This window comes from Gossypium raimondii, chromosome 13 (genome assembly GCF_025698545.1).
Source record: "Gossypium raimondii isolate GPD5lz chromosome 13, ASM2569854v1, whole genome shotgun sequence".
Taxonomy (NCBI): Eukaryota; Viridiplantae; Streptophyta; class Magnoliopsida; order Malvales; family Malvaceae; genus Gossypium; species Gossypium raimondii.
The window spans coordinates 46,284,886-46,356,974 of NC_068577.1; the positions used below are offsets into that span (position 1 = coordinate 46,284,886).

General features: G+C 33.2%; 4 protein-coding genes and 1 pseudogene across 4 annotated transcripts in view; 3 read left to right on the plus strand and 2 right to left on the minus strand.

Moving 5' to 3' along the window:
• Positions 1–7,170: 7,170 nt before the first annotated feature.
• LOC105782321 (COP1-interacting protein 7-like) lies at positions 7,171–11,707 on the plus strand (annotated as a pseudogene).
• Positions 11,708–25,576: 13,869 nt separating this feature from the next.
• LOC105783305 (uncharacterized) lies at positions 25,577–30,680 on the plus strand. Its single transcript, XM_012608680.2, has 7 exons — positions 25,577–27,555; positions 28,500–28,590; positions 29,000–29,157; positions 29,242–29,293; positions 29,401–29,483; positions 29,588–29,681; positions 29,764–30,680. The coding sequence occupies exons 1-7, from the start codon at positions 25,873–25,875 to the stop codon at positions 30,336–30,338; spliced, it is 2,736 nt and encodes a 911-aa protein (XP_012464134.1). The 5' UTR covers positions 25,577–25,872; the 3' UTR covers positions 30,339–30,680.
• Positions 30,681–31,736: 1,056 nt separating this feature from the next.
• LOC105783733 (protochlorophyllide reductase, chloroplastic) lies at positions 31,737–33,676 on the plus strand. Its single transcript, XM_012609349.2, has 5 exons — positions 31,737–31,901; positions 31,990–32,088; positions 32,268–32,799; positions 32,881–33,239; positions 33,308–33,676. Exons 1-5 carry the CDS (start codon positions 31,848–31,850, stop codon positions 33,461–33,463), a joined length of 1,200 nt encoding a protein of 399 aa, XP_012464803.1. The 5' UTR covers positions 31,737–31,847; the 3' UTR covers positions 33,464–33,676.
• A 1,491-nt stretch (positions 33,677–35,167) lies between these two features.
• Positions 35,168–42,408, minus strand: LOC105783078 (plant intracellular Ras-group-related LRR protein 6). Its single transcript, XM_012608268.2, has 21 exons — positions 42,211–42,408; positions 42,064–42,127; positions 41,815–41,951; positions 41,638–41,724; positions 41,240–41,315; positions 40,568–40,642; positions 40,328–40,397; positions 40,161–40,238; positions 40,022–40,082; positions 39,842–39,920; positions 39,022–39,112; positions 38,716–38,776; positions 38,556–38,623; positions 38,305–38,375; positions 37,747–37,884; positions 37,353–37,457; positions 36,760–36,884; positions 36,538–36,634; positions 35,993–36,067; positions 35,806–35,861; positions 35,168–35,641 (listed from the first exon to the last, which is right to left on the minus strand). The coding sequence occupies exons 1-21, from the start codon at positions 42,273–42,275 to the stop codon at positions 35,566–35,568; spliced, it is 1,755 nt and encodes a 584-aa protein (XP_012463722.1). The 5' UTR covers positions 42,276–42,408; the 3' UTR covers positions 35,168–35,565.
• Positions 42,409–71,735: 29,327 nt separating this feature from the next.
• Positions 71,736–72,089, minus strand: part of LOC105784016 (uncharacterized) — a 1,343-nt gene continuing 989 nt past the window's right edge. Inside the window, exon 2 of the mRNA XM_012609761.2 lies at positions 71,736–72,089. This exon is cut by the window's right edge and continues 216 nt beyond it. Coding sequence (XP_012465215.1) covers positions 71,992–72,089 — 98 coding nt within the window. The 3' untranslated portion in view covers positions 71,736–71,991.

Here is a 72,089-nt window from a genome sequence, read left to right on the forward strand (position 1 = left end):
AGTTTTGCATATTACTCTAGAAGTTTCTGAATAATATAGGAACCTCAAACAGGACTATTGTTTAGAACGCACCAGGTTGGAAATATGATAAAGAAGAGTTTAAATTAAGACTATCCCTTTGAATTTTCTTGTCTAAAGTATTAATTGAACAAAATGGCAAGATGTCGTGTTGGTGACAAAGCTTCAATGAACAAGCAATCAATGATCACCGAGTAATAAGAAGTTCTTGGAGAAGAATATTCTTCATTTGTGCATGAGCATTTGGTATGACTCCCTAGAAATGGTGAAAATGACAAAAGAGCTTTAGATTCTACATCCTTAAATTAGTGGAGGATTGAGAAAAGACCAAATCTTTTACTCTTGGGTTACAACGGGAGAAAGATGGTACAAATTTTGCATCCCAGTGGATCAAACTTGAAGGTTTATAGTGAAGGGCAATCTGGTCAAGTGTTTCTTTAGAGACACCAGCCGAGCAAAAGGTGTTATAGCACATTAGTGATGAAACCTTAATAAACTTGGAGTAATAATAACTCAAGTGTTAAAATATCATTTTCATGACATTCTGCATTTATTCAAATGCCATTAATACATATCTAGTTAGGAGCATTTGATTCATTCTGATCATGACATCCTAATCACTAGGCATAATTAGGTTCATAAAGTTCATTATACAGGTCATGTTCCCCAGAGAACAGATCAGTGATGATAACAGATCTTGCCTTCCTGCATCGACAGTGAAGCAGATCGAAGACACCAACCTCGTCTCCCTCGGAGACAGTGGAGCAGGTTGAAGATAACAGATCTGGCCTTCCTGCATAGACAGCGGAGCAGATCAAAGATGGTGAATTTTACCTCCCTGTGGTTACAGTGGAGTACATTGAAGCCAGTAATTCTATCTCCCTGGGCAGCAGTGGAATAGACTGAAGATTTTAGATCTTGCCTTCCTGCATAGACAGCGAAGAAGATCAAAGACGGCAGATTTTACCTCCCTGTAGTTACAGTGGAGTACATTGAAGCCAATAATTCTATCTCCCTGGGCAGCAGTGGAATAGACTGAAGATTTTAGATCTTGCCTTCCTGCATAGACAGCAAAGCAGGTCGAAGACGGCAGATTTTACCTCCCTGTGGTTACAGTGGAGTACATTGAAGCCAATAATTCTACTTCCCTGGGCATCAATGGAATAGATTGAAGATTTCAGATCTTGTCTCTCTAAGCAGTGGTGGAGCAGACTAAAGATAGTAAATTTTGTTTTTTTGAGAAGTTACAAGGTACAAATCCTATCTCCCTGACGTTGCAGTGGAGTGGATCGAAGCACTGGTTCCTATACCTCTGAAGATGCAATAGGAATGAACGAGGCTACCTGAAGAAGAGAAGTATTGAAGAAATCGATGCTCAGTAAGACTGGGCACAATTAGGCTTATAGTCTTTGCTCTGTTCCCGTTACACGACAACGAGCAAAGAGGGGCAGTTGTAGGGCCCAATTTTTGCCCAGCCCGCTAAAGAGAAAACAGAAACAAACAAAATAAAAGACCCAATACAATGGCCCAAAATTAATTAATTACAGCCCAAAATAATGTCACCAACAAGCCCAAACATTGACCCATTTCAATCAAATCGAAACCCTAGGCGACTTAGCGCAAGAAGAAGTGGGCCAGAACCGCTCTCATAAGCGCCGCACATCGCATTTATAGCTTACAAGACGTCACAAGACACTCCTCAACAGCCTCCGAGCCTGCGAAAAATGAGGCATACAGTGCAGCAATAACAATGAACACAAATATTGTTGGGAAAATAGATTTTTTTTGCTATTATTTTTTTATTTTCGGCTATTTAAGGCCGTTATCAAATCTATAAAGGGAATTGAGGGTAAAAAACCAAAAAATAGAGGGGAAAATAGAAAAAGAACATTAAAAGTACAGATCTTTTGTTTTTCAAGGTGAAATCGGGATTCTTTGTTTTTTCCTCGCTATTTTCTGTTCTTATTGTTTCTATTTTTATTATTTTTTTATTAAAAAAGAAAATGAAATAGCATAAAAAAGAAAAGGGAAGCGCTTACCTGGTGGCCGGCTCCGTCGTGATCGGAACCTTGTTTTTTTTTTCTTTTCAATTTGCTGAAATGTTTTTTTTTAAATCTCTTTTAATAACAGATCAAAACGGCACCGTTTTCCCAGGCTTGACCCGCGCGGTGACCCAACCCGAAGGGGAGGATCCGCGTGCTCTGACGTCAGGTGGGAAATTTGCGCAATTGATCCCTCCTTTTTGCAGCGCGCTTCGATTAAACCTGTTTTGCTTTTTTTTAAAAATTGGGCCGCATATTTTATTTTTGGTTCAAATTGGTCCCTATTGCTGTGCACCGCTTCAGGGAAGGGATTATTTCCATTTGGGCCCCCTCATATAATGCGTGCGTTTCAAATTGGTCCTCGTTCAATTTTAATTTCATTTTTTTTGTTTTTTGCAATTTTTTTTAATTTTTGAATTTTTAAAATTATCACTATATAATTTATTATCATTTATTATTATTTCTCTATGTATGCAAGCATTTTTAATATATAGTATATATACATATTTCTTTATAATATATATTCTTAAAACTTATATAAATACATGCATTTTACATACGTTGTATATTTTTATTTTATCTCTCTTAACTTTTATATATTTTATATTATATATATATTTATACATTTGTTTTATTCTGTAAATATATACATATCCTCATACTTTCATATTTTTTTTACATTATTTTATTCCTATAGTTTTTGCATTCATATATGTACATATATACATATACATATTTTAATACATGCATAATTTTTATATATATATATATATTCCCTTTTTTGTTTTCATAGCCTTTATAAATAAGTATATATGTATGTACACTTATATTTTACAATACATATGTATTTTCCTTATTTTTGTACATATATGCATTTCTTTGAAATCTACATGCATATTGTTGGAGATTATTATAAGTTCATTGTACATGTTTTTTTTACATGCATACACTTGTATATGTATGTTAAATATATGCATCCACATTTTTCAAATTTACTTGTATATTGTGCTTGTGCTTACATATTTTGTAAGTACATGTATATATATTTTTTAAATTAAAGGTTTTTTTTTAATAAAAGCATTATTTGAGGTTTGGGATTTTTGAGGGAAATTGAGCCCTAACGTATTGGGTTCTAATTTTCTTTGTTAATCTTAAATGACCGAGAATATTCTTTATTCAAAATGCATGAGCATAAAAATCATTTTTGGGAACTTAACTTGTTGTGCCTTAATGTATTGGGTGTGGCCTGTTACTTTCTCGAAATGAAGATTTTCGCATAAAATAAAAGTGATATTCAAAGTTCGGGGATTATGAGGAATCGTACCCTAACGTATTGGGACTCGATTTCTTTACATGACTTGAACCATTGGTTATCCTTTTGCAAATTTCATCATTCAAGCTTATTTTAAAATCTTTTTTAACTTTCGACACTAAGACATCAAATAATCAATTTGGTACCGATTTTGGGCGTTACGAGGGTGCTAACCCTTCCTCGTGCGTGACTGACTCCCGGACTCGTTTTCTCAAAATTCGTAGGCCAAAATATTTTTTTAAGGTGGGCCGATCACACCTTAATAAAAGGATCGGTGGCAACTCCAGTTTTATTTTTAAAAGTCGACAACTAGAATTTTTGTTTTCAAAAAAACGGTTTCGACATGTGCCATCTTGCTTTGTTCCCTTGTGTACCTAATTCTAGAGAATTGATTGTATTTCTTTTTTCCGTTGAGAAGCAAAGGTATAGAAGAATTTCGTGTTTTTATCATCGGCCTTAACCCAATTTATCCTCACCCTTTGTTCCCAGTACAGTTCCTCCTTATCAATCTCCCAGTTTAATTGAATTTTTGTATCAATTAAATAATCTAATATTTAATTTTGTCGATCTGTATTCATTAAATCCTCCAGTTTTCAGTTTTTTTCCACTGATTGCATCAGCCCTATCCCATTAAACCACTACCAAGGTTGTCAAGTTTGTTTAAAAAATCCCCACTAGTCAAACTCCATATTCTTTGGACTTCTCCTTCAAAGGTCTCCTACATCATCCACCAAGCTTCAAAATAAAAGGGTTTTTTAATCCTCTCTTTACCCCTATTCTCTAATTGAATTAAAAGAGGACAATGGTCGGAGAAAGAATGGGGTAAATGTCAAACTAAAGCATGTGGAAATCGCTTTAACCAGCTTGTATTCGCCACTCCCCTATCGAGTGACTCTTTAATATTTGTTTCCGACAGATTCCTCCTTTCCCATATAAACCATAGATCCGAAAAACCCATACCAAAAAGACCACAATCAGAAAGAGTTTCCCAAAATTGCTCCATTCTTTTTTCTTCTCTTAGAAATCCACCATTTTCTCAGAAGAAAATAAAATTTTATCAAAATCTCCACAAACTAGCCGTAGAAGATCAGTAGTCGTCCTTATCTTCTTAACTCATTCCATGAATCACTTCTACTGTTTGCAAACAGATATCCATAAAACCTCGTGACACGCTATTCCAACTTCATCTTCTTTGATTTAACCATCACATCGATAAAATTTCTAGAGAAACTTCTTAGTGTAATATCCACCTCCTCTTTTCAGGCTAAACATAAACCACCTTTACTCCGATCCGCCCTCACCTCAATCCCATTTATGAAACCATGACGCCTCTGAACTGATTCCATCTTATGATTATCAAGTTTCATCTCCATAAAGAAGACAAATTGAAGTTTATACAACTTCAGTACATGCCGAAGTCAAAGCACCGCTCGTGGATTCCCAAAATTACGAACATTCTAGTATAGGATTTTCATTCTGCTCGGTCGGCAAGCCAACTGGCTGCTGTCGATCCTAATTAAGGTGATGCTTAAACTTCTCGTGTAGAATTACCCATTGGAACTATGTTTTCACCAATTCCAGATTCCCCTTCTACTACTTTTGCCCTTTTTCCCCTATTGTTAGTTTCGGAGAGTGTTTATAAATCTTCCAGACCCTCCCAATCCCCTTTCCTTTTTCAATAAGCGAATCCCCTTCACTTTGATCCATTAGGTTTGTTTTCCCAATTCGTCTCCATCCTTTTCTTGATCCATTGGGTCCATCTATGTTATTGTAAGATGAATCAACTTGGCCCATTTCCCTAGCTGAAGGAGAGCTGGCCCAAATTAAAGGCTCACTGTGTTCCATTTTATTACAATCTGGATTTTTAGAATAGAGGACTTTATCTTTGTATTCATCCTTATCACCACCTCTAAATTTATCGTCAAACCAAATTCTATCCTTATCTTTTTCCTTAAGATTCGGTCGTGACAAGGGAGAGTCCTTATTGGTCTCTACCTCCCTGATTCCCGAATTGTCCTTCATTGCCATCAACCTTTTGTACTGAACTTTATCCGAATTTGTGTTTTCCCCCATTTTCTCATTAGATCTCCCCAAGTAGAAACATTGTGTCATCGATTTCTTCATGTTTGCTCCTAGCTGCATACTTACCTTCCCCATCAAGTTTGACTCTGCTTTCAGGGCTAGAGAGAAAGGTAAATCGTCTTCTGGTAATTCCTTAGAATCTGCTGGAGTGTCATTGCATTCCTTTATTACATGTCTCATACACCTACATACAAAGCAAAAGCCAGGCAAATTTTCAGGCTTAAAAGAGACCCAAAATTTTTTTTGCGAACCAGCCAGAATGAAAATCCCTCTACGTAGAGGCTTTTGCACGTCTAACTCCACTTTAATACGGTAAAAATTCTCAATTATTTTCGAACTAATGATTCCTCCAAAAGTGGATCCAATCGCATGTGTAAGATCTTCAAAAGATGTCGCCCCTCTCCATAGACACCTTCATCACCGCCCTACTCGAAACCCAACCACAACAAACCTGTTACTTTGGGAGACTACAAGAGAGCACTCTTGACGTTGTTATGCTTTTTAAATCAACTCTCTTTAGTTCTATAAATGACGGTAAAAAAATGTGAATATATTTTCTTCTAGAAAATAGGAGCTTCATAAATAGCTAAGCATAAATAAAGCCTTCATAGTTCATAGTCTCCCCTCCCCCCTGGGGGTTGATAAAATAACCCATCAAAGCTTTAATTTATATTGAAGGGTTCTTAAGAAAAAAAAATTAACAAAACTCAAAATGTCAACTCTGCTATCGTTTGTTGCAAAGTTGAGAGAAAAAACAAAAACAAAGCAATTAATAACTTGTTAGGTACCATTTCATAAGTAATATATCAAACCTCATTCATTCAATTTTGTTTCCACCACAACTCACTACAAGTATTATTATAATAATATTTCAGTTAAAACTCAAATATGATTCGTAAAATAGAAATTAAAAATAATAATTCGGGAAGCTATATTTTTCGTAATGCACATTTAAATGTTAATATTAATATAAATTATAATTTTTCAAATATACATATCACAAAAGAAAATGAGGGAAAAGTGAGTGGCAAGTTTGTTGATAAGCAAGAAAGACACTCCAAATTTAAGTTTTGGTGGAAATCTTTCATAATCAGACAATTAATGGCATTTATATATTATTATTTGAAAGCTAGATTTGAACCACAATTATAGAAAGCCACATTGGTGATTAATTAATTAATTATGAACCCTAATTAGATTCATTGTGAGAACCATTATTGATATATAATGATAATGCTATCTAAAAGATGTTTCTAAAGAAAGCAGAGACCCATGATTCTATTCTAGAAGAATAGGATAGGATTTAAATTATGCTTATTAATCATATGATATAAAATATTGTATTATCTTTTTATTTTATAAAGTAGAGAATAGTATTATTTGTTATATTTCTATATACAACATTTATAAACTAATTTTATTATTTCAAATAAAACTAAATTTAATTTTTATTTGAACTTTTTATAAATGAGCTCATTTTATAGTTCACAAAATTGCATATTTGACCATAACTATAAAACAGCAAGAAAGAAGAAAAGAAAGTAAAGATTTGACTTCTCAACTAATAACTTTGCAAAATCAGAACCAGACATCCATGGAATTCATCTTCTCATATCAAAACTTTTATATATAAAATAGAAAATGGAGACAATACTGTCGGTCAATGGGACCCAACTTCCATTAAAATATCATAAAATCTCGTTTTCCTTCTGATCTTCATAACTTTCCCATGTGATACAGCTCTATGCCTTTTCATCAACTCTTTGCTGGCAAAAACTGCCATTTTCTTTTTCTTTTCTCTTAAATGTTTGGTTTTTAGTGTCTATAGTTTGTAACATTCTTTCAAGCCAAACACAAACCAAAGTACTAAATACCCTGCAAAAGATGAAACAGCACAACATCCAATGAAATAGAAAAAAAAACCCTTGCCAACTTTTATGGTGCAAGTAAATCACCTGAAAAACCCCATGAGTTTCTAAAGCTTTTTAGCATAACACAACATGTTGCTGTTACAAGTTCCAACAATGGATCATGAACTCATTTTATGAGACTCAGTGTTTGTTTCTTTGTCTTGTCTTAAAATTATGGACTTGAGGACACGTCTTGATTATGTTTTGTTCCAACTCACTCCAACTAGAACCAGCTATCTTTTTCTTTTTTTCGTGTGAATTGAGGTTCTTTCATTGTGTCATTTCATCTGATTTGGTTTATCAGAAATTGAAGATGTGAACTGGTGATTTTTGCTAGAAAAGAGAGTGAGAAATTGGCATCTGGATTATTAGATCCCTTCATTTCGCATCTCAAAACTACTAAAGATCAAATATCAAAAAGAGGCTACTCTATAACTCTTCGTCCAGTTGGCTTAACTCCTTGGTTCACTAAAGCCACTCTGCAAAGGTAAAATGTTACGGATATCGAGATTCGAATCTTAATTGTATTGAATGTCTCTTTCTAAGGGTGTCTGTCTTTGAACCAACTGAACTAAAACTTGGGTTTTAACAGGTTTGTGAGGTTTGTTAGCACACCGGAAGTTCTTGATAGATTTGTGACAGTGGAAAGAGAAATTGAGTAGATTGAGAATTCAATTCAATCAAATGAAGCAGCAAATGCAGCTGGTGCCACAGAGACAGATGGTATGTTTTGTCTGAACTTGTTCTTTTCATGTTATGATGATTTGTTGATGTTTTGGTGGATTTTGGTTTATGAAGTTCATCAGTTTTATTGAGTTCTATGTTTTAGAATTCAATCTTGTTATGGTATTATCAATTATGTTACTCATGATTCATCCAATTTGAAACTGACAGGAACTGAATCAGTTATTTTCGGGAATTTCCAGAAAACATTTCTTCATCAAAGGTATGTTGTGTCTGATCTGCTAAAACATTTGTTTGGTTTCATTCCCTTGATATCTCACAATCTTAATTCACGTGTTCTCCATGCTTTGTTCAGTCAAATGGTGAATTCAATGGAACTGGGGATGTTGTTCAAGAAGAAAATTCAAAGTAAATTACTTTCTTCTTTGCAATTTATTCGCATTAGCTCTGATTTTACATTTCTGTCATTACTATGTAGCCATTGCTCACCTGCAGGGTTTGACTTCAACGAGTTCTCGAAACTAGGAAGAAAGTACTTTCTAAAGAACAAGCAATGGCTTATGCTCGTGCCTTGGTTGCCGGTTATGAACCCGATCATATCGAAGATCTCTTATCTTTTGCGGATGCTTTCGGTGCTTCACGGTTAAGGTAAACCAATGATTTCCATCAGTTAGGAGTTAGGTCTGCATTTTATAGATATAATGAGAGTTTAATGGAGTTTCGGTTTGAAAATTGCAGCATTACTTGAGGCCATGAAAGCTTTGTCTTAATGCAGATTGTATGCAATTTTTTTACATTACTTTATGCCATTTGGTTTTTTTCATTCAAACATTAAATCATTATTCATGTATGTGTGTGTGAGTTTAATGTTATACATCAAAAATTAAGGACCATTTATCTTCGATATTCGAAAATATAGTTGATTTCATTTTATATGTCAGGGAAGCCTGCTTGAATTTCATGGAGCTGTGCAAGAGAAAGAATGAAGATAGGCTTTGGATGGCTGAAGTAGCAACAATGCAAGCATGTCCAAGACCAGACTTGTCTTACCTTAGAACATCCGGGACCGTACTTGCGGGGGAAGAAAATGATCCAAATCAAAATCTTATGATGAGTTTGTCTAGCACGAAGCAAAACGGTTCAGCTGATGCATCTGATGCTAGGAGTTCAGATATTAACCCCGTTAAGGATGGATCCTTGAATTTCTCAGGTCTCATATGATGAACTGTACATGTTCTGAAATCTTTAACATCTTCCACAGATGGGAAAGCTCAAGTACAGATGCCATGGCCACCCCATGCTCCTCAATTCATGCACAATTTTTAGGGTCCTGGATTTCAACAAATGTCTCTATATCAAGGTTACTTTTTCTCCGGAATGCATGCTACGCCTCCGTATTATCCGGGGAATATGCATTGGCCTCCGAATGTAGAGGATTCGAGTCTTGCACGTGGTTGGGAACCAGAGGATCATAGAAGTCATAAATCATCTTCTAGGAGCAGGAAAAAATCTTCACGTAGTAAGGCAGATGAAACATCAAAGCAAGATGAATCGACTGAGCCTAGTGATTCAAGCTCCGAGAGTGAACCAGAAGAGCAAGTTCGAAAGAAAAAGCACAAAAAGAGAGCCTCAAGAAAGGTAGTTATTCGTAACATTAATTACATTTCTTCCGAGAGGAATGGGGAAAAGGATAGTGACTCTGAAGAAACTTCAGATGAGGATGAGTTCATTGATGGAGATTCTCTTAAACAGCAAGTGGAGGAGGCTGTTGAATCATTGGAGAAACAACATAAATCTACCTCGCGACATCATAAGCAACACAATCGAAGCAAGCATCGAAACACTGTTTCATATGATTATGAACATGAAACTAAGGCTGCCACTGCAAACAATCCCTGGGATGCTTTCCAAAACCTTCTGTTGCAGGAAAAGGATTTGGATTCTTCCGAGCGTACAAGGTTGCAAGGTAAATATTTTGCAGGCAATGGTTCCAAGAATAGAATCGGGAGGTCATCTGTATTTAATCCGAACTCCGAGACAGTAAGAAATCAGCCTGCAGTATCTAGTGATCCCTTTCCGGCCACACAGATGGATAGCAGCTATGAGGGTGAAACTCGAGGCATAAACTTCGGAACTAATGAATTCTTTGGACCAGTTGTTAAGAGAAGAGAGAACACAAATGAGGAATTGGTGATGCTACAAGGCAATGGTTCTCGGATCAGTTCTCGAACTGATATATCAGATTTCGCCACAGAATCTACAATGACCAGAAGTCAAAAAGAAGGAGAATGGTTTATGAACAACCAACTGGATAAATCAGCAAACCAGGATGAGATCATAGGCCTCAAAATGTTCAACGGTGATAATGCTTCTTCATTAGCCGCAGGATGTTTCGACACTGAGAAAAACAAGAAAGATGCTCTCATTGATGATTCTTTAATGATTCAAGGTCCACCATTAGGAGAAGATCAACATGATTCTCAGTTACGGATCGGTATAGGCATGGTTACCGAAATCGAAGCTACTCAACATGAAAATGACAATGCAGAAAATGTTCCAAAGGCTGTTTCTGTTTCATATGAACCAGATGACCTTTACATGATGCTTGGACGTGATTCATCTTAGGTAAATGCCATCTCTTCTCGGACTCCAGAAATCGACTATGAAATGAACATGTTATCTGCTAAAGTGAATAGGAAACATTCGGATGTTGAAGCAACCAGTGCTGATGACAAGGATACTAATGGTAGAAAACATAGAAGTTCTGAAAGGAAACTTTCGAATAAAGAATCTCGATCTAGAGTTCTGAACAGATCAGAAGTCAAAAGCAAATCAGACATGGAATCAAAGATTAGGAAAACGCCGGCCGGAACCAGAATCGCAGTCCGAAAATCCAAATTTGATCAGGTATTTATCAACCCTTTAGGCTCTAAACTGCAATGCTCAATGTGGCTAAAAATTTTAATGCATTGCCTGTGTCATTTTTCACGGTCTTAACATATGAAAACTTCCAATTGTGTGTCCATTAACATGTTTCTGATTTCATGTCCTCGGTCTTTTCTATTTTCAAATAGGAAGAGGAGATTCGGAAGAGAATCGAGGAATTACGGATTCAGCGCCACAAGAGGATTGCTGAGAGAAGTGCAGCTAAGGGTCTTAACCTAGTTACTTCCAGGAAAAACTCCATTGGAACTAAAACTTCAACAACTTCTTTGAAGAATCAACCCTTGAATCAGGACACTAAGAAAGTACCAAAGCCAGCTCTAAGAAGTTCTACTATAGAACGCCTTGCGACTGCTCAGAACACTTCGAAGGTCTTATCAGCCGAATTGAAATCAAACCAACCGAAAAAGTCTGCATCGAAGGAAAACAGTTCATCGACAACTGGATCTTAGAAGGTTAAATCAAGCACAAACACAGTAAAAGCTTCAGATAAGAAAAGTGGCACAAACAAAGTACTTTCCTGTGACACAGATGCACAAGAAAAGGGCTCAGAAGAGGTCACATTCGAATCTGAAGCAACTCAACAAACTGCCATTGTTGATGATTTCAAAGACATTCAAGAGTTGCAGAGCACTACTTCAATAATGAAACCTGAAGAATGTGAAATTCCTCAAAGAAACACATCATCAGAATAAAAAAACTCCAATGCAAATATGCTTATTGAGGATAATAAGCCACTGCAATCAGATCATTTAAAAGCAGAAGATTTTGATGAAGATGTTCCTGAGATGATTACAGTTGATCCCATGCCACCATCGCCTGACAAGACTGTTAAGTTTTCGACTGTAAATGTCGAAACAAACAGCGAGGTGAATGGAAAAGATACGTCAGGTAGGGTGATTACTGAAATAGAGATCTCAACACCACCACCAAATGAAGCAATAGAGATGGAACCTCCAGTTCACTCCAGGAAGAAATGGAACAATGGTGAAAACTCTTCCAAAGCATCCAAAGGGTTTAGAAAGCTCCTTTTCTTTGGAAAAAGAACTAGAAACTCTACTACTTAAACTGATTTCATAGCCATAGTTAATTCTTGCTAGCAGCTTGGTGTCTGCTTGCCATCCCATAATGCTTCTGCTTCAGGTTCTTGGTTCTATAAGTTATGCCACTTGGATTTCAATTTGAGTGTTGGATGACAAAATACGTCCAATACAGGTATGTTAAAATTTTCAAATACTTTCTCATTTGTTTGGAGGATCTTTGAAAGATAGTATACTCAAGATATGCTTTGGACAGAAATATTTCAACAAAAATGAAAAGTCGAACTTAGATAGTGTTATAGAGCTTCAGGTAGAAGGTACCAATAAGGCCATTGATGTCGGAGCCATTCAAGGATTCATGAAATTTGGAAAGAAAAATGAGAAAAGATTCATAATTTAATTTGTCTTTGTTTGATATATCATGTTGTCAGATTCAAACACATTTTTTTTTGTTTGGTTTTGCCTTTGTAATCTGCATGTGTATACAAATTTGGTCCATTTGTTTGAATCATTTGTAATTGTTATCCAAATCTTTGATTTTATGTTACATACGAAGATCTTTAATTTTACTTTTTACTTTCTTCTTTACTCCTCTACGTACTGATTTGAATAACTTTGTCCTATACATACGAATTTTAAGATTATGAGTCATGCTGCTACACTATCTTTCCCTTCACTCATCTTCCTATGGATGAAACAAAATAAGAGAACAACAAAGGAAAATTACCTGAAGCCACCTCCTCTGAAAATCAAAAGTTGATTTTGAGTGTGTTTAATTGAACAGAAAAGTAGAAGAGAAAGAAAGAGTAAAATAGTAGGAAAAAATAATTTTGGGCATGTTTGATAGGGAAGAAATATAAAAAGAAAGAGGATAGAATAGGCAAGCATTTACCTCCTAATGTATTAAAACATATCATTCTAAAGTGGAATAATAAGATGAGAAAACTAAAAGAATGATGTATAATCAAACCCGAACTGCGTATCAAGCTTTGAATTTCAATTTCGGCTCGACTCGGTTACACCTCTAGTTCTGACTAAGAATAACCTATTATCTTAACCCCTTTTAAAGAAGTCAAAGTGATCAACATAATAAAATTATGTGTACCAACTCTATATAAAGGAATATTTTGTTTTCAAGAAGATATCTAAGTAAACATAAAATAATTCATTGAAGGAAACATTTCTTGACTGTATAAGCACTTTAGACCATTTGTAAATAGAAGGCTAATATATAAGAGGAAACCTTATAAGTTGCTCGTTAGATAGATTATGTGGCTTGATATGATAAAATGATAAAATATGTCGATAATATAATATTTGACAATACTTACTAGACTTCAATTGAATGGAATATATATATATATAATAAATATAAATTTTAACACATTCATACTTCGTGTTATATAAATTTTATTAGAATTCTCAAACTCGAGTTCTTAGTAATTTCCACATATTGTATTTGTTGGTGTCCAAAACTGCTAGGAGTAAATGTTGGTACATTGTGCTTAAAATTTGTACTTCAGGACTTTCCTTTTGAGTTTAAAAGGCAGTTAATTATATTATTTATTTATAGATTTGAAAGTTAAAATATATTTTATTTTTATTTTAACTTTTAAATTATCTATTTTTATTTAAAAATTTAAATCTAATTGTTACTACTATTAAAATTTTTTATTAAATTCATTCGTGTAATATTTTGAAATTAAAAAAATCATTTGATAGTCATGTAATAATAAAATAACATTGAAAATAATTATATAGATTTTAAAAATATTCATTCGAACTTATCATGATAAAATAATTTTTATTGGAATAGTGTTTCTAAGAAAATTAATGTTAACATTTTGACTGAAATAATTAACAATATTAAATATTTAGACTAATTAATGACATTATAAAATAAAAGGCTCAAATTATGTCAAAAATAAGGTATAGAGATTAAATCTCAAGTTTCAACATAATATAAAGGTTAAAATTGATCATTATTTTATAACATATTAAAAAAAAGTAAGGCAAAACCAAAACAAATAAAAGTCACATATCCTTCTTTGGCCCTTGGAGTATTCAATTTATTATAATCACATAATGTATTAATTGATAAATTAATGATACTAATTATTTGGACTAATTAATAACATTATAAAACTACAGGATCGAATTACATTAGAAATTAAAGTATGGAAGTTAAATATCAAATTTAAGCATAATACTTAAATTTAATTATTTTTCTAAAACTGTCAAAAAAGGTAAGAACCGACGTAAACTTTAAAAAAATAGGAAGCACGTGTTAGTCTTTAAGACTCTTAAAATGCTCAAATTATATATAACCCCATAATGTTTTAATCGAAAATTTCATATTAACTATTTGCACTAATTAATAACATTATAAAAATATGTAAAAATAAATTATATCAAAATTAAAATATATGAATTAAATCTCAAATTAAGTATATTAGAGGGATCAAAGATGAAATTTAACCATTTTATAAAATTAAAAAAAGAGAATAAATGAAATTGTATATTTTACAATAGTAAAAATGTAATTTTACCATTTTAATAGTCTATATCTTTATAATTTTTAAAGAATTAAATCAAATTTTTATCATTTTTAAAGGTCTAAAGTGTAATTTTACATTTGAGGGAACCGAGCACTGGCTTCGCGACTGTTTATCACCATGTTGAATCTCATTTCTTGACTTGTTGCATCAGAACCATGGATTAGAAATGGTTGGTTGGTGTTCTTCTGTTCAATATTCGCAATGGGGCTATTGCACGATGTACTATCATATCTATCTTCAAAACAATTTTCTCCATCAGTTTCAGAAAAATATCACAATCTAATCTCTTTTATGTTATTAACCCTTCTTCTCTTCTACCCATGAAACCCTTTCTTCCCACTTGTTTTTGACTCACTCTGAGTTAACTCACTTATCAACCGCCTTCCACCACCATCAATTCATCCTCATCGAGTTATCAAAGTTGCAGCATTCCACAGTGACTATTTATCCAAAAAGAGTAGCAACAATGACCACAATGTGAAACTCACCAAGGATTAGAAGATTATTAACGTAACGTCTCTAAAATCAATATACTATAAAAGACTTTATTTGAGAGGGATTCGATCAAATTAGTCTCTTTATGATTCAATAGATCAATTTTGTCTTTGTAGTATTAAAAGAATAAAAAAGACCAAATTAGAATTGAGTTAGTATTTACTGTTTAATAGAACTAATATTTTCAAAGTTTTATGGTTTTGCAAATGAAATTTGTTGTTAAGAATTGACTGCAATTGAAAATAATAATTTTCAAAATGATTTTTATACAATAAATGTTAACTCATTTACAATTTGAACTTATTTGATTCTTTTTAATAGTATATGACCAAATTAATCTATCTAATAATAGAGGGACTAATTTAATTCAGTTTCTATAATACAAAACCTCTATTTTGTGTGTGTGTAAAAAAACAAACCTAAAATGACCTACCCATAACAAACACTCAAACTCCCTAACATTCCAATAATATCCTAAAAGACATTAAAATTCTAAACTACTACCTCTAAAGAATGCCCAATTTGTTAATTGCACTGTATTGTTTTGCCCAATTTATTGACACTTTAATAGTTTCTTAAAGGCTCCAGAACAATCCTTGAAATACGAAGAGATTCCTATTTTTCCATATACAGCAGGCAATCAAATCAAAAAGCATTGGCCAAGAGACCTCAGACCTCGGTAACCATCCAAAATTTCCTAGATTTGTCTTGATTTATTCTAAGAGAGTAACAGAGAAAAACTAGGTTTGGGGATCTCCTAACACTATATGCCTCCAAACTTCTTTAGCCACCGGACAATCCTTAAGGACATGCAAAATGTCTTCTGTGTCATGCTGCCATACTGGGCAAACCTCATTTTGTTCAATATCTCTTTGAGTACGCTCAAGATTAGTGAGTAACCGTTCATTGCATACAAACCATAAAAAGAATCAGACTCGGTGTGGTCCCTAATATTTCCAAACAGCCTTCCACCTAGCATCTTGCTCATTCCATGTGTTCCTTTTTAATTTTTATCATTCGATAAGCACTTATAACCGTAAAGCCCCAACCTCCAAAGTACTTTAATCTCTTTAATAATTAATCATAATTTAACAAAAAAATAAAAATATTAATAGTTTAACCAAAATTTTGAAATTTTAAAATAAAAAAAATTAAATTTTTAAAAATAAAAATAGAAAGATAACATATTTTAACTTTTTTTTTTCTTATTGCGCCAAATTCAATAGGAGAGCAATGCATTTGTAAAGGAGTAAATCGGAAGGCAAATTGAAGGCCCATTTAGTCTCAAATTATACCTTACAGGCCCATTTTAAAGATATAAGAAGCACCCTGAGTGAGGTTATGTTTTAAACAAGCAAGGTTGAGCATTTCATCTCAACTTGATTACACCTTACAGATAGCACGCAGTCACACATCCCTGATATTGCGGTACCATGTTGTCTCTGTTTCGGCCATTATACAACTACCAAGAAAGCTTCATGGTTTTAGGCAGACAGCAAAAGCCTGCATTCGAAAGACCATTTAGTCAGAGACATCATCGTCGATGAAATTTTAGGTCTTTCTTTTTTCACTCTCCAACCATTGAATTCTGGCATCCTAGCTAGTATCTTCAAGGCATGCCATAACTGTCCACCAATTGTTTGTCATTTTATTACAAGACACATTACTATATAAAGAAAATTTAAATCTGGATACTTTTTGCTTGGGCAATCACAAACCTTAAATATAAATTATAAAACAGACATGAATAATGTCAAAAACTCAAAACAACTACCATACATCAATTTGCATAAAACTCTAAACCTAGGGTTTAAATTATATTACTCATGCAACAAACTCTTAAAATGTGACATTCAATAAATTAGAGATTCGAACTTAATATCTACCATTCTTTCTTTATTCTTAAACTGCTACGTTGAAAATGTATTGATTTTCAATTTAAAAAGCTACGATTCATACCATGGGCTGGCAAGGGCCTTAGTCTCTCCTAAAATGAAATTTTTTTTATTTAAGCCTTTTATAATTTATAAAATTTTAAAGTAGTAATGATAAAAGTGTATTTTTACTATCATAAAAATATATAATTTAATTTCGCCCATGATATATTTAAAAGATAAAAAGATTTAAATCGAAAACAATTTGAAATATAAGACTATTCATTTTCCCAGCTTTTGGAATCTGATCCTTGCAACTATATTTGGAAGCACAGTTTTAATGATGTGGGGGTTCCAAGCATGAGCCTTCAAGTTATTTTCCATTTTCAACCATGGTAAAATAATAACATAAGATATAGAAAGTTTTGGTATCAAATCTAAAATTATTTGACATGCTGATTGCTACATTATTATTGAAAGACACCAAATATTGAGTATGGGATTTTAATAATTCTAATTAGATGCTAAAGCATGTTATATATTGAAAAATAATAATTTTAATGTTTATTTAAGAGATGAAAATGGAATCCATTTTAAAGCTTAAACAGGCTGTTGAGAATCAAGACACATGCTATGTCTGCGTCTGCTACAATATATATATATATATATATATATATATATATATATATATATTTATAACTTATTAATCATTTAATTGATTGATAATGGTGGGAAAAGAGCATGTCTTGATTCTTAACTCAGTTTTCCATTCATTTATAAATATGTAATGCTACCCCATATTAATGTCTCAATGGATTTAGGTAAAAATCTGTGCTTATGGTTGAAATTCACATTATATATGCAATTAAATCATTCTTCACTAAATGAACAAAAAGAAGACCAGCCCCATGCATGGTTTTCCTTTGTCATTAATTTCAATACATTTTTTTCCCCACAAATAATTATTAGCTCGATATTTGTCTCAAAATATGAGGTGGATTTAGGCTGAATCCACCTATTTTGTTTTATTTATTTCTCTCTTATAGCTTCTGGGATTCTTCCCTTCTTTCTACTTTTTGGTATAAAAATGATGCACAAGTCGTCATAATTCATGTGCAAGAATGAGTTGTAATTATACCTTTTTTGGCTGGATACTTTGGAAAATCGAAAACACTCTTTTCAATTTCCCCCCAGGTTAAATAAATGTGATTTAGGTAACCTGAAATCAAATTTATTGGATAATCCTCCCACATTTAAACTCTTCATACTTCTATCTTACTTTAATTTGTATTAAATAAATCCGTTGAAGAGAAAGGATTCGAGTTCGAATTTTGGAGAAAAATATGTTGTTGAAAGAAACTGTCACGGACCCAAAAAGAATTATTTTTTATGAATTGGATGTGGAAAATAATTTAGTTCCACCAAATAAAAATAATAAATTGATGAAATATTGATTTATGATAATATTTAGTTCCACCAAATAAGAGTTTTTTAAATATAAATTCACCATTTTAAATAGGAGGAAAATTATTTGATACACTGTACTAATGGACAATCAGAGGTAGAGGTAGGGGTTGACAATTGTTTTATAAAGGTATTTTATATACTAAATACTAACCCTAAATATAAATTTGTAAATTAAATATGAAAATTGATCTCGATTCAAATTAAATGTTTAGAACTTATTTAATAGAAATTAAAGGTTAAAATTTGTTTGAATTTTAAAAAATATATAGAAGGATAAAATTCATAGAGTATTTTTATTATTTTATTTTAGATAATCAGAGTTAGAATTCGTAGAGTATTGATAACCTTGTATTGTTGAATTAATTAGGTTTCAAAAGTCAATTCCATTCAAAGGAAGAAGAAAGAATGATGGAAAACAATTGGAATGCATGATTTGCGGATTCAAGTTGAAATTTTAATGTGTTTTCACTATTTATATATATATATATATATATATATATATATATATATATATATTCTCTCTTTGATGAAATTAAGAATTAAAACATCAACTTAAATTGATTATTGCCATTAAAACCTAAAAGTTCAAGAAATGTGAAGTTATATACAAATCAATTTATTATAATTTTAGTTCTGGTGTTTTATTGATTGTTTTTAAAACACGAGATTTAATGAATTTGAAGTTTGAATTAATGGGATGAATGTCTAAATATATATATTTTTACCTTCTCATATTCGTTATATGATTTATGTTCAGGGTTTGTGACCGTTCTTTTTGATAATATCGTCTCCGAAATTTAAACTTTATTCTCCTCCTTGCTACTGTTATAACTATAAGCAGTTAACTAGTTAGTTAATAAACAAACTATTACGTCTGTTGTTAAAATTAGTTAGTGCAGTTTAACCTTCCTGCTCTATAAATAAACAGCAACTTTGTACTAAAGAATTCAAGAGTTTAATAAAAGATTGTTCATGTTATATCTTGACATGGTATCAGAGGTTTATAACTTCTTGTAGTTTTTTCTTCTTCTTTTCTTGTTTTTGTGTTTGATGGATCTGCCTTCCAGTCCTTCTGGTGTGCAATCCGCTGCTTATACAATGGCATCTAATCTTGCTGATGGAATTGTTGATAGTCGTTTTTTTGCAACCAAGAAAATCAGCGTATTGCTTGATGATAATAACTATTTGCTATGGCGACAGCAGATTCTTTTGGCGCTCAAAACCCATCGTCTACAGCATTTTCTTGACTTGAGCACGACTGCTCCGCCTCAACAGGTTATGGATCAAAGTGGGGTCCCTCAGGAGAATCCGGAGTTTGCCAGGTTTGAGCAACAAGACTGCGCTCTAGCCTCCTGGCTGTTATCTTCTGTAAGTCCAGGTGTATTGCCACATCTTATTGGTATGGATTCCAGTGCTCAAATCTGGAATGCCATTGTTACTTTGTATGGTAGCAAGACAACATCTAGGTTGATGTCGTATAGGAGAGCCTTACATGCACAAAGGAAAGGAGATCTCTCTATGAAAGAATTTCTTGTGAAAATCAAAACCTATTGTGATAGTCTTGCGAGTTGTGGGGAAATTATTAGTGATCATGAGCACATCACTGCCATTCTTAATGGCTTGCCACCTGAGTATGAGTCTGTCATCACGATTGTCACCTCCAGCCAGGTTCCGTATACGCTCCAAGGAGTTACAACCATTCTTCTTGATGCTGAGACACGACAACAGGTTATCGTATGTGAGGTTCCTAGTTCGGCAAATCTAGTATCTAGTCAGGTTCCGAATGTTGTGAATGAGAATGTATCCACACCAGATTATCGACCTTCTTCTAATAACCGAGGACGTGGGCGTGGTCGTTCGTATGGGTCAAGAGTGCAATGTCAGTTGTGTGGGAAGACCGGGCATCTCGTTGACCGGTGTTACCATCGCTTCGATGCGTCATATAAAAGTATAGGTTACAGACCTTCTTCAGCTCCTCAAGCAAATCTCAGTATGTTTGGAGCAGGTTATTCGCCTCCATCTTGGGTCGCCCCTACACCTGTAGTGAATCCGAATGTTTCCCCAGGTTGGTATTGTCCACCTACTCAAATCTCTAACTGGTCTAATCCGTTTCTTCCTGCCTCTCTACAGCATGGTAACGTGTCTCAGGTCTCTGCATCTCCTCCAACTCTACAGTCTCAAGCTTTTCTTACAACTCCTGGAACGGTGGCGGATAATGCCTGGTACCCCGACTCTGGAGCCACTCATCATCTGACCAATTCAATGGCATCAATCAGTGAAACTATACCGTACAATGGTCCAGGTAAAGTTTATGTGGGTAATGGATCCACTCTTCCTGTTATGTCAATGGGTCAATCATCCTTAATTACTTGGTCACAACCTTTGCTTATGAAGTCATTGCTGCATGTTCCCGGCATAACAAAGAATCTGTTTTCTGTTTCCAAATTTACCAAGGATAATAATATGATGTTGAGTTTTATCCCACACAGTGCCAAGTACGTGATCTACAGACGAGAAAGGTTCTTCTTGCTGGTTCTGTAAGTGACGGATTATACAAGCTACACTTGACCGCTTCTGACTCAAAGATAAACTTTGCTCACTGTTTAACTGCCAGCACTATGGTTCCACTTGATTTTTGGCATTATAGACTAGGGCATCCCTGTAATGCCACGCTTAAAAAAGCGTTGACTCAATGTAATATCCTCGGTTGTTGAAAATAAAAATACTGCTTGTTGTGTTGCTTGTCATTTAGGGAAGGAACGCAAGCAACCTTTTGCACACTCTAATTCTGAATACACTGCCCCATTACAACTAGTAGCTGCTGATGTTTGGGAACCTGCTCCAGTCACATCAAATGGCTTTCGCTACTATGTTGCCTTCACAGATGCCTATTCAAGATATACGTGGATATATTTTCTTAAAAGAAAGTCTGATGTTCTGAGTGTGTTTCCTCTTTTTCATAAACAAGCTGAACGGCTTCTTGGGTGCAAGTTGAAAGCTTTGCAAACTGATGGTGGTGGAGAGTTTCAAGCTTTGGCTGGTTATCTGTTACATCATGGTATTATTCGACGTGTCACATGCCCATATACGTCTCAACAGAATGGTCTGGTAGAGCGCAAACACAGGCAAGTTGTTGAAACCGGTCTCTCTATGATGGCTCACGCAAGTCTACCCATCACCTACTGGAATGATGGGTTTTCTAGTGCTGTTTTCTTGGTGAACAGGTTGCCTACTTCTCCCTTAGGGGTATCCCCTTATGAAAAGTTGTTTCATGAGCGTCCCAACTATTGTTTTCTACGGGTATTTGGTTGCTTGTGTTTTCCTAATCTACGGCCATTTAATACCTCCAAGTTGCAGTTTAGATCCAGTCCATGTACATTTCTAGGGTATTCCCCTAGTCATAAAGGTTATCATTGTCAGGCAGCTGATGGTCGGGTGTATATCTCTCGCCATGTTTCTTTTCATGAATGAGAGTTTCCGTTCAAACAGTCTCCCTCCCAGACAACAGTCGCTCAACCTCCTGTTTCTGGTTCTAACTCCAAGTTGCTGGTTCTTCATTCCAGCCCAACTGTTTTAGCTCCATCCACTGCATCAGTTTCACCTGAGCCTTGTAATACTTCAGCTCGACAGCACAGTCCAATGGTCTCCTTCAGTAATAATTTACTTTCTGACAGCACTAATTCAGATCATGGTTCTCGGTTACGTACCAGCTTGCACCAGTCTTCAGTTGGCCCTTCTATTCCTACTGAACCTAGTTCGTTGCCTGTAAACTCACATGCGATGACTACCAGAAGCAAAGCGGGTATTTATAAACCAAAGGTAGTAGTGTTAGTCATGAGGTTCCAGAGACTCCTACTAATATTCATGATGCTATGCAACATGGCTGCTGGCAAACTGCTGGCCCTACTTCGCAACAAGACGTGGGATCTCTGCCCTCTCCCTGACAATCGAAAGATTATCGGCTGTAAATGGCTTTTTAAGGTCAAAAAGCGGGCTGATGGCACTGTGGAGCGGTATAAGGCGCGGTTGGTGGCCAAAGGGTTTTCTCAGCACCCGGGTTTTGATTTTCGAGACATATTTAGCCCCGTTGTTAAAGCAGCAACAATTAGAACTGTTCTATCTATTGCAGTCATGCATGGCTGGGTTTTAAGGCAAGTTGACGTGAATAACGCTTTTCTTAATGGCGATCTGACAGAGGAGATATATATGGCTCAACCTCCTGGATTTGAAGTAAAATGAGCTAATGGGCAGACACTTGTGTGCAGACTGACCAAAGCACTTTATGGGCTGAAACAAGCCCCTCGTGCATGGTTTCAGACACTCAAACAACATCTTGTTTCCCATCTTGGTTTTCGGGCTTCAAAAGCAGATCCATCTTTGTTCATTCGCTCATCTGGTGGACATCTATTACTGCTTATGGCATATGTTGATGATATTGTAATCACAGGGAGTTCTGATGAGGAGATAGACACTGTTGTTCGCCATCGCATCTAAAAATTTGCACTCAAAGATATGGGGCAACCGAACTACTTAGGGATTGAGGTTCATCACACAACTCAGGGACTGTTCCCCAGCCAAAGAAAGTATGTTTCAGAGATTCTTCAGAAAACGGAGATGACAGGAGCTGCACCCACTCCAACACCCATGGTGAGTAACCAAAAACTTGTTGCATCTGATGGTCATTCATTGTTTGCTAATGGTCAGCTATATCGAAGCATAGTTGGCATGCTTCAATATCTGTGTGTTACACGCCCCGACTTGGCCTTTTGCGTCAACAAGTTAAGTCAATATATGAACTCTCCCAATGATGATCATTGGAAAGCAGTAAAACGTGTTCTGAGATACCTCATTGGGACTATGGACCATGGTTTGTTTTTTTCCAAAAGGCAGTGCGAGTTAGTGGGTTACTCGGATGCAGATTGGGCTGCCTCGGTTGAAGATAGGCGTTCCACCACGGGGTATGTAATTTACCTTGGCCCCAATCCAGTTGCATGGTGCTCGAAAAAGCAATCAGTTGTATCCCGGTCAACTTCTGAGGCTGAGAATCGCAGTTTGGCTAATTGCGTTGCTGAGTTATTATGGATTAAACAGTTACTAGACGAGGTCGGGGTCTCTTTGTGTCAAACACCAGTTGTCTGGTGTGACAACACGTCTACTGTCTCCATGGCCGCCAATCCAACCCACCATGCACGCATGAAGCATGTCGAGATTGACCATCATTTCATACGAGAAAAAGTTAATGCAGGAGCTCTCCAAGTCAATTTTGTTCCCTCTGCAAGACAGATAGCTGATGTTCTCACAAAACCCATACCTCCAAAGCAGTTTGCTGGTTTTCGACAGGATTTACAAGTTCAACTGTGTGATCAAAGTGAAAAGTTCAAACGGAACCAGGAGAATGTTATAACTATAAGCAGTTAACTAGTTAGTTAATAAACAAACTATTACGCTCATTGTTAAAATTAGTTAGTGCGCTTTAACCTTCCCGCTCTATAAATAAACAAAGAACTTTGTAATCAAGAATTCAAGAGTTTAATAAAAGATTGTTCATGTTATATCTTAATGACTACTACACCTAATATTTGTTGATCGTACATATATAAAATAAAATATAATGAAATATATAGCTCTTGAAAATAATGTTTAAAAGAAAAAGGTTATCACAACATGCATAGATAATGACATTTCATACTTCTTTAGTGTTTGTACCACATCAATCTATTATAAACTTCCACCTAATTTCTTCATCTCAGCCTACCATAAAAGAGAAGAAATTTTAAAAAAATTATTAGATATAATATGATTAGACTATAGAATAATTAAAATATGTCATTGTATAGGAAAAAAATATAAAATCTATAAAGATGAAATGGTAGGGGAATTAAAATGGTCCCAAAAGAGGGTACAAGAATTAAAAGCCGTAGGATGTCACATTCACTGAACAGTAGTGGGCTGGAAAACATGTGTGAGGATTAAAGACGAACAGTTGGCAGGCATCTGCCAAACACCGCATTATATGTTTGGGCTTTGAATGCCTCAACTCTAAGCCCATTTATTTATTAATTCTTACTTTCTTAAAATTATTCCAAAAGCCATAAAATCAACTTTAAAACGAACCCAAACCATCTCTCCAATTCTAAATTGATTTATAGGCTTTCATTGACCTAATTCTCCATTTACTCTTAACATGAAGTCTTTATTTTAAAACACATTTATTGATTTACACAACTTGAATTAGAACATCGAACATAGTTGAAGGATGATTGAAGCTATTAACCCAAAATAAATTAATATAATTGGAGAATTTTAATTCCTAAATTTAATTGAATATTTCAAAACCCAACAGATAACTTTCACTTTTGTATTAATCACTCTTATTTTCTCTATAATGAATTTTTTCCTTATTATTTCATTTTAAGTCGTGCTCAAAATAGGATGCTTTGGTATAGAAACATTAATTCAATTAAGCCGGCTTCTGTTTGTCATTGATATTTATTTACACTATTTTCTTTATTTTGAAAGAAAAGGTATTTTTTAATTATATTTGAGGTTTGTGATTGTTTTCTTTATAATGTCGAGTGCAATATAGATTACTCACATTTATTGATAAATTAGAGATATTTATCACTTTGTAATTGTAAGACATAGAAATAAATAAATGATCAAAAATAACTTTTGGAGTTTCAAAATAAATTATAGTGGAAGGTTATTGATTTATTTAAATTTAATGACGGTTACTAAATGAAAATTTTGAAAATTAAAATTTTCATTATTGATAAAAAATTCAAAATAGAATTCATTATATTCTACCACGAGGATGGAAAAATATATTTTAGATAAAACGTTTTCAAGGAAAAAGTTAAACTAAAAAGTATTTTTCAATATAACATCTATTGTTATAATAATAAAATAATTTTATCTATATAATTTTAAATTTCACTCATAAATGCTTTTCTAATTATAAATATTATTTTATTTTATATTCTATTTGAGTAAAATTATAAAAATATGGAATTAATCGAAAAAAAATTGCTAAAAAGATAGAAAACTAAATTAAAATTAAAAATGGTAATTATTGGTTAATGAAGAATAATTTAATTGGAAAGCAATGGGGGCTTAGATCCTCCACTCCACCTTTCACCTTTCACCTTTCACCTTTCAATTACCCAAACCCCAAAAACCAAAAAACCAACAAAAACTCGAATCAATCTCCCCTTCATTCCTATTCTCCCACACAAACCCAACCTTTGCTTTGCTTCCCTCTTTTTCCCCAAACCCATCTCTCCTTTTTCCCTCCTTCCTTTGCCTTTGGATCTGATTTTCTCTCTCTTTTTCTTTCCCTCCAAAAACTGTTTTCCCTTGCATTCCTTTGATCCAACCAAAACCCAGAGTTGTTTTTTTCTAATGATTGTATGTTTGAAATTGAAATAGGAATGCTCATAAAGAAAGCATGAGCAAGAACCCAATTCGTAGCAACAGCAGCAAGTTAAACGACCACGATTGGACTCAAGTAGTTGAAGTAAACCAAGAAGCAGAAGAAGAGTACTTCTACGATTCCCTTGACCGCATTGCTTCTTCTAATTCTTGTTCCTGTTCCAACTCTGCTTCTCCTTCTTCTGACTCGGATTCTGACCCAATTACCCCTTCTAATAATGCCCACCACCCATTTCCCGTCCCTAAATTCCCTAAGGTTGTTTCCCAGTTCGACATCTGGATCTCTGAACCCTCCTCCGTCTCGGAAAGACGAACCCGTCTGCACCGCGAAATGGGGCTGAGCCGCCACCTGGGTCTTTGCCGGATAAGACCCGGGTCAGAAACGGAGGTCGGCGACGGACGGGAAATGGGTAGTGGTGGTGGCGGTGGAGGTGAGTTGGGAAGAAGATCAGTTTTGTCGAATAGGTTGGTAAAAGAAGAGTTGGAAGATCAAGATCGTGGAGGAGAAAAGGAATCCAGTTCTTCTGGAATTGTAAGATCGAAATCGGATGGTGATTGTAGTGCTGCTGCTGTTCCTTCTTCGCCTTTATCTCTTCGTTCCAATTCATCTTCTTCCATTCTTTCTGTGGGTTTATGTACTGTAAATAATAATAACATCAGTGAATGTGATCAAAGTAATGCGGCGGCTGCTAACTTGAGACGCTGCGGAAGTAATGGATCTAAGCCACCCAAGGGGCGTATTAGCAAGTGTTTGAATGGGGAACTTAGCTTTAAATCATTTGGTGATGGGGAGGCTGTTGTGGTGGACGATGAGATGGATTGTAGTGAACAAGTGTGTACCATTAAGAACCTTGATAATGGGGAAGAGTTTGTGGTGAATGAGATTAGAGAAGATGGGATGTGGAACAAGTTGAAGGAAGTTGGGACAGGGAGACAGTTGACAATGGAGGAGTTCGAGGTTTGCGTTGGCCATTCTCCGATCGTTCAAGAGTTAATGAGAAGGCAGAATGTAGAAGAGGGTAATAAAGATAATGCTGATTTGATTGTCAGTGGTGGGGGTGTTGGTGTTTCAAAGTCGAAGAAGAAAGGGAGTTGGTTCAAGAGTATAAAGAGCGTTGCAAATAGCGTGAAGGGTAATAAGGAAAGGCGAAGCAGTGACGAGAGGGATACATCATCGGAGAAGGGTGGGAGGAGATCGAGTTCCGCCACTGATGATAGCCAGGATGTTTCGTTTCATGGGCCGGAGAGAGTGAGGGTAAAACAGTATGGGAAATCATGTAAGGAGCTCACTGCTCTTTACAAGAGTCAAGAGATACAAGCGCATACAGGGTCTATTTGGAGTATAAAATTCAGTTTAGATGGCAAATACCTTGCTAGTGCAGGTGAGGATTGTGTAATTCATATATGGAAGGTAGTTGGATCGGATAGGAAAGGGGAGTTGTTAATGGAAAAGCCTGAAGACGGGAATTTTAACCTTTTGCTCGGGGCTAATGGATCTCCCGAACCGATTCTGTCATCGCCGAGTACTGATTACCCTCCTGATAAGAGGAGAAGAGGAAGGTCATCAATAAGCCGGAAATCGTTGAGCCTGGACAACATTATGGTGCCAGAGACTGTTTTTGCACTTTCAGATAAACCTGTTTGTTCTTTTCAAGGACATTTGGATGATGTTCTCGACCTCTCATGGTCCAAGTCTCAGGTTAGTAGAAACATATGCATGAATGTAGTGTGATTGGTTTGCTTTTCAGGTTTTCAATTAGTAATGTTAATGGGAAGAAGTTTATTTAGTGTTTCTTTGTTTAGACTTTAGAAGTCTTCTAATAAATTCGCCATGGTGGTTGTAGTTGTCTATTTAGTCTGATGTACTGAGCATTTATGGTATATTCTGTGCTGCTAAATAATCTGCATGCATTATTATGTCACAGGACAGAAATGAAGTAGAGCAACTTTTTTGCAAAGTGTTAGACTATCAAGTAAAACATAATTTTAGCAAGCTATATTTTGGCACACGAAGTAAATGATCTAACAAGTTCAATATGTGTTTATGTTGCCACAGACAACATGAATAGTAATGAAAACTTTACTTTCACATGGTTAGATCGGCTATCTGTTTGGTCAGATAGTGACTTATCTTGCAAGAGGCTTGATCTTTTTAGTGGAGATTGTTTTACCCCGTGTCTTGGTCTTGGTTATTTTCTTTGATGTTTCTGTGATGCCTTTTTTCCTTGTCATCGCTTCTGGTTAAGGTTCCTGGTGATACTGTATACCTTGTGGAAGTTCTGAGATAATTTTAGGACCACTTTTGAGTTTGCATGTCGTTAATAATTAACAGAGAGTTAAATGATTAGAAATGGTTTTGGTTTTACGACCACAAGTTTTTATAAACCAGTCCTGAATGTTAATGGGATGTAATTGTAATTGAATGCCTGAAAGCCCTTCAAATCTTTAACAATTCAGGAGTCATGTAAACAATTGGTCATGCCTCTATGTATTCCTTTATGTTTGTAGCAAGCTTTTCAAGAGGTCATTGTTTGACCTTTTCAATGAATTCTTTTCCCTGGATCACTGCATAGCCTCTTTTAGAATGAACCAATTTATTGCTGCAGGATATTCTGGTAAGATTTTTCTCTTTTCTCTTTTCAGCAATTGCTCTCATCTTCAATGGACAAAACAGTTAGGCTTTGGGACTTGACTAGCAAGACATGTTTGAGCATATTTTCACACAGTGATTATGGTAAGTAAATTGTGAGTTTCATGTCCTTTTTTGCTTAGGAGTTTAACTTCATAATGGCCCTGTTTAAGAACATCACTAAATTGTCGTTTTTTTTTAAATAAATAGTTACAGTACTTATAAGTGAATAATTTGAGATTTACTTATGTTCTCCATAGTTTTAATACCAAGCTTTGTACCAACTTAGAAAAACGTAAAAGATTCTTGAGTAGCTAAAACTTGAATGTAATTTTGTGGCTTAGAATGTGCATATAGTTCACTGAAGTTAGGTCTGCTTGGTGTACATTTGATGGAAATGGTAATTCAAAGATCCAACATAGAAGAAATGTATTGTTAATTTTTTTCTCATCACTTGAAATTGGCTTATATATTACTAATCACGCTTTATTCTTGTGGATCTCCCTTGACACAGTAACTTGCATCCAGTTTAATCCAGTTGATGATAAATACTTCATTAGTGGATCCTTAGATGCTAAAGTTCGCATATGGAGCATTCCTGACCGTAAAGTTGTTGATTGGAATGATCTGCACGAAATGGTCACTGCTGCTTGTTATACGCCTGATGGCCAGGTTGGGAATGGTCAATTACAACTTCATTCTATATGATTTATGAGTAAGTCTTTATAGCTTATGAAGCTTTTCAATGTTTTGAAGCGTGCACTGGTTGGCTCATACAAAGGAAGCTGCCATTTATACAATACTTCTGGTACACGTTTATGAATTCCTTCTCTGGTCTGCATACTTGTTCTTTATTTTATAGTTGACTTGTGATAGAAGTTTCTTAAACACTTGCATTTATGCATATTTTTTCAGAGAACAAGTTACAACCGAAAAGTCAAATCAATTTGCAGAATAAAAGGAAGAAGTCTCATCAAAAGAAAATTACAGGTTTCCAGGTAATCCTGTGCTCTTGCTGCTTGAAATTCTGTCTGTTTTGCCATATTTCTTGCCACCATGTTTTCACTTTATACTTCCGCCTATTGGGTAATTTCTCAAACAGTTTGCACCCGGAAGTTCATCGGAAGTTCTTGTCACCTCTGCAGATTCACGAATTCGTGTTGTTGATAGTTCTGATCTAATTCACAAGTTTAAAGGTAATTCTTCATATGGTATAAATATCTGCATGTGACTCTGGAATTATGCTTGATTCCACTGAAGTTGTTGACTATTGGACAGGATTTCGGAACACAAACAGTCAAATCTCAGCTTCTGTTACGGCAAATGGAAAATATGTTGTCTGTGCTAGTGAGGACTCTTATGTTTATGTGTGGAAACACGAAGCTGGATCAAGGCCTAGCAGAAATAAAGGAGTCACCGTGACACAATCTTATGAACATTTTCACTGTAAAGATGTATCAGTTGCCATCCCTTGGCCAGGCACATGGGGACTAAGAGATATTCAATTGGATGACAATATCGATGAAGTTTCAACTGCCAATCATCCTCCTACACCTGTTGAAGAGTATAGCGGAAATGAGGGTTCATTATCGGCATCTGGGTACACCAACAGCCCCCTCCACGGAACCATTTCTAGCGCAACCAATAGCTACTTCTTTGACAGAATCTCAGCTACATGGCCAGAGGAAGAACTTGTTCAGGTAACACGGACCTGGAGCAGCCCCAAGACAAGTGTGGACTTGTCTGGGGTTAAGAAAGACGCGGCCTGCGGTATGGTGATTGTAACCGCCGGCCTGCGTGGTGAGATTAGAACTTTCCAAAATTTTGGTGCCAGTTCGAATATAATTGGGTAGGGAGGGAACACCTCAAGGGTGAAGGGAAATGAGTTGATAATATGTCAATGCAATCCATTTCTCCCCACCTTTGTGTACAGTGAGATATTGGTTGAGGTTTGTAATATTTAGCCAGTTTCATTTCTTTGTTTGTGCCTATGCTCCTGAATGTAGGGGAATTGGAAAGCCACTGCATTTGAGCATCGAGGAAAATATAGATTCGTTCGAAAAAAAAAGAAAAGAAAAAGAGAACTACACCCTGAATTTAGATTCCGATGTGTTTCCGGTGTCGGAAATTGTAGAGTTTTAAGATTAGAGGTGGAAAGCCTATTGAATTGAAAATGAAATTCTTTTACTACATAATCTTCATTAGTCAAATCCAATGTTCCTGAACAACACTTTGGTGGTTTAGAGAGATTTAAGCTCTTCTTCTTATTTTCGTATTTCCTAAGACTAATGAAACAAGAATTGGTCGATATTTAGGCTGCGGTTGATGAGTTAAAACTTTGGAGTGTTTGGATGATTTTGTGTAAAATGTTTTTTTTTTTTTTTGTTTTACAATTATTTTTTACAATCATTTTCTAAAAGTTGGTTTTAGTGAAATAAATATAATATAAGTATGTTTCTTTAAAATATTGTAGTAGTATTTTTTAACAATCGTAATTTATTTTATAATAAAATAATTTTTGAAATAATTAATATCATAAATAAACTTAATAAAAAAGTGTCTAATTAAAATTAATTTAAACATATATGTAAGTGAATGGTAACACATTAGAGTTGAAAGAGAAATGAAACTAAGCATAATTCATATTTTACACTATAAACTATTAATTATTAAATATTTATAAATTATAATATATGTTTATTGTTAAAATATTCATATAAAATAAAATTTCAATATTACATAATTTATTTAATAATAAATTATCTTAATGATTTATTATATTACTTAATATAAATAATTAAATAGGTATGTTGAGCATTATAATATTTAATAATATTAAATTTTAATATTTTAAAAATAAAAATAAAAATAAGTATTAATATAATAATATTATATTTGATTAAATGTAAGTTTTACATAAAGAAAGTAAAATTACTCTGTAAGAATAATTTATTCTTTTTAAAATGATAAGTGAATTTATAAAAAAAATACACCCATGAAATTTGGTTCAGGAAAGCGTTAGTTTGGTTGATAAGACAAGAACCAAGGCTTGAGCAAAATTCCAATAATAGGAATAAATTAAAAAAGAAATTCCACATCACCAGTGTACCCCCACTCGAGAGACCACTCCCTGTCTCTTTCAATCCTCACCCATAGGGGAACAGGACCAAAATATCCCCCATATGTAGGAAATCCAAAACTCAAAGTCTCATTGGCGAATTGATATGGCAGATACATTGCCTTCTAATTTATCTTATCCTTCCATTGACTTCTCTTTTTATTTTTTAAAGGCTCCTTTCCCTCCCACCTTATATAGCCACAGCTCATTTAAGTGTCTTAAATAACCCATTTCAAAGTTGGTAATGGCTTTGCAGACTGCTGCTTTGGTTCCAGCTACTTTCACCCTACCCAAAGAGGTTTTCTTTTTAGCTTTTTACTGATGAAATGGTTCTGGGTTTCTTTTTTTCTGTTTTTAATGGTGGGGTTTTTTTTTTTTTTTTGCAGGGAAAATCAAGTCCATCTTTCAAGGATTCAACTTTCTTTGGGGTCTCACTTTCTGAACATGCCAAAGCTGATTTCAGCTCTTCTGCATTAAGATGCAAGGTTTCATTTATAGCTAGTTATTTTTCATGTTGTTCAATCGTGTAAGAACAAAACATTGAAGTTACATGTTTCAGTCATATTAAAACGAAAGTATGATTTAACAAGGTTTGTATTTGCTCTTCTTGTTGTTTAACTAGGACAAGCATTGTTGTTTCTACTGTTTTTTTTTTCCATTGTAGAGGGAATTCAACCCAAGAAATGGAGCTGTGAGAGCCGAAACAACAGCTACTGCAACTCCAGCAATCAGCAGATCTGCGGTGGATGGCAAGAAAACTCTAAGAAAGGGTAGTGTTATCATCACCGGTGCCTCCTCCGGATTGGGTTTAGCCACTGCTAAAGCCCTGGCTGAAACTGGGAAATGGCATATTATCATGGCTTGCAGGGACTTTCTCAAGGCTGAAAGAGCTGCAAAGTCTGCTGGCATGTCTAAACAAAACTACACCATCATGCACTTAGATCTCGCCTCATTGGACAGCGTCCGCCAATTCGTCGACCGTTACAAGCGATCGGGGAGGCCTCTTAATGTGCTTGTTTGCAATGCTGCTGTTTACCAGCCAACTGCCAAGGAACCCTCTTTCACAGCTGAAGGATTTGAGCTTAGTGTGGGAACTAACCATCTTGGTCACTTTCTTCTTTCCCGGTTGTTGCTTGATGACCTGAAGCAATCTGATTATCCTTCAAAGCGTCTCATTATCGTTGGTTCGATTACAGGTACATCACTACCATTGCATTTAAAATGATCATATTATAGAAGATTGTGATATTGATGTACTAACTTGGAGTTGTATCAAGGAAACACGAATACCTTGGCCGGAAACGTACCTCCCAAGGCCAACCTTGGGGATCTAAGGGGACTTGCAGGGGGACTAAATGGGCTTAATAGCTCAACCATGATTGATGGTGGGGAATTTGATGGTGCCAAGGCATACAAGGATAGCAAAGTCTGCAATATGCTCACGATGCAAGAGTTCCACAGGCGGTTCCATGAGGAAAGCGGCATCACATTCGCTTCCCTTTACCCGGGTTGCATAGCTACGACAGGCTTGTTCCGGGAGCACATTCCGTTGTTCCGACTCCTCTTCCCTCCATTCCAGAAGTACATCACCAAGGGCTTTGTCTCCGAAGACGAAGCTGGAAAAAGACTAGCTCAGGTATAAAACTTGTGTATTGAGTTCTGTTTTATGTCTTGTCCATTAACACTACCATTGCTTCTACGAAGGTTGTGAGCGATCCGAGCTTGACAAAATCGGGTGTATACTGGAGCTGGAACCAGAATTCGGCTTCATTCGAGAACCAGTTGTCTCCTGAAGCCAGTGATGAGGAGAAAGCACGCAAAATATGGGAGCTCAGTGAGAAACTTGTGGGGTTGGCCTAAAAATTTGGAGGCATGAGATGAGATGGTTGCCACTTGAATCTTTGCTTATATATTGCGCAGGGTCTGATCTAATTGATTGAGTGTAGAGCTTGGATTTGGATGGTGTGCTTGCTGTTGTTAAAATTTCTTCTTTTGTAGAATGCAGGTGATTGGCCTTTGTCAATATGGAATTTGTGCAATGCAAAAGTAATAAGTTGCCAAAATTTTAAGCCATTTTTGGAGTTTTCATCATTCAAGTAGAAAATGATACGCTTTGCATGAATTTAAATTGTCGTCAAATTCTGCTATTAAGTTGTAGATTTTGTCTTATTTTTATTTCTTTTACTTTTCAAATTTTAAAATTTCAATTGTGACTGAACCGATCAATTCATTGAGTTAAATTTTGATATTTTCAAGATCTTTTGCAACAAATTTATTATCATGTGTAAAACCATATCATTACTATTTTCATATAATATTCACAAAAAGTTTGGTATTTTAGTCCATGAATTTAACTGCTATCATTTGAACTAAGATTGAAATTTCAAAATTTGAAAACTATAAAGACTAAAAATGATCAAATTGAAGAAAGACTAATAGGGACATCCAGAAATTTTATTTTTGGGGTAAAGATAAATTTCTAAACATTTGAGGGGTCGAAGCCAAAAATTTTATTTTGAAAAGGACTTAGATTATATGATTAATTTCTAGGAGGGGTCAAAATTTTCATTTATTTGAATGATTAAAAGACTTAAAATGAATAATTAAGACTGAGAGGGACTACTAATGATATTTTTCCATTTGGCCAAGGCCCCTGCCAGTCCCCATTAGTTTCGTCTTAAAGGGTTAGTTCCACAACTTTCATATAGTACAATACTAATAGCAAAATTAGACTTCTATTATATTATTGAAATTTCAAAACTATAAAAATAGAGACTAAAATAAATCAAATTAAATTACAAGAATTAAATATACCATTTAGGCCTAATATAGAAACTAAAAACATAATGACTTCTTAATTCATGAACGCAATTAAAACGATTATTATGATCAATATTAATAAAAACCGTAAAATAACAATCTCAATATTATTTTTCATTTGTTAATTTATATCATTTGTGCCAGTTGTGATACGTTTGGTTACTAGTGTAATAATACGAGCAAAAACAACATATTTAGCACATGTTCTAAAATAGTTAGACATAAAATAAAAAATAGTTAGTGCAAATTTAAACATGCAATTAAAACTCAAGTAAAAAACAGGACATCTTCAAAATAAACGGAAAAAGTTCTCTTTTTTATACAAACAAATGAAATAAATGATTAAAAGTTACCATTTGTGATTAATTTATAACTAACCAAAACTAAAATATGTAGAAAAATAATAGTCAAATTAATACTTTACATGTCTTACATAGTTGCTTACATTTATATCTCAATACTAGTAGAATATAACTTCTTTCGGTAATGGTGTGATGTGATCACATATTGTAGAATAAAGAGTTACAGAAATACTCCTTATATCCAATAAGCAATAGTGTTAGCATTCTCTTGTTTGAAAAGTAATAATAGGGAAAACAAAATTCATATATTATACCCTCTTAATCCAAATATCGAGTTACAGAAAGATTGCTTCGGCAGCAAGAATGCTTTCCAAAGAAATCATCGGACTTTGCTAGAGAAGCAGCAGTAAAAATGGTAGCAAAAACGGAAATACGCCAAACATACGAACACCAAGAAAGGTGGGGTTACTGCAAACCAAGCAAATGAGAACAATCTCCTGTATAATGTATGTTTCAAACAATTAAACACTCAACCCTAACACTCTCCAAGCCAATAAAAGGGGATAGGGTTAAAACATACAAAGCATGAGGCTCCAGTACGTTCGTGTTTTACGGGTTTCGGCTCTCACTGCTACCAATGTGTACTGCATTTGACTGTAATAGTATCCATTACATCCACAGCCATGATGAATTAAATACGACAGAAAAGGAGCTTACGACCGCTATTTTTGTACTTATATTACATTCTCCCTGTCTCAGCTTAAATCAAGAAACTCAACAGCTTCACCACTTGAGATCAAGCTTTCAAACAAACATAAACGACAGAGTTGCATGCTGTCCTTATTGCTCCGGAAGTTTGTCTTTCAAATATTTCAAAACAGCTTTGGTTCCCCTGTCTAAAATTGGCCTCCTTATGCTGAAAAAAAGAAGAAAGGAACAGATAATGGCTAGAACCAAAACAGAAAACATGTTTTGAAAAAAAATGACCCCGAACTAAGTTCGGGTTTATAAAACTTTAATACTTTTTTCATTCACAGATTTTTAAGTTTTGGAATGAACCATAGCTTAAATGCAGTATACCTTCTCAATGGATTACCATCAAGTCTCAAAACCTGGAGACTTGGTTCAAGCAGACCCTGCCCAAAAAACCAATTATTAAAAACGACGTAATTATATAATCTGAATAAGGGCTGCAATAAAAGAAAACCAAAAAAACCAAACAAAATTAAAAAAAAAAAAATTGGGTAAAGGGATTAGTCTTACGGACCAGTTCTGGAGGAAGTGTGGAAATGTTATTGTCAGACAAGTCTAGCTCAGTGAGAGAAGTAAGGTTCTTAAATCCCTGCACAAGAAGCAACAAAAGGGATAAAGACTAAAGGATAGTCAAGCTGTCAAAGAGCCGAGGGAAAAGAATATATGATGCAGGCCAATAATAAGAACCAAGAACACAAACATATGGTACGTGTCTTAGTTCAACACCTCACATGTCTTAGTTCAACACCTCACATGTTAGGTAAATCCAATATTGAAACACAGGTCGATATTTAAAAACCGTGATTATATGAGAACCGTAGCAAAAACCTTAGGATTTATACAACAAGCCACTACACACTAGGGATGAAGGTACAGTAAATCAAGTTTCCGAAAAATTTCAACTTCACATTACTATAAGAACATTCGCATGTGATCAATGGAGAAAACAAGTGGCTATAACAACTATTTAGTGGATGTTCATAAAGTGTTACTAAGTCGGTTTACGCCAAATATTAATGACTTGCAATAGATGCCAGCTATAGTAAGAGAACATTTTACATCCGGGATTGATTGAAGGGAATTTTGACTCAAGCCTAGGATTTGCAGCTGCCATAAGCTCATTATTTCTGATGGGACTTCTCGTAGCTGCATTCGTCTGTCAAGTCAACATAGAAGTAAGATAAACAGCAAATGTTGCATAAAAGAACATAAACACAGACAATTGTTCATATGTTTGTACTTTTGCATGCAGACATATCTCATTAGTTTCAGCGAACTAACCTCAAATAAAGCTCCTTCAAGTGTGGTAAGTTGGAAAATGCTGGATTCTCAGGTAATGAAGTGGCATTACCACTTATATCTAGTATTTGGATCATAGAGATTGCTTGGAATCCATCAGATGGAATCTATGACCAAGTAGATAAGAAATAGTTCAGCTCAAACAGGTTAAAAGAGAAACATGCATGTGCTATGATAAAGAAACAACTGTTGACATCAGCATAGTATGTCCTATTGCACTGAAAATATATCATAAAACAAATCTAGCCTAGCATAAATGAATTGAAATATGCAACCTATTGCTGTTGTTTAAATATCTTGCTGCATGATCAATCTTGGATTTAAGTGCTTATTTAGACGTTCTTGGAGAGAAATTCCAAAGACTACCAATCCAATCATCTGTTGCATAAGCCACCTTTACATTGACGAGACATTTCTGACAAAACATAGTATCCAGCACGAACAAGGCATATTTTACTTGCTATATATCTAGGAGGCAATCATGATTTCAACTATTCCGTGTAGGTACAAGCATGCATTGCTCTTTCAACAGTTAAGAACAAAAATGAAGGTGGAAAAAAATATATCCTGGTCACCTGTCTTAGTGGATTACCATCCAACTTCAAACAAGAAAGATTGGGAAGTGACTTCAAAATTGCAACCGGCCAGTCCTTAATATTGTTCCTAGATAAAACCAAAGTCTGCACATTTAAACACCAGTTAATAACAATTTAAGTAGGACCAATCTGCTTCACACCCAAGCCAATCTGTCATTGGTTTAAAACTCCAGCAAAAGATCATCCATAATACATCAACAATGAGCTATAATCGTCATGCCTATAGAATTGATCTCTAAGCAAACCAACGGAAAATTCAAGCAACAATATATGTCTTTTATCCCAATTCGGAAACATTGATACACATATCATTTTACTTTATCATGATCAATGTCTATACTTCTAGAAGAAAATATAACTACAGAGCAAATACCTGAAGGGATGAACATGAGGAGAGTTCAACTGGCAGTTCTTGGATAGAATTTTTGGAAAGATTGAGTTTTATGATTTCACCTGATTCCCATGCCTCAGATGGGACAACGCTTAAGCCCATGCCTTCCAGCGAAAGTTCCTGAAAGCAGATGAACAAGAAATGTTAGTTGCTAAATTGCATACCAAGAACTTCAAGAGTGAATCAGGATATTATTGTTGAAAATAACTCGGACAATACATGAAACTTATATAAAGTTAGAGCTTATACGAATTTGATATTTCGAAAAACAAACTTCGATTAAGCAGTAATTCAAATTCACAATTTATATGATGGTCTATTTTTCTGGATTCATACATCTTGTAATGCAAACCATGTTCCAATGAAAAGTATGAGCCAATGTCCTCAAAAAAGGGGCAGAAGTAACAATTAGTTGAACTAACCTATTAGACTCACCATCCAGAATAATAGGATCAAACACAAAATACACGATATACTCCAATAGAAGATCAGACTGAAATCTCGAAATGAATCTTTAAGTTGATATGGTAAAGGAGATACCTTTGAAGTGAGGGACAATCGAGCTGCCATAGTGACTACTTCCTCTTTGGCAGGGGTTTTAGCTCCTGAATCTACAAGAAAAGCTTCATTATGATTCCTAGGAATAAGAAATGGTACAGAACCAAAAATCATTGGAATTTGAAATTTGGTCAAAAGCCTCCACCGGAAGCAAGGAGGAAGTAAGTGAGATATCAGATAACAGCTATAGACTAAAATGGTACAATGTAGAATGCATGTTGAAATGAATGTACCTTCAGCCTCGGAAAGTCGGCTTCTAAGATATCTCAATAAAGCTGGTGTAGGTCCTGAAACCAGTGAACTGCAGGGGCAAAAAAAAGATATCAGCTGATAAAACATGACTAAGAAGAGCACTGAACTTTATGAACAAATAAATCCCTCAATGCCTCAGACCTTCTTAGAGTTCGCAAAGGGTTGCCACTGAGCAAAAGTTTTCGTAACGTAGTCATCTTGCCTAGACAGAACAACATATTAGATCCGAGTAAAATATGTTCATCATGAATATCGAAGAGTCAAAACATGTTTATATTGTTTTTTCCACCGAATGTGAGCGGGAAAGGAATATATATATATATATATATATAGTCAGCCAAAACTGATGCTTTTGCCGCATCCTAAGAGTATCATGTGCTGCTACACATTCCAATTAAAGATGCATCAGAAGTGAATAACTAATGATCCGAAGTTTGCAAAGCTTACCAAGCTCAGCGGGCAATCCAGTCAACGAATTATTAGAAAGATCCAGAACTGATAGAGATAACTTGCATGCTCCTACCGGATATTCCTTCAACTGCATGCATTTGAAGTATTCAGTATGCAGTTCCATTTTAGTAAGATTCCGACTATTTCCAGGACCAAAGAAGATAAACACGAACATGGAAAAAAACAAGATGAAGTAACTGTATAAATCAAATGACCACATGCACACATTACATTTTCTCAGAAAATATATTACACTAACAAATGTGCCACAAGACCTAAAAATACTCATGGCTCAAAGAAACTACTAGCCTTATTACGGTTACATCTGATGTAGACATCCTAAAAATGCATTCAACACAGCTAAGAAATCAGAATGAAGCATAAACCAGATACTGGCTTGATGGTTGGTCAACTAAAAAGCAGATGTAAAGATGTTTAAAACAAAAGACAGCCATGACATCCGTGTGATGCTAAATTGTTGGTATAATATTTAGTTTTGGCAAGGATTAACATTGTGGTGGACATCTAATCATGCACAACAGTAGGATGGAATTTAATTGAATTCATTTTGCAATATCTGAATAACCTTTCATGTGTACTACTTGTAATAGATGGTGCGAACTAGAGTCAACTATGTAAAGCCATATAATGAAAATAAATCAAGTTTTGCTAAAAATAGACCATTTTCATGTACATTCAACTCATTACAGTGTTCCTATTAAACCATAACTGTCACAGAATCAGGTCACTAATCCAGCAGTATAACCTATGGTGAGCTCAAATACAATGATTTGGCAAAAGAGATTGAAATAGGTACCTGGTTTGAATGAAGATCCAATGTCCCTAAACGAGAAAGGGCACCTAATTCCTCAGTTAAAATTGACAGTGCATTATTCCTGAAAATTTGAGGTGGCAAATACCAGATGAATACGAAAAAGTACAAAACTTTCAGGTAACTAATTAAACATCTTTTGTAACCGGTGGACAAGAATATGACCCCATATAGAATTCCGCTAGAGAAGAGCAACCCGATATTGATGGTGGGATTGATGAAATTCCTGCATCATACAGTAACGGTATGACTTATCATGCAGTACAAAAGGATGATTTCTAGCATAACTCTGTATTTCACTCACTGTTCTGGTGAAGATCAAGACGGATGAGACGCATAAGGCATCCAATGTTCTCTGGTATACCACTCAGCACGTTCTTTGCTGCAGGGATGTCAAAAATTTCTTTTACAATTGGAGATTTAAACATAACTGATATAAACTAGAAAAGTCATATCACAATAAAATATTACATGCATTGAGTTCCGTAAGCATTGTACATGATGCAAACAAGTTCTCAGATAAAGCTGTTAACTTGTTCCCCTGACACAATTAGAACATAATGCATAAATTAGGCTCTGAAATACAACATTAATGATAATTAATTACAACAGCAACCCCATAATCAAAAAAAGAAAAAAAAATTACAACAGCAACTTCCAACAAGACTCTCCAAAGCAGTCACATTGTACAAAATAATTGTCTTTAAATACCTCCACATCTAGTTTTGTCAATTTCGAACAGTTTGTAAGATCTTCAGGCAAGCTTGTTATCAAATTATTCGATACCTGCCAGAACGAGAAAGAAAAAAAAAAGAAGCCTTTTATGGATCATATATAATATTAAATAAAATAAGATGAAACTCGTAGTTTTATGACAAGAAGATTTTAGCACATCATAAACTGGATTTCTTAGTTATCAGGTTAGCTGACCTCTAGAACCTAATTGTCAAATGACAACCAAATAAGCAAAGGTAAATATATTTACACTTTACAACATGAAAATGGTTGGAAAAGACAACTTAAAAGAGCAAGAAAACCTTCTTTGAAAATAACTCTAGCATCCATTCATAACAGAAGTTGGGGATATGGCTTTAAAATACAAATGACGCGCACGTTTGAGATTGAAACTAACCAACAATGATAAATTTCACAAAAAGATATTATATCCAAGGAAATGCAGAGGACATACACCAAAACTACTTGTGGCTTTGTAACAGAACTTAAACATTATTGTTGGGGGCAGTAACTGTGTTCAAAGATCAAGATGTTTCTATAGGTGAAGCAAAAAGTGGCAGAAGTCAAATCCGGAAAGCATATTCTTGAAGGGCATTAAAAAGATAAATAATAATAACGACGGTGATAGATAAAGAGAAAATACAAAACCTTTAGATCTGATAAATCTGAGCATTTTCCAAGTGAGGATGGAAGTTCCTTAATACGATTGCTTGAACAATCAAACCTGGAAGTCACAAAAGGGTAATCCAATAAGACGGTAAACTAAGGTTCTGATTCTTTTCTTCATTAAAAAAGAAACCACAATCTGATCCTCAAGCATAAGGAAACAGCATATAAAATGACCATAGATATTAAGCAAGAGAATCATTCCATTTTCTATGTTGAAAATATGCAGATGATCATCAAAATATAATGAATGCAATAACACAACTATACAAATGCAAAAATGCCATTAGCATCACAAAATTAATAGCACCACAACGACAAAGAAAGTAAGCGAGCTTTTATTTATTTGAAAGATGTGGGAGAGGTGCAGAGGAGCTTACTTGACCAAAGAAGTTGCCGAGCCAATCTCCTCTGGTATTGTCACTATAGAGTTAAAAGACACATCCAACAACTTCAGCATAGAAAGCCTATAAAGATAGCAGAAAGAATAAGATCATAAGATGAAATTTTTGAAGCATAACTAGAAAAATCCATAAAGAAAGTAACAAAGAACTCACTGTCCGATTGCAGCCGGAAGATCTGTAAGCTTATTGTGACTAACATTCAACACAGTCAATAAAGGTAAATTCCTCACTTCTTCCTTCAATGACTCGATATTGTTATGTGCCAAAATTAGCTTTTGTAGCTCCACAGCCTTATAGTAATAATAATAATAATAATAAAAGGAACTCAAATTAAGCTTAAAAAAAAGGAAGTTTGAAATTAAATTAAATGGAAAACGTAACGATAAATTTAAATTAAATTACCTCCCACCATTTTTCACCCTCCCCAACAGCATCCAAGCTTCTGTAGATCTCTTCTGGAACATCTCTGTAAAAAAATGAGATAAAAGAAACAATGAATTGAAATGTAGCAGTGAATTGGAAATGAAGAAAGGAAAGAAATAAAGGGACCTGAGAGATCGATTGGATAAGTTGAGAGAACCGGAAGCTCTTGCAGCTTTCAGTAATCGATCCATATTATTTGGGATGTGAAGACATGAATGAAATGGTTTTGAGATCTGCTCTCTGTTCGCCTCTTTACTTTTGTCTTACGCTGTAATACCTGCGTAACCGACTATACATTTGATCTCCTTCCCATGACATGTCGGATTCTTTTCCTTTCGGAATATATATTTAGGCGTTTAAAAAAATATTTCTGACTTTAAAAGTAATTTTAAAAAAAATGTTGCAAGTAACCAATTATTTTTGGCTGAAATTTTTAATTTTTAGAGAAGAATGAGTTAAAAATTTTAGCTTTTCTTCTAAAAATACTTTTAGTACTTAATTACTTTTTACCTCTCTAATAATATAGTATTTTTTCTTAGTGCATAATTACAATTGTGTTAAAATAATTAATTAAAAATATTTTTTAAATACTAATTATAATTATTTAATAGTTATATTTAAATATTTAAAATATAGTTTATATATTTTAATTAAATTTTATAAATAATTAATATTTATTGCTTAAAATATTTAAAATTTATATTTCATATATTAAAATATTAACAACAAGTTATAATAAATTTTTATATTCTTACTAAAATATAATAATATTAATTAATTTAAATATTATTTAAATGTATATTTGTTACTTGATAATAACATGTCTAAAATGGACATCTTATTTCTCAAAAGCATTTTTTGACAGCAATGCTAAACATTCAAATTTTAAACCAAACTTTTCAAAAGCACTTCTCAAAGCACTTTTCTACAACATTTTTTAAAAGTACTTTTCAAAAGTAATGAAGAACTGACCCTTAACTGCTTTTTTCCTAATATTATTAATAGGGTAAAGTTTAAAAATAGTCACTTTTATTTGCTTTAAGTTACATTCTAGTCACTTATGTTTGAAATGTTATGTTTTAGTCACTTTTATTATCGTTTTGTTACGAAATGGTCACTCTACCATTAAGCTTTGTTACCTCCCTAATCGCGATCCTACGTGGTAGTCCAAATGGGTTTTAAATGCCGCATGACAGTCCAAATTAAATTTATTTAATTAAAAACATATTTTCATCCCAGCAATTAGACATCTAAGTTAGCATTTAAAACTCATTTGAACTACCACATAAGACTGCCGTTAGGGAGGTAACAGAATTTAACAGTATGGTGACCACTTCGTAACAAAACGATAATATAAGTGACTAAAACTTAACATTTAAAACATAAGTGATTAAAATATAATCTAAATCAAACAAAAGTAACTATTTTTATAGTTTACCCTTACTAATATTATAATATTTAAATTTTTTTTATATTACATGCTTTATGTTCTGGTTCAAAACAATAATGTTTTCATATTTGTCTTTGAAGGTTTTATATAATGAAATAAATAATATTGTATATATGTAAATAAAAATAAAAATAAAATATGATTTCATACTTTTAATAATAAATATTTTCACTTTTATATATTTATATATGTATTAAACTTAAACATATATATTCAACCTTTGAACTTAGCAGGTTTTTATAGTTTGGTACTTATAAGGATTTTTTTGGTCCCAATTTATCATTTGAACGTTTTTCGATAATTATTTTAGTATTCTTGTAACATCGTTAAATCTGAACACGTGGCACTATAAAATTATGTCATGTGTCAATGATGATTTTACAATAATATCACCATTTGAAAGATTATTAAAAAATTTAAAATATATAAAAATAAAAAAATTATAAAACCTAAAAATCTAAATGTAATTTTGTTTAACTTTACCCTTCTAATTTTAGTAGAATTAAATAAAAAAAGTATATCTTTATCATCTTAATTTAAATAAAATTCAACTAAAGAATAAAAAAATGTTGAAATCCTAGTTCTTCTGTATAGAGGGCTAAACAAAACATAAAAATTGGAAAGGATATATATACTAGTTTTAGTTTATCTTATTCTTTTAGGTTTTTTTCATGAAATTTATTTCGCCACCATCTTTTAGGCCATACATTTCTACTTTATCATAATCATATTTCTCTTAAAATATCAAATTAAAACTTCAAAATCAGAAATTTTCTTCAATAAACCCTTAGCCAAAAGCAAAGAACAACATTGTTTTATATTATTTTGGTTGGATTACTATTTTGTAATTAGATTTTCTCTAACTTGTTTTAATTTTCATAAATTTTATTGATTAATAGGTTTCGATTATAGAACTTGGTATTTAGAGGATATTTAAAATAATAGAAAATTATCACTTCTAAAAATTTAATTGGTTGAAATGCGATTCCAATATTTGACAAGAAAAATATTTTACATTTGCTTGGCATTTCTTTCCATATAAATGGAAAGTAAAAAAAAAAATTTGTTAAGACAAAATTAATCATTTTCTTTTATTTTTATTTAGGGTATTAATTAATTTATTCAACATAAAGAAAAACATAGGTGTTGCTTGTTTTGTCTACAATTTTGATTATTATTTTTAAAAAATTACTTAGATAAATATCTATATTTATTTTGTTATAAGTAAAATTTGTTCCTAGTACAAAAACTTAAGACAACCTATAAATTTAAGTATTCTATGCAAAATAAATGATATCTCATTACTCCAGCAATAACATTACCAACACCTACTCTTATTCAAATTTTAAATTAGTTTAGTGTTCAATTTTCGTGTTAAGAAAGATATATGATATGTCCTAACAAAGCTTACATAAAATCTCTCTCTCTCTCTCTCTCTCTCTCTCTATATATATATATATATGAGCCTTAGAGTGTATTTGGTAAACTGAAAATTTAAGTGTTAAAAATAAATTGCTAAATTTTTACTGTTAAATTTTATAAGTGTTAAATTTATATTAGAAAATTGTTTGATAAATTAGTAAATATAAGTACTAAATATAATGATATTTGATAAAAGTAATTATTGATTTTTAAAAGATTATTGATTTTTTAAAATTTTAATCTTATTAGTATAATATTTTATATTATTTTAGATAAAAGATAAATATGATAATTTAAATACCTCATTTTATTAAAAATAATTTATTTTAAATTTTAAAAAAATAAAATTAACTTAATATTTTCAACATGATAAGTAGTTAGCTACCTACGTATCTTATTCAACCTTTTTATTGAAAATGTTATATTAAATAAAAATTAAAATGATTATCAAACACATTTAAAATACTAAATGTTAAAATTTTCAATGATTTATCAAACTCACCCCTGCTCTAAAAATATGAGAAAATCATACCTTGTGAATTAATTCAAGTATTTGTTAATAATAAAGATTAATGAAATTTATTATTAAATCTTTGATTCAAATATTTGGTAATAATACACATTATTGAGAAATGTTAAAATAAATTAATATTATTTTTATTTAATAAAAGATAATTTTGTACCGTAATCTTACAGGAAAGTGTTGAGTATACCAAACATTTTAATGCAATTTTCTTAGAATTTTAATAAATATTTTTCCGTATATACCAAACATTGAAAACTAACTTTTTTAGTAATGACATCCCCATCCATCACATTTCAAAGAATCATATTTCATTAAAATGTTAACATGTAAAAGCACCAAACACCTCTCACAATCAAATTTAACAACAAAATGTGAATAGAATAATATTTTGATAGTTTAAAAATAATAGTTAATATTAGTTTTAAGTTTTTAAAAAATTTAATTGCAACAAAATTAAATAACATCATGCTAAAGCCACACGATTTGAACTCATGTCAAACGGATATGAATGTCGACAAGAATTTTAACCATATTAAATCGATTCTTATAATAATTTACATAAAAATACAGGAATATGTAAAATAAATAATATAAAATAAAATAATCAACCCAAAATAAAGAACAGGGCAACAATTACCGTGCAGGCTACATTGTCCCGTATATCCTATTTTATTATATTTTATAGATTGTTAATTAAAATTATTTCAAATATTCTACAAAAGATAAAGCATTAAGTAAAATAAAAATTTTCTTAATATTTAATCTAAAATAATTGTTTTCACATCAAACCTTGTAATAAAATTGAGTAGGATAAGATAAATTTACCTTGAAAATAATTTCATGTTTTTTCTTATTATTTTAATAGGAATTCGATGGATTTTACCAGATCGTAGCATGTTGAAGGTTTTAGCAGAAATTTATATAACAAAGAAAATCATATATATTAGCATGTACATGCATTAATTACATATGGCTACAAAACAAGATTCAAGGAACTTCAGGATATTGTAAATCAAATATTGTTTTGAGCTATTTATTCTTCATAATTACTCTTTTTATCCAACAGGATTTTATAGCAAACCCTTCTGCAACATCATTACTTCTTATTTTGTATAATTAATACGACGACAACCAACTCTTCCTCATTATTTCATCTTAATATGGTATCATCTCCCTACTTTGGTGGACTGGGTTCACTTTCCATAACCTCTTCTATCCCTTTGCTCTTTACAGTTTCAGCCTGGCAACATCCTGATGCGCACCTGGGCTGACCACACTCAGCACAAGTCCCACCGCAACCCTGACGGCAACACTCCCCACTCTCACATCCCGACTGTCCTGGCATTAGTGGGATTTGTGGGACTTGTGGGATTTGTGGGACTTGTGGGATCTGTGGGATTAGTGGAATTTGTGGGATTTGTGGGATCTGTGGGATCTGTGGGATCTGTGGAATTCTTGGGATTTCTGGAATTTGAGGAAATGGTAGAACGAAACCACCAGGATTACAATTACCGGAACATCCAGAAGAACAACATTTTTCAGGACCACCTTCAAAACCAAAACCAAGAGTACCAATTTCGGAACCTTTTGGGACAACATGATCTTCGTGAATGCCAACACCGGGTCCATTGAACTCGGTAGGGTTGAGTGCATCAATGGGAGGAATAGCGTCCATGTTTTTGGGGTCATCATTGGGCTGTTCCTGGAGCAACCTAACACCCGAACTGAAGCTTACAGATAAAAACACCGACAGAATTAAGATTGCAGATTTTATTACAGACGCCATCTTTTTTTTTTCTTTTTAAATCTTTCAATGATCCAATAAACGAAGGGATATGAGTAGTTTTATAGGGCCTAAAATGGGTGTGGATAGAAGAAGAAGTGGGGCAAAGAAAAGCGAGAAAAATGCTGAGTGTATTAGTTTGGTTTTGCTTTCTTGTAATCCGGGATCATGGATTGCATGAGTAGGGATATACTTGTTTTTCCTGCATAACCAATCTAAACATTAGCAATAAAACACACTGTCCCAGCCTGCCTTGCCTTCTTGTAGCTTTACACATTGTCCCGGAGGGATTCATTTACGTCAATTAAAACTAATTGGATTAATTTGGGAGATATAGAAAGTAATGGTGACGATCAGGTTAATTATTTTTGCAGTGAGATGGGTAGTGGTGAGATTAAAAATAGTGGTGAAATATGTGTTTGGATTCTGTTGAGGAGAGTCAACTTCTTCGAGAAAAGTCTTCAAAGTATTATCCTCCGAGCAATCGACAAAGCCCACAATAATTGTAGGCATTGTCTTGGGACCCAAGTTTTATCTCCCAACTCTGCGAAGAGCTTTAAGGATTCACGGAGTGTGAGTGCCTTGGTTGGTGGAGAGAATATATATGTACCTGAAGAACACGTAAATAATTAATCAATGAAGTCGTGCGTGATGTGGATTCGACAAAACTCGAATCATCTAGGGCCACGGACGATACCTTTGATTGTTGAGGGCTTAATCAACTACCCAGTGAACGACATTTTAAGGATTTTTCCCGAATAAATCGACCCCTCTCAACAGATTCAATCACAACGATGATAATAAGATGAATTATAATATATAAAAAAAGGTAAAATTACCATTAAAGACATCTACTTGAACTTATATCTAATAAAAGTTTTATAATATTTAACATTTACAAAATTAATAAATGATTAAAGATTAATACATTTATATTCATGTCTAATAATAATTTTATTAATAAGTAATTAAAACTTGAGAAAAATTCAAAATTTTATTTAATATTTTAAAATTAATTATATATTTAACTATAATTGTTCAATTATTATTACTTTAAATATATAGTTATATATTTTATTATCTTATATTTATATTTATCTATTTTTAATTATTTACTGTTATATTATAAATTTTATATATGAACTTTTTATATTTTAGTCATCATTAGATTGTTTTATTCCATTCATTACAGAAGCACAAAAAGAGATACATAAGCTGCAAATGCAACTTTCACATTTCAACTGGATCAATACAGATTAGTGAGAACGGCACGACTTCACCCTTCCACTGCACCACAGTTTTATCATCCAAATGCAATTTCGTGCTGTGATTGCACAAATTTCAATACCAATCGCATTGCACTAGCATTAATCAAGTATCCAAAGGAACCCTTAGTTTCACACTTTTTTTAACCATTGGATAAAAATAAATACAAGATCGAGATTAAGTTAAGACTTCCTTTTCTTTCCCTTTTTTTTTTAACATTAAAACTGTTAAGTAATGTGATGCCATCACTACCGGATCCAATCAAAGTCTAAAGAAATTTAGATGCATGAATGTGCTAGTTATACATTAATACATGTATAGAAAATTAATAGCAACTTGCAACAATTATATAAGGGTTATAAGTGATGAAACCATTGTAAGAAAGAGAGAATGTGTCGGAATGAACCAAAATAAAATAAAAATTCATTTCATATTGAGTGTCTCTTCCCTTCATCATCTTTAAAATTCTCTCCAACAAAGTTGTATCAGATCTAGAGATCCTTACAAAGTGAGAGAGTGTATGAAAATAAAATCGGTTATGACTTTCACAAGCACAATCTATAGCAATGTCCAAGTTCTTATTTTCGAAGGTAAAAATTATGATTTTGGGGACGTCAAAATGGAGACACTATTCACTTACTTGCATGTCCTAGAGTTTGTCAAAAAGGGTTATGAAGTCTAGAAGGTGCTACAGAAGAACAACTTGAAGAATTAAAGAATAAGAAGATCACAAATGTCAAAGTTCTTAGGATGATCCAAAAAGGAGTCTCGAATGTCATATTTTTTAGAATCATGAGAGAAGAATATACAAAGAAGCTTGAGACATTCTACAACAAGAATTTGTAGGAGACACAAAGGTGAGAATTGTTAAACTCCAATCTCTCGAAAGAGATTTTTAGAATGAAAAAAAAAATGAAAGAGCATGAAAGCATAAATGAGTATCATAATAGATTATCCGAGTTGGTGAATCAAATGAAGACACATGGAGAAACAATAGAAAATCATAGAGTTGTAACACCCATACCCTACCTGATCATCGAATCCGGGTAGAGAGTATCACAATTGAACTGGTTTGATCTAGAACTTTTAATCATATAATTTGACAAACTACTTTATTATTTTATTTCGAATGTTTCTTACAATAGGAACCTTAACCTAAACTTAGTTTGAACCTAAACTTAATTTGACTACCTTGCACTTTTAAATTCTAAGAAAACTACTTAATTACAAAACATCTAACACCGAGGTGAAGCTTCTGAAGGTACCCCTTCCTATGTGCATGACACCTTATTGGCGATGATCCTCGATCTAACACGATCTGGCTTGGTCCCTCCGCAAGATCCTTACTCATCCGACAAATCTGAAAGTTCAAAAGAACTTAATGATTTTCTTTACTGCATTACTCATAAATAGACCCTATATTGCAAGGGTATTAAATGAAAAAAAAATGTGATTAACTCCCTAATTGTATTAGGAACATTTCTCTTAATCTGGGATGGTGGACTCCAATTCATTTTCTCAGCTCGTCTCTTGCTAGGTAGATCGATAAACAATCTTCCCTTAGTCGATCCTATAACAATTCGACTGGTTTTGGTGATTTTTCAGATGTTTGGCAATAACTATAGACTCTATCATTTCTTCACCTACATTCTTTCTTTCGCCATATACTTATTAGGTTGTCCTCCTAAACTCCCATCCTAATAACCCTTTTGGTTATGACTTCCTTGGCGTACATTCCAAATTTGACTAGTCTTTGGCGGAATCCTTTTTCTTATGATAGGCCCGAAGGACGTGCTAATGTCCCGTCAATTAGTTCAACTAAGGAGGACTCACGCCACTCTTACGGACTAAATTTTATTCTACCCTACACTCGAGTTGAAAATGTGGAATTAGTTCCTCGTAATTCGTCCTATTTGCGATACATTGCTTTTAAGTTGTAACATGTCCGTCTATAGTAGACCATTTTGGTCTTTATCGTTCGACAGATTGTTATCTGAGCGACCATTCGAGTTTACAGTTTCTCTTTCATGATGGTTTCCTACGAAACTAACTCTATGGCGGATATACTCGCAATGGATTCCCTTAAAGAGGAATAGTCTTGACATACATATCTATCAATTGGATGATCCCTATTAAAACCTTATTTTTATCCTTAAATTCCAACTAACCTTTCTTTACTAATTAGACTATCCAGAGTATATACGTTTGTGTCTATCTGTATAAACTACGGTTTAATCGAAGCCTTATACTGGGAGTAAATATCTCGTTATCCTTCCAAGAATTTCTTCTAACATGTCGAATTTCATTAGGCACTTTCTAATGGTTCTTAATGGTGGAACTTTACCTCTGATCCATGGATAAATCCTGTTTTGTTTGCCTATATACAAGGCATTATTGGTACGACATTCCTATAATTGATTCTAGCTAGTTTACCACCATATGTGGTACCGACTTCCTTGCTTACTGTTTTGGCAAGCTTTTCCTATTTCTAATGTTTTTGCCTTTTTCAACAAATTCTTCAAACCTACTGGCTAACTATCGCTTATCAACACTTGCAATTTTTCTTACTTAGTTTTCCCATAATATGGTCCTGGCGAACTACCCCATTTTTATTGTCCCAACGGACTCTATTTGCTGCCATTGCCGAGCTATGATCTTACACATCATACCCATGTTTAATGTCATGGCGGACTCTACTAGTTATCATAGTCGAGCTGTGGTCTTATACCTTTAATGTCCTGTCGAACGACCCCGTGTTTACTGTCTTAGTGGATTACCTTGTGTTTACTATCCTAACAGGCTATATTAGTTGTCATAGCCGAGCTATAGTCTTACACTTTTAAACCTCTTTGAGGTGTTGCCTTGAAAAACCTTACTGCTGTCGCGGTGTCGTCCCATAGATCCTGTTGACCGCCATCGCGGTGTTGCTCTATAGAACCTATAAACCGTTGTCACGATATCGCTTTAGCGAGCTAGTTGATATCATTTTGTCTTATATTTAACCTTGATGCTCGAACACCGTAGTGTCCCCTTCGCAAGGCTCGGAGTTTTGCACATCACAGTTTGCACCCAGCATCATTGGACTACAGAATCTAATAGAAATTCCATTTCCATATCTATCTGTCAATTCCTTCATTTTTCCATTTCTAACATTGATGCTTGAACACCGCAGTCTCCCCTCCGTAAGGCTTGAAGCTTCGTACACCACGATTTGCACCTAGCAACACTAGATTGTAGAATCTAACGAAAATCCCATTTCCATAATCCTAACTTCTTTTAATCCTTTAGTATTTCTCTCCCCATGCTCCACCATTGTATCACACAATACTTTCATTTCAATAACATATTATCATGAAATACGCTACCTTTTAGACACAAAATCATAACTATTTCATGCATATCTAAGGGTGGGTTTGGATGGGCGGTGCGTTTACCTGCAGTTAGTGTAAAAACAGTAGTGGCATTGAGATTAGATACTGTAGCATGAGACAAAAAGTAAGCTAAACGCACCGCACCGCACCCAATCGCCCATCCAAATCCACCCTAACTATATTGCGAATACTCACATACCTAGGAATTTTTATACATGCTTCGCATTCACAATCAACAAATATCATGCATTATCATAAAACTCAACGCAGTTCATGTTAGACATACATCATTCTAGGAATGGAGTATAAAAACTCACATGTTACTTCTTTGCCTCATCAATTTAGCTTTTTCGAATGCCAAAGCTTTCATTCTCCTAGTAGTTAAGCATGAAAACCAAAGTCATAAATTAAAATTAACATTCCAGTTTAAAACTCAATTTTCTAGAAACCTACATAACCCCTCAAGGTTATGAAATTTCTCAACTTTATTTCTTAAATTTACGAACACCAAAGGACTTAAAACCTTACCAGCTCACTAGATTCTCTATTTTTCTAACTCAAACCCTATAATCACCGCTCTATGCAAAGCTTCTTGTAATTATCTATTCTTTGGAGCAGTGAAGAAGATGAAAAAGAGAAGAAAATTAAGCAGAATTGGGAAGAGTTCACCTTCGAAATTCATTTCTCAACTATTTATAGCCCTCCACGTATGATTATCAACTCTATGAAAACCATCCATTGGTAATTATTTTGTCTCCCTCTATTGAACCAGTTGGTTCTCATCCAACCGTACCTAATTGGAACTCAACTATGTCCAAATCAACCACTAAAATTTTCTAATTTTTCAATAGAAGCCGCCAACTTATAATTTCTTTCAATCTAACCCCTAATCATTCTTAATTTCCAAACATTAAGGAAAATCAAGTGTGACAAGATTTTTTGATAAAATTATAATGAGCTTGATGGAAAAATTTGATCCCATGGTGGCTATTATTGAAAAAACTAAGGATCTGTCAACTATGATTGTTCAAGGGTTGATGGTTCACTAAAGTTTTATAAGCAAAGATTGTTACCTTGCTTAAAAAATTCCGTTGAGAGTGTATTTCAATCCAAGCTTACCATTGATTCCAAGAATGGTGAGAAATCTCTAATGCAAAATAAATGCGAACTTTCTAGAAGTGGTAGTTTTAGAAGAGGCCAAGGTAGAGGAAGAAATTTACATGGACGAGGTAAAAGCAACAAAAATGGTGGATGAGGCAATAACGATGGATATAATGAATGGTATGAAATTTGTAAAAAGAATAATCATGAAGAAAATGATTTTTGGTATAGAAGCAAGCCACAATGCTACAATTGCTAGAAGTTCAGACATGTACAAAAAGATTGTCGTCTTAGCAATCAACAACAGTTAGCATTTACTAAAGAAGAAAAGAATGATGGAAATCTATTTTTTGCTTGTCGTAAGGTGTCTGAGTAGCAAAAGAATGTGTGGTATTTGGATAGCAACTGCAGCAACCACATGACAAGGAAATAAAGAAGCTTTTCTCAACAAGGACTCCATATTTCACTTAAAGATGAAATTGGGTAATGATGAATATGTTGAATTTCAAGGCAAAGGCAACATTGGAGTCCAAATGAGGCAATGTAGTAAAGCTATCTAGCATTAGATGAAAATTTGTTACACATTGGACAACTTTTAGAGCATGATTATTATCTATCCTTTGATAATAGAAAGTTTAAAATCATTGATTCAAAAGAGAAAAATTATTGCTACAATCAAAATGGCTAATAATAGAAGCTTTCCACTGTCTTTTTAGTATCGGAAGAATTTTAGCTTGATGGCCAAAGAAGAAAATAACTATTATTTGTGGCACAAGAGACTTGGGCATTTGAACTACAAAGGTCTCAAGTTGCTTGCTTAAAAGAATATGGTGCACGAATTGCCAACAATTGAAGAAAAATTCGGTGTGTGTGTAAAGGTTGTGTGTGGTCTTATGAAAACTCTATCTCATGCTCAAAATAGGCACTTTATTTTATTTATTGATGATTTAACTCATATGACATGGGTGTATTTCATGAAACAAAAATATGAACTATTCTCAATATTTAAAAAGTTCAAAACTCTTGTTGAGAAACAATATGACAGGTTCTAATATATGCAGGGATAGGGTGAAATTTATTAAAATTAATTCTACAAAGCTGCCAAAGATCAGTCGACTTGCGACGATTTTTTGGATGATCTAGGCATTTTCAAAATTGAAGAGCTATCTCTTAGTTTCGAAACGCATTTTAAATCACTTGATTTCAAGTCTGAGAGCTCAAGTTATGATCATTCTACCGAATACTATGTGAGCAGAAATTTTGGATGGGATTATTATGGGAAATTACGAGTTTTGGGCTTTAATTTGAGTTTAAATCATATAAGATTCGACTTAAGGCCTAATTTTGATTCTATATGAGCTCAATATTGTATCTATTAGGTTTTATTATTTTATTATTAATTTATTCTCAATTTTAGGATATTTTAAATATTTAAAGTTGTTTAGGAGTTTTATGTTTCTTAGTTAATAAAAAGTTTAGTTCTACTAAAACTACTTATTGTTTAGATTAATTAGAGTTTCATTATATTTAGAGTTTTATTTGAATGTAATTAACTATCCTATATAAAGGTCTCTCCATTATTCATTAATGATATTGATTCATTCATTAATAAAATTTTCAAACTCTTGGTGTTAATTTCTTTAGTTTAAGATTGATTTCTTATAATTTTTAGAAGCAAATTTTTTTTCTTTTTGATTTTCTTCAAGGAGTCGTGGGAATCCATTCCTCATCCTTGAATTTACTAAGGATTATTTTTTGGAGGGTTGATTAGAGCCATTAATTAAATTTGTTGGAGTTTATATCTCAATGAGTTCAGTTGGACAACTATCTTCTATCCATATTCATCGGTTTATTTGGTCCATCTTCCACCTTTTAATTTTTGTTTTTTTTCTTGAATTTTTCGTTTTAATTGTTTTCATATTTTTTCTTTATCTTTCTAAATCCATTTGGTTGCTTCCTTTCAAGTCAAATCCGACTTTTTTTTAGTCAAATTATTTAAATACGATCTTGGTCCACTCCCCCTATCACCTATATATATATATATATATTCTTTTGCAGTAATCTAATTGTTTTTCTTTGACTTTAATACGCTTTTGGTCCTAGAATTTGACACCTCCCAAATTGTATTCATGGTTTAGAAAAATTTTAAAATAATATTTTTAATTATAACAAATCATAACAAACTTAAAAGAAATTCTTCACAATTCATTGTTGTGGCACACGAGTTATGCGCTTAGTTCTTATCATAGTTGTTGAAATTGAACTCATTGGATTATGATCTGTCAATATATTAGTTTAGACAAAATATTAAACTGACTTTTGAGTGAATCGTTCAAAATCGGTTGAATTAAAGTAAAAAAATAGGTTGAATTGGTAGTTAAATCAACTAGTTCTTTTTAAATAAATTTTTAAATTTTTTTATAAAAATTATTTAATCAAAACTCAACTCAACAGTTGGTGTAATCGTTGGAGCACCTGGTGGGTTTTAAAAGCTCGATTCTTATTGGTTGCAAGCCAAGAAGAGTAGCGTGGCCTGCTAAAGATCCAATTAAGTTTATTTTGTTCTTAATTATAATGATTAACATATTTTGTTAGTCAAATGCTAATTATGATTGCTGAATTTGACTGTAAATATAAATTATATAATTATATTTGGTTTAATTCTTTTCTTTTTCCATGTTTTAAGTTGGTAAGGGTGAGCCATATCGAATTTTAATCATAAAACGTCACCTAATCACTAAATGAATCGGATTTGATTATAATCTTGTATTCATTTAGGGACCAGATTTAGAAATAATAAAGATTCATCTGGGAAGGCAAAGCACATAGCTTTCTATTCTCCAAAATGATGATATAACGGTAATTAACGACTCAAACCAAAATATAATATAAGTCACCGAATTTATAGTTTGAGACATTAATATAGTTTTTAAAATTCAATGATTAAATGATTAAAATATAATTTAAATCATACTTTACGTCACTAAATTTATAGTTTAACTTTAAAAATTGCTACAAATAATTTCATTATTTCATGGGTAAATTATATCATTAGTCATCAAAATATGAGTAAGTTTTTGTTTTGGTCACTTAACTAAAAAAGTTACAATTTGGCCACTAAACTATTTGAAAATTTTCATTTAAGTCACCAAACTATTTAAAATTTTTATTTAAGTCACTAGGCTATTAAGTTTTTTTTTTAAGTTTCACCTGTGAGCTCCAAGTGATGATTTGATGATCGGTACAGTGGATCAATACTTATCGATGAGTAGAAGTGCATACCTTAGATCCAAGTCAAATTGACAGTCAATGTCGGAGATCAAAGAAAAAAACTGAATTTTGGTTTGCAAATTTGTGACGTCTAAAGTTGTTTCATGAAAAAAATTGAACTGTAGAAGATAAGCAAAAAGAGAGCTTTCAATTGGTGCAAGCAATACGAATAGAAAAAGGCATATAGCACCAATTTTAACAATCCAATTACTTAAATGAAAATTTTCAATGGTTTACTGACAAAATTATATCTTTTTTAAGTTAAGTGACCAAAACGAAAACTTACCCATAATTTATTGACTAATGGTGTACTTTACCCTTTTACTTTTAAGTTTTAACAATTAATTGGAGGTAATACCAATTAGTCAAAAAAAAAAAAACTGAAAGCTGGCATTGGTAGGGGAGCATATCTTCCGGAAAGATGACAACAGAGGTGATTAAATTGCTGGAAAAATCAAGTTAAAAAAATAGTTTTCAGTTACAGCGAAAGTTTAAAAGTTTTAAAAACTGAGCCGGTTTGTAATACTTATAGCAACAAACATTTTTCTTGAAAAATTACTGTGCTTCAAGCGAGACGAATTTAAATATTTCTTGGCTTTCAATAGAACAAACTTCTCCGCTATCCTCGTACCCTGAATTGTGTCGAATGTAGGCTCAAGCAACACGAACCAAACACAAAACAAGAAACGATTTAATTACTTTCAGTAGGAAAGTAGTTCTCTTAAATAAAAACTCCTAGAAATTGTAATTTCCAAAAAATAAAATTTTTCTTAGAAAATAAATTTCTACTATTTTTTGGAAAAATAATAATATATAAAATTAATGTGTAAATAATTCTACCAATGCCATCTATATTTAGGAAGGGGTAGGAGAATCCTGATTGAATAAGAATAACACAAGTAATATTTATTTAATAAAAAAAAACTCCCTTAGTCTAACTAGGAGAGAAATGGGTAACACACCCTAGATAATAACACTAGGGTTGTTGTCTCTCACATGTAATATGAGGGGTTTTGGGTCTCTCCTGTATTGGGTCCAATTATATATGTTTCCCGATACTTTATAATTTAATCTAACCTAATCTTTGTTTTCTATTTTTCCAAAATAAATATTATATTATTTAATTGATTAAATTAATCACATTAACTAAATTTATTTTTCAATTAAATATTTTCTCAACCAATTCTAACTTCATTAAAGTCATGATAACTTTCTTGTAAAAGAATCTATGAGGAAATATATTTAATTTTCATATTCAACAGATTAATAATGACTAATTAATTTAATTTCATATTTGAACATAAATTATTTAATTACAATTAATTAAATAATAATTCAAAAACATTAAATTAATCCTTAAGTCATGTTTGTACCTAGCGAGAAAACACATTAATTTTTTAATGCGACTCATTTCTTTAACTTCATCATTTCCATTCATTTCTATTCATTTGGTTCTACATTTAATTCATTTTTTATTTTAATGAGCTAGCGAAGGGACCGATTGGACATATATTGTCTCACCCCAAGTTTCAGAATCTGCATCTTGACTAGTTGACGTAGTAGTGTAATCTTGTAAGTTAGTTCGTCTAATAAGCAAGATTAGACTGATTTTGGGAAAAACCGTTCAGCGAATTATTTCGTTGATATCTGCCATCTAGCATACTTTTGTGTCTTTAGTTTTGGCAAAGTCCTGCATTGGCAAGTTCTTCTGTGTGAACACGCTAGTGTCTGGTTCTTTTATAGTTAAGATAATTGGTCAATAGTTTAACCGGGATAGGTGACACTTATTAGAGATGTGTTAAACTCTCAGTAAAGAATGTGTCATTTTGCACGACACTTATAGAACCTCGTTAATGGTGTTTTATTAGTGGAACTGTGTCTGATTAGTGAAACTGTGTGTGATTAGTGGAATCATATGTCCATGAAGAGTGATTAGGTAACCCGTTATAGTGGGATTACAGGCTATGCCTTATATAAATAGGATAAAGGCTTAATGGAGAAAGATTTTATTTTCTAGTTCTCAGTTCATCCCTGTTCTTTTAAATAGAAACCTAGTGTGTTCTTGCTTTGTAAAGAAGGTGTACCAGATAATGATAGAGTTGTAGGAACCATTTATATAGGTTTCTATTGGAAGTCAGAGGGAAGGAAACTTCCTTCGGGTTAATATTTGCTTGTTTTCGATTCTTGTTTTTACATTTAAAATTCAATTATTTTTGTGTTTAATGAATGTTGAGTTTTATTTAGCTAAAGAAATGGGAGAAGGCCCTAGTACAAAAAGAAAAGAATCCGTAGAATAGGCAAAGCTCATCTTGGTCATCTCTGGTGAGTTCCTTCTACTCGTGATTCTATTAAATCTTATCTAATTTCCTGATAGTGTTGTTTTCTAGGTAATTAAGTTATCAAAAATCAACCATGCATGTTTGTGATAATGAGCTAAAATGATAATAATAATGTATGCATGAAAGCTTGTGAACTAACTCGGTGGTAATATGAAATTATGACACCCTATATTTGACTTGATCACCAAGTCTGAGTACTGAATGATACAAAGATCCGATTAACTTAAAGACGTTTCAGATTCTATTCTTATTACATTTTTAAATGCTCAATTTACACATTTAACTATATCAATAGATATATCATTTAAAAGTTACTTCCTTACAATCTTAGCAGTATTTACAATTCTAAATTTTAAACTTTAAGATTAGTACATTCGACTTAATCCCCGAGGCATGTATCTAAGGGAGCCTCTCTATACACATGAACGACATCCATGCCCATCCCTCAAATTGGCAGTGTTTGGCTTGGTCCCTCCACTCGATTCTCGAGTCAAACCTTTATCCTGTAAATAAACTGTAAATTCATAAGTTCGAATGAACTTAGTGAGATACTGTGAAACAGGGTAACAATAATATTTCAAAGTCTTCACGAAATAAAATTTTAAGCAGAGATGTCAAACTCCCTATTTATCCTCGGTCTCCCATAGTTTTCATTGGAATGGTCGATGCCTTGCCCTTTTTCTGCAGCTTACCATTGACGGACTTATTCTCTATCTCAAAAGTAGCATGTTCTTCACGATAGTGGTTCTCTTTAGTAATGGTCTGATTCTACCTTATCCCAATTTCCTTTATAACTTAACAAGCTTAGCTGTCTCCTATTTATCCATCCACTTGAACGTAAAGTTTGTTTTCTACCAATGGTAGTCTTATACTTATGTTCTCTTTAAATTTGGATCCTTACCCTGGTTCGTACATCCAATACTAGATTAAACTTAGGACTTACCACCTTAACACTTTATCCAATCCAAACTCCCAGTTCTAGACATGTTGATAAGCTAATTGAATGGATGCCTTACCATTGTGGTAGATTCGTACTATACCGTCTAGCCTTAGCTATTAATTCACCTTGTTCCAATTTTCTGAATAACTAATTTTTAACAGATAAAATCCAAATCAGGTCAGCTGAAAGTGGGTTAGAGTTTCCAAAACTACCTCACAGAAGGCCAGACCATGTGAGTTCTTCATTGGATGTGGGCGATTTACAAGTGATGACAGAGTTTTCCTCAAAAGATGCTTTTTTTCACAGCAGTTAAGCGATATAACATAAAGCACATGGTAAACTTCTACATTGTTAAATCCTGATCAGAGAAATTTAAGGTCAAGTATGCAATGCATGACAATAGATGTCCATAGAAAATCATGGTTTCTGTAAGAAAGAAGACAAGATTCTGGACGATCAATAAATATAATGCTCTGCATACTTGTGTTGCCACAGGTATGTGATAAGATTGTCCAATATGATATTATAGTGACATCATATATGATATTGAATTTATAATTTTCAAATACTCATGTTGTTGCAGGTATGACACAAGATCATTCGAAGTTGGATTCCGACATGATCTATGGTGAAAGTGAGTCTTAAGGTTCCCGTGCCAATTATAATTGGCAATATCCATAGTCAATTTGATTACACACCATCGTACCATAATGCGTGGATCACAAAATAAAAGGTCATGGAGAATATGCATAACGAGTGGGACATATTGTATAATGATTTGTGGAAATGATGTCAGGGATTGTATCAGTACGTACCTGGTTCCGTAACCGGTCTACAACTGGATCTTGCGTACTTTTGTGATCGTGTGGTCCATGGGAAAAGAGTTTTCCATCGTTTCTTCTAAACTTTCGATCAATGCATAGAAGCATTTCAGCATTATAAGCCATTGGTACAAATTGATGACACCTTCCTGTACGAGAGATATGAACATTGGTTGTTGTTGGCCGTTGCATAAGATGGTAATCGAAAAATCCTACCAATAGCCTTTGTAATAACGCTTGGAGAAAAGGCAGATGATTGAGATTTCTTCCTATCTAACTCGAAAAGGTATGTTGTGTCACAACCTAACATATGCGTCATTTCCGATAGGGGACCCGGAATACTTACGGCAATTGAACGATAGTGAAGCCTTTGGGATCACACACACTGTAAGTATTATCTAAGATATGTAGCTGCTAACTTATGCGGACAACACCATTCGGATACTCAGCGGACACAAGTCATTAACATGGTTTTGTATTTACCACTATTTCCACTATCATGCTTTAACATATGCAGTGTTTGCATTAATGGATAAACTATTTATTTTCTGCGACAGTGTACAAGCTCATCCAACATCATTTTCATGAAATGTTGGAGAACATGTGCGCTATTAATAGGGCTGGTGCAACATACCTCTCTAACGTACCTCTCTAACGTACCCTTTGAACAGTGGGCTCAATCGTACGATAAGGGTCTATGATATGGACACATGACAATGAACCTAGCAGAATGCATCAATTTCGTATTGAATGGGACACTTCAGTTGTCAGTAACATTAGTGGTGAAAGAAACATATTTCTACTTGGCAACTTTATTTCCAAAGTGAGCGAAAAAAATATGATGGAAAGATAAAGAGTGGTCATATTTGGTGTGAAGATGTGATGAAAGAAATTAGAGACAATGCAAAATGAGTGAACTATATGTCTATAGTGTGTCACTCACATTCAAACCTATCATTTCAGGTTAAGAGTTTGATAGACCCGACTAAGGTATTTCTAGGAGAGTCTAACGTGTAAACTTGAGACGATGGACCTGCGACTGTGGGGGATTTGTTGCACTTCTTTATCCATTGACACATGCAATTGCTGCATGTGAGCAGGCATGTCTGGATTGCATAAGCTTTGTAGACGAAACGTATAAACTAGAATACATGTATAATGTGTAGAAACTTGTATTTCCACCAGTCCCAGATGAACGTATATGGTCACCTAAATCAAACGCTCAGTCCAGTTGGTATCGAATATTTCGTTGCATTGCAACTCAAAAGGTCGGAAGAATTCTACTCAGATACACGACAATATAGATATTCAAGAGAGGACATACCAACCGAGCTTATGCAGTTACTATAAGAACTCAAGGCATACTAGGCCAAAATGTCCACACTTGGAGGATACATCAAGGACAAGATATTGTTAACAAATTTATCTATTTTTTCGTTTAATGGTTTGTTAATTTTTTTCATTGATATAAATTGTTTGGTAAATTGTAAATATTTATATATTATTCATGTGCAAAATAGAACAATACAAATTAAAATATGTTCCAATTTTTCATGGAAACCTAATTACCTATATATGGTTTTTTATATCAAATACCTAATGCATGGAAATAATTGTACCAACACATGTATTGATACTTGGTTGAGTGTCCCAATACTTTCTTTTTCTTTATCAATTTTTTTTAAACTTTGAAGCTGAAATTGGTATCAATACAATAGGTTTGGTATCGATTCACTAGGTAAGGTATCTATACTTTGTTCAGTTTATCGATACATTTGTTTTTTTTTATTTTTTTTAACTTCAAAGCTGAAAGTGGTATTGATACCATACCAGGGGTTCGATACTTGGGTCCAGTACATAATATTTTATAAAAGATGTAACAACCCTTTTTTTAATAGTGCTAAAAATAGTGGTTTCAAAATCCCGTTTTCTGATTATCAAGTCAGTAAATATTATTCATTAATATTTACTGAATATATTATAGTTTTATATTGGTTTTGATCCAATAATTTTATTGAATGATTAGTTATTAAGGTACAAAGACCAAATCATACAAACCGTAAAAGTTTATCGCTATTGAATTTTATTAGCTAAATGGCTTAAATAGAAATTGTTCAAGAGTTTATGTGAAAATTAGGCTATATTTAATTGATTTGGGCGGCTATTGCTTGTTTTCTAATTAAATATATGTTAAATAAAGTTAATAATAAAGTAACATATGTTAAAACATAAAAAAATAAAGACATTTTCTTCCATTTCTCCTTTCCCCACCATTTGTTCATAAGAAAAGAGAAGAAAGAAGTCATTTTTGGAAGCTCAAGGTTCGACCCTTGCATATCAAGATTGAATTAACTAATAGATAATCAAGGAAAAGGGAAAATTATAGATTAGTCCCTGATATTTCAATTATTGCTGATTTTACCTAGTAAGTTCATATGGTATAGTTACATATGTAATTTTAATGTTTGTGTTTGAATTATGAAATTGTATTGCATGAATATAATTTGAAATGTTTACAAAATGGTTCAAAAGGTGAGAAATAGACTGAATTGTAAAGAATCAATATAATGTGTTGCATGTGCTTGAATGAACATAAAAAATGATAGGATATAATTGGCATGCCAATTGGGTTATTTGCGTGCTGTACGGGATATGTGAAAGAACTGATACAAAGTATATTAATGTATGGAGAGTTCATTGATTATACCAGAATCCATCATTTGTTGCGGATTACAAAGTAATGTCTCTACGGAGACCTTGGTGTGTTTTGGAGGGATATAATGTCTTATTACATATGATGCCTATGGGCTTAGCATTTCGATGCTTAAGTGTATTGGAGATATTGCTTGGACGAGCAATCATGTGTGTTTTAGTAGTTACTCGCATATCCGTATCTATTGTTTTTAGTTCACTGGACTTATCGGTATAAAAGAAAGTACAATTAAATGATAGTATGTGTGGTGAATAGAAATGGCTATAAATGATTGGAATAGAAATGGATGTAAATGATTGGATTAATACAAATTATGTATATGTTTAATAATTCAAATTGAACGGACTGAATTGCATTGTATTGTATATATCGAGATATTATGTGACTTGTGTAAAATATAGTCTCATTATATCTGTGATATGAGAAAACATGAAAGTTACATAATTAGCTATTTCGTTTTGTTAATTGTGAATTAAGGTGAGTTATTTATTTTAAAATCTATGAACTTGCTAAGCATCCGTAATGCTTACTCAGTTACATTTCTTGTCTTGTAGTTGTCTTCTGATGAACACGTTGATCGGATCAACTAGGAGTCCACACTATCTAGCTTTTGATTCGGTAGATTTTTAATTGTTTTGGACTTGGTTATGTGGCATGTATATAGGATTCATATTGCATATGTGTCATTTTAATTGTTCATGAACTTGAGCCTATGTGATACTTGATTTTGGATGTTTACATGCTATGTATATAAGTGCGTATGATGGCTAAACTTTGAAAGTGGAATGGTTGAGGTAATGTTATGAGAATGGTGATCGTTGGGTGATAGCTTAATGTGATGTCTTAAATGACATCAAAATGGTATTTGTAGGTATGGTTTGGTATGAAAACATGATGTTGTGAGATGTTAAATTATGGTATTCTGGATCATGAATGTGGCTTGGACTTTGAATGACTACATGTCATATAAATATATGTGGAAGCCTTTGTTTAACAAAATTGGCATTGTTATGCTTGAATACTTGGTGAATGTATTTAGGTCTTATTAGGTATATTTGATTACTTGAATATGCGAACTATCATTGTATTTGACTTGCAAGATAATTATGTGCGAACTCTATATAAATAGTTATGAGGTGAACTATGACAATGTACGAGCTGTGTTTATATGTTAGTTGTGTTTATATGCGAACTGTGTTTATATGCGAGCTGTGTTTATATGCAAGCTGCGTTATATACGGGTTGTATTTATATACGAGCTGTGTTTATAAGTGAATTGTGTTAATGTGGGAACTATCACTATAACATATGTGTGAACTGAATTTGTAAGTAATCATGTGCAAACTAACTTTATAATGTATATGCGAGTTGGCTTTGTTAAGTGTGTGCGAACTAATTCATTAAAGTTGTTATGTGTGAACTGAATTTGTATGATGTGTATGTGCGAGCTCTCTGTAAAGTATCTAAGTGCGAGCTGGTCTGTAAAGTAATAATATGTGTGTTGTGTAAATCTGTAAGTTGTATTGACGTGTGAGCTATGTCAATACGCGAGCTATGTCAACATGTATGCTGTGGCAAAAGTGCAACATGTACTGTTATAGTATCCTATAGCTCAGGACCGATGACTGGGCCGGGCAAGGGGTGTTACAGAATGAGTACGCAACCACCAATTTTTATTTTTTGTGGTAGATTTCTCAACACATCTTTCGGTACAACATCGCCAACACGGTGACTCCCAACTAAGTCGACCCACTTCTTTCAAGTCAAAGAGTTGTAGCAGCCACCTTAAATGTACAAAGAGTTTGAGATTTATCGAGCATTAGAAAACCTCTAATTAACCTATGGATGTACGCTCGGACGTGTTGTTCTCTTTCAAGGAGACTCGGGCTCCCATGGAGATTTTAGAAATTTTCTTGCAACCATTTCATTTCTATTTGACCACTGAAAATTTTTTCCAGAACATTACCTAAAAGTTGCCCTCAAATATCGCTCCAATCGTCAACGACCATTGATCCCCTAACGACTGACCCATCCACCCATAAACAGAGCTATAATGGAACTGTAATAGCTTGATTTTTAATGGTATCAGAAATAGTGGTTTTGAGACCATAATTTCGATGTAATAATTCGTAAATATTATTTAATTAATATATTTACGAGGTATTTATGGTCATATTAAATTTTGGTTGAGAAATTTTATCGTTTAGATAGTTTAATAAGTAAAAAGGACTGAATCGTAAAAACTAAAAAACTTGAGTAGTTAAGTTAAATGGGCTAAATGGATAATTTAACCCATGGGAATTTAGTTAGCGAAATTAGATGATGATATGTATAATTGGATGGCTTAATTAAATTTAAACATGGATTAATTAAAGCTTAATTAAGAAAGTTAAAAAAATTACAAAATAACCATAGTATATATATTAAATTAAACTAAAGAAAGATGAGATTTTTCATTCTCACCATCTTCTTCACGGCACAACAAAGGAAAACCTAGGTTTTCATGGTTTTTCAATTAAAACCTTAATTAGTAAGTGTTTTGGTGCCCGTTTTTTGTAATTTTTATCTTTTTGAACTTGGCTATTCCGAGGATTAATTTGTGAAACTGTTAATTGTTATAAATGTTGGCATTGATGAGTTGAGTTATTTCTTAAAGTTTATGATGGAATATGAAACTTTATTGTTTGGATTGACTATTTTGTAAAGTGATTTTTAATGATATTAACGTTTAAGGACTAAACTGATTAGATGATAAATTGCTTGTACTTAAGGTGAAATTATTGCAAATAGAGGCTGATATGAAGATATAGAACATTTGGCTAACATTGGTTTTAAGGAAAAATGGGTAATTTGCATGATTAGGGCTTAAGGATTAAATTGAATAAAAGTGAAAAGCTAAGCGAAATTTTGTAAAATTATCAAGAAGGGCTAAATTGCATAGATGTTTTAATTTTTTACTGTTGATTTATTTAATTAAATGGAACTGTTATTTTAGATCGATAACGTGTGGACGATCGCAAAAAAGGGAAAATTACAAAGTAGTCCCTATACTTTGGAAATTTTACAAATCAGTCCTATAAGTTTGTATGCTTACTTATTACTAATGGTTCTTATATATTCTATGTTAATATAACCTTATCAAATGTTATTTTGAATGTTTATATAATCTTGGAACAAAAATGAAATACCAAATATACTGAATATTGCTCAATCGAGCAAAATCTACTGTATATACTGAATGCTGCTCAGTCGAGCAAAATCTACTGAATATACTGAACATTTCTTAATCGAGCAAAATCTACTGAATATACTGAATGCCGCTCAATTGAGCAAAAGAATTCACTGATTATATTGAGTATTGCTCAAGCGAGTGTTATCCACTAATTTTACTAAATGAGATCATTTGTATTGGTGTTTGGAAATGAATACTGAAATAATACTATGAATAGTATTTAATTAATAGAAGTAGTGATTATTGAGGATTCAGCTTAATGATTATTTAAACGAACTTACTAAGCTTTACTTAAGCTTACCTGTTGTTGGTTTATTTTGTAGATTACATTTTTGTGGGCTCGGAAGGTCGAATCAACACGAAAATCACAATATCCAGGAATCTTGGTAGACTTTAATTTTGGTTGGTTTATATGGCGTGTAATAAGACTTCTTTTGAATATGATGTATTAGTACTTAGTTGTGTAAGATAAATCCTTAACTTGTAATGTTGTGATGACTAGCTTAAAGAAGTATGCATGTTGTGCTTAAGTTGAATTGGTTGATTTAAATGAATTACAATGACACTATATTGAAGTGTGGTAGTCAATGATAGGAATGTTTGGTGTATATATATATATTGTGAGAAGTATTTGCAAAATTGAAGGTGAATTGTTATGTAATGTACTGAGGTGTCAATAAAGGCACATTGGTTATGCATTTAGGTTGATCTTCTTGACATGTTTGAGTATATTTGAACATGGTTTTTTGGCTTATAAAATTGTGTATTGAGTGTGTTTAGGTACCTAAGCAAATGTGTGAAATTTGAACTTGAAATTGCTCATTTTTTGGAACACACGGCCTGGGACACGGGCGTGTGCCTAGAGCATGTTTAAAGATAATATAGGTGCAACTTTCACATGGGTAGACACACGGTCAGCAACACGGTCGTGTGAGGGTATTTCGAATGTTACACGGGCTGGCACACAGCCTGCAACACGGCCATGTGATCCAAGTTAGAGAGTTACACAATCCATGCACACAGGCGTATGAAGTCGCTAGGGCTGTGCATTATTCGGTTAAAATCGAATTTTTTCGATTAACCGACCGAGTTAGGTTAATTGATCTGCAAGAAAAAATTTGATCGGGGTCGATTAAGTTTTTTGGTTTGTTCGATTAATGAGTTAAATCGATTCAAACGGGTGGTTAATCGAAAAAATTGAGTAAACCGAAATTCTGAGGTAGGCCTACTCCTCCCAATTTAAACCCATTAATTTTTTCTTAGGCTCACCAAATAGGACAGCCCAAATTCAACACCCCTAGCCCAATAGCCTTAGAACACGCTCATGGTGCCCATTTTTATTTCTCAAAGCAGTGACCGACTAATCTTGGAAATGCACAATCACAACACCCCCCCAATTTCACTTTCACTTTCACTTACACACACAGTCACACTTAAGTCTTAACAACACCCAACACCCGTAGCCCTAAATCCCTCCCTAACACCCCTAATCTCAATCGACACTCGACAGTCAAATCGGGAAAACGAAAAACCCACTATTTCTCTTCCGCCGGAGTCGCCGAGTTGGAGTGTCAGACCACCAACACCAGTACAGCAGTACCTAGACCCAGGGCCAGGTTTGCTTTCTCAAAATCTTTGAATATAATGTATTTTACTGTCACAAATTCAACTTTACAACTAATTAATGGAATAAATGAATGAATTAATTAATAAAACAAAAGTAAATTACAAGCAATCCTTTGGGGTTTAACAGAACAAAACATGTTATGTTGTTTTGCTTTAAAACAACTCATGTTTGTGAAGTCCTTAAAGGTTGCTTTCAACTTTAATTTATGGTCCCTCAAAAGAAAGAAAGAAAGAAATCTACATAAATTGTGCTGTGAATTATTATTATTATTATTATTATTATTATTATTATTATTCATTATTTGTGTTCTTAGATACATGAGATACACGTGATTAAACCGTTTGGTTACCAAATCTAATGTCGGTGGTGAGTATCCAAAATACAATATCAATAATAATATGAGAGACAAAAAAAATACAGTGGGGGTCTTTTCGTTGTCTATTAATTAATTAATTAATTAATTAAAATTAATTATGTAAGAAAAGAAAAGAAGCTTGGTTACCTAGTCTTCTACCCTGGAAAGTTCACCCAATTATTGTCTTTTGGAAAATTTAATTAATTAACTAAATCAAATAGTTAGAACTTAGAAATTGGTCAAACAGGGAATTGAAGCTCCCCTGGTTTATTACTTTTTAGGCCACAAAAGTATTTGTACTTCTCTTTAGCTTAGCAAATATCAGTATATCACTTTGAGATTGATACCAAGTGTTTGGAAAGTAGTTTGGACTAAGATTTTCTGATATAAAGTGTTTTGGAAAGTAGTTTGGACTGAGGTTTTCGGGTAATTCAGGTAATTCGGGTAATTTTCGGGTAATTCGGGTAAGTTTGGTAATTCGGGTAATTTTTAACCAAGAATGAACAACACATATTTTTCGGTTAATTCGGTTAACCGACCTTATTAACCGAAAAATTTTCGGTTTGGTTAATTTTTTTTAAAAAAATTCGGTTCGGTTAACGGTTAAAACTTTTGGGAGGTAGGTTAATTCGGTTATAACAATTTCGGGTCGGTTAACCGGTCGGTTAATCGAATGAACACCCCTAGAGGTCGCACATGGGCGTGTAAGATATCCACATGGCCATGTCTAAAGCCACACGGGTTAGGCACTGTCACATGGCCTAGGCATACAACCATGTGACCCCTGATTTGAAAATTTTTAAATTCTACTTGAATATTTTGATTTGTTCCGAATTGGTCCCTAAATGCCTGTAAATTTTTTTTTTTTAGGTTTCGAAACTAAATTTAGGGCCATATTTGAAAGTCCTATGTCATTTTTGAATATTTCACATATTTATGAAATTAAATTGATAATTGAATATAAATCGTTATAAATTGTTCCAACTTTATTGGTAATATTTTGTATCCTATTTCGACAACGGAAACGAAATATGGGTGTTACAGGAACATTCTCAAGTGTGGTTGTACACTTACCGCATGAAAGATAGAATGTGTGTGTCTTGGGTCTCCATCTTTCCACCAACGCGCTTGTAAGTGTGGGATCCAATTTACACCCCTAAGCATATGGGACAGGTGAAAGAATCCTGCAACTTCCAAATAGGGTTCAATTACACGCGATGACCTTGTAGATAGATTGTGTATACATGTCTCCAAAATTTGATTTTCAGCCTGAATATGAAAAACTATAAAACAATAAACTTTAATCTTTTTAAAAACTTATTAATGAACTTAGATAAAATTATAAATATTAGAAATATTTTCTTACTATTTGCAGTTGAATCGCGAAAATGTGGTTGTCATCGAAACGAATAAGTGTATTTGTCATTCCAAACTTGAATTAAAACAAATAAAAATTGCAAAACAGAATTAAATCAAGACGAACTTGAGTGAATTTTAATTAAAATTTTAGAACTAAATCCTTGAGAGAATTGATAGAAATGGATTTGAATGAAAAAATGAGGAAAATATTTGAGTTCATATAGAAATAAAAACTAGACGTTTCTTTTTATGATTGTTGGAGAAGGTTATCGTTGGGTGAAAACACGTCCAGCTGGGTGTGTTTTCCCCTTTCTCTCCAAAACTGACCTATTCCGATAAATATGCTACAAATCGACTTAATCACTCAATTAACTTTTAAAATAGCATTTATTCCTAATTTAACCATAAGTTTTAGTGGTTTAGTATTTTTGTTTATCAGATTTAAAGTGGGGATATTTTTCAAATATTTATAAATGTAATTTTTTCCCTTAAAGAAAGGAATAGAAGTAAGAAATGAAATGTGGAGATGGTGACATTAGATATGGGTTTTTGGAGACGCCAAGGGGAATTTTTAACTTTTATCGCCGCTGGACTTAATTACAAACATCGAGATTATATGATGAATTGATGGGAATGGGCTGAACTGGCTGCTTCACATGCTCATCCCCTCGGATGAGTTTGATTTGGAGAAAAGCCGTCTTTGAAAATTTAATTCTTTTATTTTTATGTTTTAAAATTGAGGTTCAACTCTAATTTTATTTTTTTTATTTGTTAAATTTTAGTATTCTTTTAACTACATAGTTATTAAATTTTTTATTTTAAAATATCATATCAACAAATTTTTAAAAAATTAATAAAATTAAGAATTAGACTTGAATTTTAAAATCTTATAAGAACTAATTTCTTAAAAATAAAAATATTAAAACTAAATTTCAAATTTATGAAAAATATGAAGACTCATATCATATCTTAACATAAAAAAAAGTTTAGGAGTGACCAAATTAACTTACACAACAAAAAAGATCCTACCAAAAAACTTCAGCTCAAAACAACTAAACATAAAAAACACAAACAAGTTTTAACTCAAAATTTATAAAAATTCAATTTCAAAAAGCCCGGAACAGAAAAAGAATTTTAACAATTCGAATTAAATGTTTTCTTATAAAATCTTTAATTCTTATTTTTATTCTAATATTTTAATAAATTAATTATATATTTTATTTGGAATAATAATTCTTTTAGGAAATATGATTACTAGGTATCAAAGTATGAGTCAAAAGTATATTTGTATTAAGAGAAATTATTTGGTTCTCATTAGAAGGTTAAAATATATTAAACATTTATAATAAATGACAATTAATTTAATAAAATATAATACAATATTACTAGTAAATTTTATTAAACTCGTAAATTTGATTTTATCATTTTATTGATTTAATGACAAATTTATTAAACAATTTTAACCTCCACCCTTTAAATTTTAATTAAGTAAAAGAATTAACTAATTTGTTAAAATTTTGCAACCCACTAACAGTATACATGTAGTTCATAAAAATAAAAAACATAATTTTATTTTTTATTTTTAAATTTCCCAGGTGATGCAAGCAACCACGTAAGTATTGGTAAAATTTTAATAATTCAATTAGTTTTTTTAAAACGAAAAACTTCAAAAGAAAAGAAAAAAAGTAATTGTCGGGACTAAATTTATCATTATTTCTATTTTATTTTATCATGAATAACACCATATATATAATTAGAACTATCCTATTACAACCTAATAGTAAATTAATAATTTATATGAAGATGTAAATATTTAAATTATGTGTATATACTTACATTTAATGCAAAACAAACCCAAACTTTTTCCTAACCCAAAATAAATCCGACCTGAACCCTTACCCACCGATTGTCACCTGTAATTATAGACGACACAGTTACATTATATAAACAGATAATATATATATATAAAGAGTACATGGAAGCATCACCAAACATGACATGAATAGTTGAATACACAAATATCTTAAAATCTATATAATACCTAGTATTATCATATCAAAATTAAATAAAAATACATTAAAACACAATTATACTATTATAAAATATATGAACATGATACCTGTATATGAATTGTCAGGTACAAGCAGCATACAACTGATTAGCATTAACTAAGACAGGCAAAATACAGCATCTTCAGCAGAACTATACAGGGGCGCAGACGAGTTTATTTCAGATACAGTATCATAACATGAGCCACTGCAAGTTATACTGATTTGCTTGAAAGAGCTTAACTCTAGGGGAAAAAATATGACACAGATTTTTCTTACCAACCCTACAAGAATCTCTCGATGCAAGTTGTCAATGTCGACTTCGGAACGGCACCAATCACTGCATCTTTCTTCTCCCCACTCTCGAAGATCATAACAGTCG

Bases quoted from the DNA above. Each gene is read 5' to 3' on its own strand.
- LOC105783305 (XM_012608680.2), top strand. From the start codon at position 25,873: ATGAGCAAGAACCCAATTCGTAGCAACAGCAGCAAGTTAAACGACCAC. The intron at 28,591-28,999 runs GTAAGTAAATTG...CCCTTGACACAG, and splicing joins ATTTTCACACAGTGATTATG to TAACTTGCATCCAGTTTAAT. The intron at 29,158-29,241 runs GTTGGGAATGGT...AATGTTTTGAAG, and splicing joins GTTATACGCCTGATGGCCAG to CGTGCACTGGTTGGCTCATA.
- LOC105783733 (XM_012609349.2), top strand. From the start codon at position 31,848: ATGGCTTTGCAGACTGCTGCTTTGGTTCCAGCTACTTTCACCCTACCC. The intron at 32,089-32,267 runs GTTTCATTTATA...TTTCCATTGTAG, and splicing joins CTTCTGCATTAAGATGCAAG to AGGGAATTCAACCCAAGAAA. The intron at 32,800-32,880 runs GTACATCACTAC...AGTTGTATCAAG, and splicing joins TATCGTTGGTTCGATTACAG to GAAACACGAATACCTTGGCC.
- LOC105783078 (XM_012608268.2), bottom strand. From the start codon at position 42,275: ATGGATCGATTACTGAAAGCTGCAAGAGCTTCCGGTTCTCTCAACTTA. The intron at 37,885-38,304 runs GTATCTCCTTTA...ATCTGCTTTCAG, and splicing joins GATTGTCCCTCACTTCAAAG to GAACTTTCGCTGGAAGGCAT. The intron at 36,885-37,352 runs GTGACCAGGATA...ACTTGGTCATAG, and splicing joins ATGGTAATCCACTAAGACAG to ATTCCATCTGATGGATTCCA.